The 69,376-nt window shown below is 43.8% G+C and overlaps 1 protein-coding gene across 2 annotated transcripts; it reads right to left on the bottom strand.

The window, feature by feature from the left end:
• Positions 1-11,724: 11,724 nt before the first annotated feature.
• On the bottom strand, positions 11,725-54,336 carry UPB1 (beta-ureidopropionase 1). 2 transcript variants are annotated; one of them, XM_073674174.1, is made up of 10 exons: positions 54,201-54,336; positions 53,121-53,292; positions 44,916-45,003; positions 28,039-28,133; positions 24,267-24,428; positions 20,088-20,257; positions 16,542-16,623; positions 16,375-16,417; positions 12,876-13,030; positions 11,725-11,944 (listed from the first exon to the last, which is right to left on the bottom strand). In XM_073674174.1, the coding sequence occupies exons 1-10, from the start codon at positions 54,254-54,256 to the stop codon at positions 11,861-11,863; spliced, it is 1,107 nt and encodes a 368-aa protein (XP_073530275.1). In that variant the 5' UTR covers positions 54,257-54,336; the 3' UTR covers positions 11,725-11,860. The 2 variants fall into 2 exon arrangements, with proteins under 2 accessions (XP_073530275.1, XP_073530284.1); XM_073674183.1 differs by lacking the exon at positions 54,201-54,336 and adding an exon at positions 53,974-54,131.
• Between the last annotated feature and the right edge of the window lie 15,040 nt (positions 54,337-69,376).

The raw sequence follows: 69,376 nt of genomic DNA, 5'->3' as shown, positions 1-69,376 counted from the left end.
TACAGACCAAAAGTTTGGACACCTTCTCATTTAAAGATTTTTCTGTATTTTCATGACTATGAAAATTGTACATTCACACTGAAGGCATCAAAACTATGAATTAACACATGTGGAATTATATACTTAACAAAAAAGTGTGAAACAACTGAAAATATGTCTTATATTCTAGGTTCTTCAAAGTAGCCACCTTTTGCTTTGATGACTGCTTTGCACACTCTTGGCATTCTTTTGATGAGCTTCAAGAGGTAGTCACCGGAAATGGTATTCACTTCACAGGTGTGCCCTGTCAGGTTTAATAAGTGGGATTTCTTGCCTTATAAATGGGGTTAGGGCCATCAGTTGTGTTGTGCAGAAGTCTGGTGGATACACAGCTGATAGTCCTACTGAATAGACTGTTAGCTGCTTTTTTCTTGCCATAATACAAATTCTAAGTAAAGAAAAACGAGTGGACATCATTACTTTAAGAAATGAAGGTCAGTCAGTCCGAAAAATTGGGCAAACTTTGAAAGTGTCCCCAAGTGCAGTTGCAAAAACCATCAAGCGCTACAAAGAAACTGGCTGACATAAGGACCGCCCCAGGAAAGGAAGACCAAGAGTCACCTCTGCTTCTGAGGATAAATTTATCCAAGTCACCAGCCTCAGAAATCGCAGGTTAACAGCAGCTCAGATTAGAGACCAGGTCAATGCCACACAGAGTTCTAGCAGCAGACACATCTCTACAACAACTGCTAAGAGGAGACTTTGTGCAGCAGGCCTTCATGGTAAAATAGCTGCTAGGAAACCACTGCTAAGGACAGGCAACAAGCAGAAGAGACTTGTTTGGGCTAAAGAACACAAGGAATGGACATTAGACCAGTGGAAATCTGTGCTTTGGTCTGATGAGTCCAAATTTGAGATCTTTGGTTCCAACCACCGTGTCTTTGTGCGACGCAGAAAAGGTGAACGGATGGACTCTACATGCCTGGCTCCCACCGTGAAACATGAAGCAGGAGGTGTGATGGTGTGGGGGTGCTTTGCTGGTGACACTGTTGGGGATTCATTCAAAATTGAAGGCATACTGAACCAGCATGGCTACCACAGCATCCTGCAGTGGCATGCTATTCCATCCGGTTTGCGTTTAGTTGGACCATCATTTATTTTTCAACAGGACAATGACCCCAAACACACCTCCAGGCTGTGTAAGGGCTATTTGACCAAGAAGGCGAGTGATGGGGTGCTACGCCAGATGACCTGGCCTCCACAGTCCCCAGACCTGAACCCAATCGAGATGGTTTGGGGTGAGCTGGACTGCAGAGTGAAGGCAAAAGGGCCAACAAGTGCTAAGCATCTCTCTGAACTCCTTCAAGATTGTTGGAAGACCATTTCCGGTGACTACCTCTTGAAGCTCATCAAGAGAATGCCAAGAGTGTGCAAAGCAGTCATCAAAGCAAAAGGTGGCTACTTTGAAGAACCTAGAATATAAGACATTTTCAGTTGTTTCACACTTTTTTGTTAAGTATATAATTCCACATGTGTTAATTCATAGTTTTGATGCCTTCAGTGTGAATGTACAATTTTCACAGTCATGAAAATACAGAAAAATCTTTAAATGAGAAGGTGTGTCCAAACTTTTGGTCTGTACTGTATATACACAGGGTGGTCCAAAAGTAGGTGGACAGAAAGTGTAATAAGGTTATGAAGGGGGAGATTTATCAAACAAAATCCAGTAATTTTAGATAACATTATGTGGCGTGATGAAGCTTCTTTCAAATTATCCGGCCATATTAACAGACATAATTGTATTTAATGGTATAATGAGAACATGCATTTAACATTAGAGCAACAACTAAATGAGCCTGGTGTCAATGTTTGGGGTGGTATTTCAAGTTTTGGTGTTTTAGGACCAATATTTTTTGACGGAACAGTCACAGGAGATAAGTATCTCGAAATTCTAATGAATCAAGTTGTCCCCCAGTTACAGCAACAGCCTAATTCAAATGACCTTTATTTCCAACAAGATGGGGACCCTCCACATTATTCAAGAGTAGTCCGCGAGTATCTTGATGAAACATTTCCTAATAAATGGATTGGCCGAAGAGGCCCACTTGATTGGCCGGCACGTTCACCAGACTTGAGCCCAATGGATTTTTTCTTTTGGGGAGTACTGAAGGACAAAGTTTATAGTCGAAAACCAAAAAGTGTCAGTGATTTGAAAAATTACATAAGAGATGCATTTCAAGAAATTAATACCCAAAGAGACTTGTGCAAAAAAGTTTGTGGAAGCGTAAGAGGCAGACTTCAAAGCTGTGCAAATTGTAATGGAAACAGTTTGAGCACCTGCGTTGATAAAATTTAAGGGCTTTTGTATTATTGTTCAGAATAAAATTTAATTGTCACTGTTATGCTTGTGTTAGTAAATATAATTTTATATATAAATCAAAATAAATATTATTTTCTGGCCACCTACTGTTGGACCACCCTTTATATACAGTTATATGAAAAAGTTTGGGCACCCCTATTAATCTTAAGCTTAATGTTTTATAAAAATTGGTGTTTTTGCAACAGCTATTTCAGTTTGATATATGTAATAACTGTTGGACACCGTAATGTTTCTGCCTTGAAATGAGGTTTATTGTACTAACAGAATATGTGCAATCTGCATTCAAACAAAATTTGACAGGTGCATAAGTATGGGCACCCTTATCATTTTCTTGTTTTAAATACTCCTACCTACTTTTTACTGACTTACTAAAGCAATTTTTTTGGTTTTGCAACCTCATTGAGCTTTGAACTTCATAGCCAGGTGTATGCAATCATGAGAAAAGCTACTTAAAGTGGCCACTTGCAAGTTGTTCTCCTGTTTGAATCTCCTCTGAAGAGTGGCATCATGGGCTCCTCAAAACAACTGTCAAATGATCTGAAAACAAAGATTATTCAACATAGTTGTTCAGGGGAAGGATACAAAAAGCTGTCTCAGAGATTTAACCTGTCAGTTTCCACTGTGAGGAACATAGTAAGGAAATGGAAGAACACACGGACAGTTCTTGTTAAGGCCAGAAGTGGCAGGCCAAGAAAAACATCAGAAAGGCAGAGAAGAAGAATGGTGAGATCAGTCAAGGACAATCCTCAGACCACCTCCAGAGAGCTGCAGCATCAACTTGCTGCAGATGGGGTCACTGTGCATCGGTCAACTATACAACGCACTTTGCACAAGGAGAAGCTGTATGGGAGAGTGATGCGAAAGAAGCCGTTTCTGCAAGCACGCCACAAACCGAGTCGGCTGAGGTATGCAAAAGCACATTTGGAGAAGCTAATTTCTTTTTGGAAGAAGGTCCTGTGGACTGATGAAACCAAGATTGAGTTGTTTGGTCATACAAAAAGGAGTTATGCATGGCGGCAAAAAAACACAGCATTCCAAGAAAAACACTTGCTACCCACAGTAAAATTTGGTGGAGGTTCCATCATGCTTTGGGGCTGTGTGGCCTATGCCGGCACCGGGAATCTTGTTAAAGTTGAGGGACGCATGGATTCCACTCAGTATCAGCAGATTCTTGACAATAATGTTCAAGAATCAGTGACAAAGTTGAAGTTACGCAGGGGATGGATCTTTCAGCCAGACAATGATCCAAAACACCGCTCCAAATCTACTCAGGCATTCATGCAGAGGAACAATTACAATGTTCTGGAATGGCCATCCCAGTCCCCAGACCTGAATATCATTGAACATCTGTGGGATCATTTGAAGAGGGCTGTCCATGCTCGGCGACCATCAAACTTAACTGAACTGGAATTGTTTTGTAAAGAGGAATGGTCAAAAATACCTTCATCCGGGATCCAGGAACTGATTAAAAGCTACAGGAAGCGACTAGAGGCTGTTATTTTTGCAAAAGGAGAATCTACTAAATATTAATGTCACTTTTCTGGTGAGGTGCACCTGTCAAATTTTGTTTGAATGCAGATTGCACATTTTCTGTTAGTACAATAAACCTCATTTCAAGGCAGAAACATTACTGTGTCCAACAGTTATTACATATATCAAACTGAAATAGCTGTTGCAAAAACACAAATTTTTATAAAACATTAAGCTTAAGATTAATAGGGGTGCCCAAACTTTTTCATATAACTGTATACACACTGCTCAAAAAAATAAAGGGAACACTTAAACAACAGAATATAACTCCAAGTAAATCAAACTTCTGTGAAATCAAACTGTCCACTTAGGAAGCTACACTGATTGACAATCAATTTCACATGCTATTGTGCAAATGGAATAGACAATAGATGGAAATTATTGGCAATTATCAAGACACCCTCAATAAAGGAGTGGTTCTGCAGGTGGGGACCACAGGCCACATCTCAGTACCATTGCTTTCTGGCTGATGTTTTGGTCACTTTTGAATGTTGGTTGTGCTTTCACACTCGTGGTAGCATGAGACGGACTCTACAACCCACAGAAGTTGCTCAGGTAGTGCAGCTCATCCAGGATGGCACATCAATGCGAGCTGTGGCAAGAAGGTTTGCTGTGTCTCGTCAGCGTAGTGTCCAGAGGCTGGAGGCGCTACCAGGAGACGTGGAGGGGGCCGTAGGAGGGCAACAACCCAGCAGCAGTACAGCTACCTCCGCCTTTGTGCAAGGAGGAACAGGAGGAGCACTGCCAGAGCCCTGCAAAATGACCTCCAGCAGGCCACAAATGTGCATGTGTCTGCACAAACTGTTAGAAACCGACTCCATGAGGGTGGTATGAGGGCGCGACGTCCACAGATGGGGGTTGTGCTCACAGCCCAACACCGTGCAGGATGCTTGGATTGGCAAAGTTGCCTCTAGCGCCCTGTGCTCTTCACAGATGAAAGCAGGTTCACACTGAGCACGTGACAGAGTTTGGAGACGCTGTGGAGAGCGATCTGCTGCCTGCAACATCCTTCAGCATGACCGGTTTGGCAGTGGGTCAGTAATGGTGTGGGGTGGCATTTCTTTGGAGGGCTGCACAGCCCTCAATGTGTTCGCCAGAGGTAGCCTGACTGCCATTAGGTACCGAGATGAGATTCTCAGACCCCTTGTGAGACCATATGCTGGTGCGGTTGGCCCTGGGTTACTCCTAATGCAGGACAATGCAAGACCTCTATATATATATATATATATATATATATATATATTATAATATAATATATTTTTTTACCTTGTTAGCCAGTAGATAGAAAGATATTTAGATTTGGAGGCTAGTATAACCCAAAATCTGAAGAGTCCCATATTAATACACAATAGGGCACAGAAATAATGCAATAGATGAGACAGGTGATGAAAAGCAGAGCTATTACTATGGGAGAGAGAAACATTTCTGGCTGTAAATATTTTAGCAGTTCATAGATGAGGACTGTGAAAGTTTTATTGTTTGGTGCAGTGTTGTGATGACCCCAAAAGTCTGATGGGCACATTCCTTAGTTGATGTAGAATGACACAAATCCATGCGACACATTCATTCCTGCTCTGAAGGTGTCAAAGGTCACCATTAGTTTATATTCTGAGACTCTCCTTTCTCGTTGAGATTTGAAGTTACCTTTTAATACCAGTAATTTCATGTCTTTGATGCTGTGATCAGGGGAACAAAAATGCTTGGCTACAGGTAGATCTATTTTTTTCTTCTTTTATTGTGTGGCAATGAGAATTCATCCTTGTCCTAAGTTGTTGTCCCGTCTCCCCTACATACAGACACCAAGCTGGACGTTTGGTGCATATAATTAAGTACACTACATTAGATGTGATATAGCTGAAAGTACCTGGGATCTTGTAGTCCTGAAGTGAGTTGGGTATCTATCTTGTCTGTGGTCATTATAAACGGACAGGTTTTACATTTTTTCTGTTGCAAGGAAAGGTTCCTGTAGCTGGTGGAGATGACAGGGAGCTTCTGACAATAATGCTTCTTAGATTTTGGGGCTGCCTGAAACACAAGTGGGGGTTCTGGAAATATGGATTGTAATCTGGCATCTTTCTGTAGTAAAGGTTGTAGTTTCCGTGCAGCTCTCCTTAGCACCTACAGATTGGGATTGTAGGTAACTACTAGAGTCACCCGGTTGCTTTCAAGTTTGGTTTTGTAATGTAGGAGATGATTCCTTGATATTCTGGTGGCTCTTGTAATCTGGTTCTCAATTGTTCTGGGATGGTAGCCGATTCAAAAAGGTCTTTCTGAGTCCGATTGTATCTGATGGCTTGGCTATAGACAATAGAGTTTGTGTTTCGGAGAGAAACTATCCCATTTAAGACATGTTGGACCGTCGATTGGCTTCCAACTACTACTACTACTTTTCTCATTTTTACAACAAAATTTACAAAACCATTTTTTTAGGGACCACATCACATTTGAAGTGACTTTGAGGGGCTTTTAAAAAAAAATACCCAATAGTGACACCAATCATAAAAACTGCACCCCTTAAGGTGCTCAAAACCGTATTCAAGAAGTTTATTTATCCCTTCAGGTGCTTCACAGGAATTTTTAGAATGTGTAAGAAAAAAAATGAACATTTAACTACTTTAGACCCCAATTTTTTTTATTTTCACAATGGTAACAGGAAAAAATGGACCCAAAAATTTGATGTTAAATTTCTCCTGAGCATGCCAATACTCCATATGTGGAGGCAAACCACTGTTTGGGCGCACGGCAGGGTTCGGAAGGGAAGGAGCACCATTTGACTTTTTGACTGAAAAATTTGCTTGAATAATTAGCAGATGCCATGTCGCGTTTGGAGAGTCCCTGAGGTGCCTAAACAATGGAAACCCCCCCCCCCCCCCAAGTGAAACCATTTTTTAAACTAGACCCCTCAAGGAACTTATCTAGATGTTTGGTGAGTACCCTGAACCCCCAGGTGCTTCACAGAAGTTTTATAACGTAGAGCCGTGAAAATAAAAAAATTAACTTTTTCCACAAAAATTATCTTTTAGCCCCAATTTTTTTATTTTCACAAGGGTAAGAGGAGAAAATGGACCCCAAAACTGTTGTTCAATTTCTCCTGAGTACGCAGATGCCCCATATGTGGGGAAAAAACACTGTTTGGGCACACGGCAGGGTTCAGAAGGGAAGGAGCACTGTGTGACTTCTTAAACGCAAAATTGTCTGGAATCAAGATCGGACGCCATGTCGTGTTTAGAGAGCCCCTGAGGTGCCTAAACAGTGGAAACCCCTCACAAGTGACCCAATTTTGGAAACTGGACCCCTCAATGATTTTATCAAGGGGTATAGTGGACATTTTTAACCCAGAGGAACAACATAGAATTTGATAACATTAGGTCATCATATTGAATAAGTTGTCATTAGTCTTGAGCGCAAGTGCTCGCTACGTGAGTTTGCATCGAGTACTCGGGTATGCACCAAGTATCGCGGGTGCTCGAGTCCCCGCCCCGCATGTTTCACGGTTATTAGACACCCAAAAAAAAACATGCGGGATTGCCCGTGCATGGCAGGCAATTCCCGCGTGTTTTTTTTTGCTGTATAACAGCCGCAAAACATATGGGGCGGAGACTCGAGCATGTCACTCGAGCATCCGCGATACTCTGTGCATACCCGAGCACCCAATGCAAACTCAAGTAGCGAGCACTTACACTCAACACTAGTCGCCATATCGTCATCATTTTTTTTCTTTACTTTTGAAAAAATCCCTACCCTAATACAACCCTTACACAACCATAACCATAGAGTTTATTTTTTACGCCGTTCCTTGTGCTATGTAAGTGATAAGACGACTTTATTCTTCGGGTTGGTGCGATTACAGCGATACCAGATTCCTATTGGGTTTTTATGTTTGGCAGCTGTCACACTAAAAGACGCTTTTTTTCCCCAAAAGACTAGTTTTTGCAATAGTTTTTCCATATTTCAGCTGACAGTCATGCGACGGCGTGTTTTTTGCGGGACAAGTCGACGTTTTTATTGGTACCATTTTCGGGCACGTGACATTTTTTGATCACTTTCTATTCTGATTTTTGGGAGGCAGAATAAACAAAAACCAACAATTCAGTTTGTTTTTTTTGTTTTTTTTTAAATGCCGTTCCGCATGTGGTAAAATTGATTAGGCACCGTTATTCTTCGGGTCAGTACATTTACAGCGATATTACATTTATCGTTTTTTTATGTTTTGGCCCTTTTACACAAAAACTATTTTAGAGAAAAAATATTTTTTTGTGCATCGTTTCATTCTGAGAGCTATAACTTTTATTTTTCGGCTGATGGAGCTGTATGGCGGCTTGTTTTTTGCAGGACAAGATGACGTTTTCAGCTGTACCATTTTTATTTACATTCGTCTTTTTGATCGCGTTTTACTCCATTTTTTGTGTCGTTTTTTGCTTTGTTTCTTATTTATTTTTTTTACTATGTTCACTAATGGGTTAACTAGAGGGACAGTTTTATAGGTCAGGTCGTTCCAGACACAGCGATAAGTGTACTTTTATTGTTGTGTTTTGTTTTTTTCATATTTATTTATGGGTACAGTATATTTATTTTTTTTGGATTATTTTTTATATTTTTACTTTTACACTTTGTCCCACTATGGGACTTAAATTTTTTGCAGGCTGATCGCTTGCATAGCATAGAGATGCAGCAGCATCTCTGCTATGAAGGCTGTCAGCTCTGCACTGGCACAAGTTAGCTAGATCGTCGTGCACTGAGCAGGATCTAACTTCCTGATGCCTGGTGACCCGGATGTCGTCATGATGACATAGGGTCTCCGATCCAAGGTAAGAGGGGCGCTCTTACCTCTTCTTGCCCTGGAAATGCTGTGATCGACTTAGATTGCAGCATTTCCGGGGTTAATGTGCTGGGGACCACTCCTGGCACATAGTACTGGGTATCAGCTGTTAGAATCAGCTGACACGAGGCGGCGATCGCACCCGCACAGCCTCAGTGCGGGTGCAATTGCCAGGGCGTAATAATCCCTACCTGGTAACTAAGGCCCAGGGCGTAGGTACGTATAATTACGCCCCACGTCAGAATGGGGTTAAACACGAATGACCCATCTTTGAATTCACTTTGGACTGAGCCGGTTTACTAAAGTAAAGAGGCCACCGCACTCCAGCAAGTGCTGGTGCAAATACAAATGACTATGTCTAAAAATCAAAGTTTACATACAAACAATTGAATGGTTGTTCATCATCCCTAATACCACAGATGTATTCTAGAAATACTGCTTATACGGGGTGTCCACTACTGAACAGTCACGTATTAACTTATATGGTTGTTTTCCTTTCGTCAGACCTTCATTTCAACGGTTTCTAGCTTCTCCCAGCTGGGAGTTGACGGACAGGTTTCTCCCTATGGATGTACATGGTGACAAATATGTCAGTCAAAGGGATCGAGGCAGGGAGAAGATGGCAGGTGGACCACATCACACTAGTCAGCGGAGACCTATAATCCTCGGCCGGTTATTCAATGTACAGTCATGGCCAAAAGTATTGAGAATGAGACAAATAGTAATTTTTCCAAAGTTTACTGCTTCATTTTTTGTAATGGCAATTTGCATATACTCCTGAATGTCAAAGAGTGATCAGCTTAACAGCAATTACTGTACTTGAAAAGTCAATATTTGCCCAGAAAATGAACTTTAACCCCCAAAACACATTTCAACATCATTGCAGTCCTGCCTTAAAAGGAGCAGCTAACATCGTTTTAGTGATTGATCCATTAACACAGGTGTGGGTGTTGATGAGGACAGGGCTGGCGATCAATCAGTCATGATTAAGGAAGAATGACATCACTGGACACTTTAAAAGGAGGCTGGTTCTTGGTATCATTGTTTCTCTTCAGTTAACCATGGTTATCTCTAAAGAAACACGTGCAGCCATCATTGCACTGCACAAAAATGGCCTAACAGGGAAGAGTATCGCAGCTACAAAGATTGCACCTCAGTCAACAATCTATCGCATCATCAAGAACTTCAAGGAGAGAGCTTCCATTGTTGTCAAAAAGGCTCCAGGGCGCCCAAGAAAGACCAGCAAGCGCCAGGACCGTATCTTAAAACTGTTTCAGCTGCGGGATCGGACTACCAGCAGTGCCGAGCTTGCTCAGGAATGGCAGCAGGCTGGTGTGAGTGCTTCTGCACGCACTGTGAGGCGGAGACTCTTTGAGCAAGGGCTGGTTTCAAGGAGGGCAGCAAAGAAGCCACTTCTCTCCAGTAAAACATCAGGGACCGACTGATATTCTGCAAAAGGTACAGGGAGTGGACTGCTGAGGACTGGGGCAAAGTCATTTTCTCTGAGCGCTACCACCAGTCTTGTCTCATGCCAACTATAAAGCATCCTGAAACCATTCATGTGTGGGGTTGCTTCTCAGTCAAGGGAATCGGCTCACTCACAGTCTTGCCTAAAAACACAGCCATGAATAAAGAATGGTACCAGAATGTCCTCCAAGAGCAACTTCTCCCAACCGTCCAAGAGCAGTTTGGCGCCCAACAATGCCTTTTCCAGCATGATGGAGCACCTTGCCATAAAGCAAAGGTGATAACTAAATGGCTCATGGAACAAAACATAGATATTTTGGGTCCATGGCCTGGAAACTCCCCAGATCTTAATCCCATTGAGAACTTGTGGTCAATCATCAAGAGACGGGTGGACAAACAAAAACCAACAAATTCTGGCAAAATGCAAGCATTGATTATGCAAGAATGGACTGCTATCAGTCAGGATTTGGTCCAAAAGTTGATTGAGAGCATGCCAGGGAGAATTACAGAGGTCTTGAAGAAGAAGGGGCAACACTGCAAATATTGACTTGCTGCATTAACTCATTCTGTCAATATAACCTATTGGTACTCATAATATGATTGCAATTATATTTCTGTATGTGATATAAACATCAGACAAACACTAATAAAAACCAGAGGCCAGCAGATCATGTGAAAATATAATTTTGGTGTCATTCTCAAAACTTTTGGCCATGACTGTATGTGTTCTCTGAAATGCGACAGTGTTTGAGGGCAAAACATACCTGCTCTGATTTATGACGTCAGATAGCATGAATCTAATGAAAGGTTCCTTTTTAAAAGGAAAAAAAGGTAGTGTTTTCTCCTGGTTAACTTGCAGTGCAGTTAATATCTAACTTTTATATGAAGGATTCTGTCAGGTGGTTTATTTATTGCATGTAACTCAGTTATACAGCTATGTCCTTGTCACACTAGAAAAGAGAAACGGTAGCCTATGTAATGTGACAAAAACTAGCTGTTTCTAAGAAGTATAATGTCTAGCCTCTGGCAGGACTTGGAAATTCTCTTTTTTCATAGCTTTTTTATTTCTTCTTCTTTGGTGGTCTTCAAGAACAAGTGTTATTTTTCCCATAATCCTCTTGATACTATAGAAAACTGGCAACGGCTTTTGTACTATTAAACGGTTTTAACAGGCCAGGGCAAATTTTCTTACTGCACTGTAATATCCCAAATCCTAACAGCGTGTACTATACACATTAAGACTCGTCTCTGCTTGCCGGTTTGGGCAGTTGTCCTGAGTTTGCTCATATACAATTTGCATAGTTGCAATCACATGCTGACTATTTGCTTTTCCTGCTTCTCTTCACCAACTATGCAACTCGCATATGAGTGGTCACGTGATGACCGTTCTATCCGGCAAGCAGAGCCGAATACTAACAGTTTGTGTATTACATACTGTTAGGATTCAGCATGAAAGAAAAAAAATTGTCCTGACCTGGAAAATCCCATTGAATCTAGAGTATGCACTAGAAAAGTCATTTTCTGCAATGTTACAGATGAATGGAATTAATTTTGTGATTAAACTGTTACTTTTTTAATAATTAGTGAATCTGAAAATCTTAAAATGTGACGCTCTTTACACACTAGCAATATGCAATCATAACGTTATTGTAACTTCCTTTGTGTTTGAGTACAGATCAGTCTATTTACTCCCGTACTATATTGGGCTGGAAATCTGGTCTCACAGCTTGGGATAATTCTGCAGCATACATTTCATGGCGTCCAGTCATCTGCATGAGGAAAGAAATAGTTCATTAGTTTCCAGTTTTAATAATTTTCTTTTAATGTGTAGTGGAGTTTTGTTTCTTCAGCACCTGGACTAATCCAAAACTCTAACTTGCAAGAAATATAGTTCCACCATGCTTAATGAGCAATCAACCAGGAAACAGCAACTTTTGGTAAAAAAAAAAATTCACATTCCTGGTGTTATGAAGCAAAAATTGTACAGTTTGTGTATGCACACACTAACTACTGTGCAAATGTTTAGGCAGATGTGGGAAAAAATTCTGCAGAGTGAGCAAGCATTCAAAAATAGAAGTGTAAATAGCATTTTGTTAACTGATAAAGAAACTAAGTGAATGAACAAAAGAGAAATTTAAATCATATCAGTATTTGGTGTGACCGCCCTTTGCCTTTAAAACCGCATCAAAACATCAATTCTTCTAGGTATACGTGCATATAGATTTGAAGTTACGTGGCAGAGAGCTTGTTCTAAACATCTAGTCTTCAGCGTAAAGAACAAGGCGTCCTAGAAGTGAAGATATCACTTCATCAAATCTGGTTTTACATGAAGAGATGATTTGCACAAGCCTACATCCACAGAATCTGTACTAGTTCTCCCAAGATGTTTGGAACAATTTCTGCGGAGTTCCTTCAAAACCTGTGTGCAAGTGTACCTAGAAGAATAGATGTTTTGAAGGCAAAGGGTGGTTACACCAAATATTGGGTTGAGTTTTGTTAATTGCTAAAAACAAACCTATTCTCACTTCTATTTTTGGAAGCATTCTTACTTTGCAACATTTTTCTACACCTGCCTAAAGTTTTGCTCAGTTGTGTGTACATATAATATGGCTTGGGAACATTATCATTGTAATAAATTTGCATGTTCACAAATGCTGATATTCATGTTTATTCTATGTTTTGATTGCTGCTTGTACTAACCTTGAAGTTCCACTTATCGCTAGTCTGTCGGCAAAGATTGAGATCCAGCTCTGCAATCAAAAGACCATCAGATAACCTACTTAGTCCAGGGGTACGACTGCCATCAGGAGCTGCTACGTAACTAGATCCATAAAAGTGGCCAAAGTCATGATGGGCTGAAGAAAGAAAAGATGACCGTTAATATGGTTGTCATACTGTAGTACATGCGTTCTGATTTAAAAAAAAATAAAGTGTAATCCCAGAGGGAAATTTTACTTTTCTCAATATACAGTACATCTACACACGTGGTCAAAATTGTTGGTACCCCGCGTTTAATGAAAGAAAAACCCACAATGGTCACAGAAATAACTTGAATCTGACAAAAGTAATAAATTAAAAATCTATGGAAATGAAAGTCAGACATTGCTTTTCAACCATGCTTCCACAGAATTGAAAAAAAATTAAACTCATGAATTAGGCCTGGACAGAAATGATGGTACTCAACTTAATATTTTGTTGAACAACCTTTTGAGGCAATCACTGCAATGAAACGATTCCTGTAACTGTCAATGAGACTTCTGCACCTCTCGACAGGTATTTTGGCCCACTCCTCATGAGCAAACTGCTGCAGTTGTCTCGTGTTTGAAGGTTGCCTTTTCCAGACGGCATGTTTCAGCTCTTTCCAAAGATGCTCAATAGGATTTAGGTCAGGGCTCATAGAAGGCCACTTCAGAATAGTCCAATGTTTTCCTCTTAGCCATTCTTGGGCAAGACACATGACCTGCGACTGAGAACAAGCTTTCTGACACTGGGCAGCACATTTTTCTCTTGAATCCCTTTATAGTTTTGAGATTTCATTATACCCTGCACAGATTGAAGACACCCCCTGTACCAGATGCAGCAAAGCAGCCCCAGAGCATAACAGTGCCTCCTCCATGTTTCACAGTAGGGACAGTGTTCTTTTAATATGCTTCATTTTTCCGTCTGTGAACATGCAGCTGATGTGCCTTGCCAAAAACTTCCATTTGTGTCTCATCTAGTCCTAGGACATTCTCCCAGAAGCTTTGTGGCTTGTCAACATGTAGTTTGGCAAATTCCAGTCTGGCTTTTTTATGATTTTTTTTCAACAATGGTGTTCTCCTTGGTCATCTCCCATGAAGTCCACTTTGGATCAAACAACGACAGATGGTGCGATCTGACACTGATGTTCCTTGAGCTTGAAGTTCACCTTTAAGTTATCCTGGGCTCTTTTGTTACCCTTCGTATTATCCGTCTCTTTGATTTGTCATCAATTTTCCTCCTGCGGCCACGTCCAGGGAGGTTGACTACAGTCCCATGGATCTTAAATTTCTGAATAATATGTGCAACTGTAGTCACAGGAACATCAAGCTGCTTGGAGATTGTCTTATAACCTTTACCTTTAACATGCTTGTCTATAATTTTCTTTCTAATCTCCTGAGACAACTCTTTCATTTGCTTCCTCTGGTCCATGTTGAGTGTGGTACACACCATGTCACCAAACAGCACAGTGAGTATCTGTAGCCCTATATACAGGCCCACTGACTGATTACAAGATTGTAGGTCTTTTTTATTTTATAGAAGAATACACTACATGACACAACAATAATACATTACAGGATACAAAACATAAGAACAAAACTCCAGAACAGAACAAGACGACAAAACCCGACACAAATCACAGAAAATAAAAGCAAAATAAATCAACCAAAACAAAAAAAAGGGAGAAGATTCGACCTACTGAGAAAAAAAACAAAAATTAGAAAATTAAAGAAACAAAATAACCATCACCACAGGAATATATACATATTTTTTTTCTTTTATAAACAATAAATAAATATTATAAAATCATATAAAGCCACCGACCCATCTTCATTCATACTACTACATACAAACCCACACAACGTTTACACGGTCCTATATACACATTTAAAACACGCCGACCTACATACAATATTATATACAATAAAACCACTATAAACACTAAACCTAAATATAATGTAACACACAACGTATATACAACCGGACACTAATACTAACCTACTGGTCCCACTGGCTTACCTTACAGTCACACCCTTACTGCACCTCATTCACATCACAGCAAACCAAAAACAACAATATATACAATAGTGACATGGAATTTTTTTTTTTTATATAAAAAACACATACCTACACTAACTATCCCACCACCCTGATCCAACTCTGGCAAAAAAGTTCAGGATACTCCGAGCTAGGATCAGGCCTTAAAGATTTTCCCCAGGTGGGGCCTGGGCCAGGCCAGATCAGTCTTCTTACCACCGTTGATGAAAATCTCCCAAGTCCCCCACCCAACCTAACTAAAAACCCCTATTATACATTATATACAATATATACAGAAACCAACATCACAGAACTCAACCTACATACTGACCATCCAAGGCTCAAGTTCGATGCCTGCAAACCTTCTATTCAGGAGACATAAATACAAAATAAAAATCTAGGCTGGAAAGACATCAGCCCACCACCAGGATATAGCAGTACTACCGGACTAAGGCACCCTGAAGGAAAAGCTTCTCAAGAGACGGGCCACCCTCCGGGCACCCAGTCTTTCATACTCCAGAGAACGTAGCTTCACCAAGTCACCTAGGATGTTCCTACAAACTTCATGCACATGGAGGATTTTACTCTGCGTCGAAACTAAAACTCGTGTGTTCCACGTGAAATACCCGACCACTGCGCTTACTATGAATAAAGTGGTTCGATCCCTTCTCCCAAGGTCTACGAACGATCCATAGGTCCACCCGGCCTAGGACAGAGTAGCCAGCCGCGGGCCAACCAATGGAAGCTCCCACCTCTGTATTAAAGGGACAATGAAGCAGGAAGTGCTCCATGCTTTCCAGCACGTTAGTGATTACAAGACTGTAGACACCTGTGATGCTAATTAGTGGACACAACTTGATTTACTATGTCCCCTTTGTCACATTATTTTCAGGGGTACCATCATTTCTGTCCAGGCCTATTTCATGAGTTTCATTTTTAAAAAAAAATTGTGGAAGCAGGGTTGAAAAGCAATGTCTGACTTTCATTTGTTCATTTCCATAGATTTTTAAGTTATTATTACTTTTGTCAGATTCAAGCTATTTCTGTGATCATTGTAGGTTTTTCTTTCATTAAACGAGGGGTACCAACAATTTTGACCACGTGTGTATATCCCAGTTAATTAACCCGTGCACTAATGGTAAATAGGTAGCAGTTGTTTAGGCATACCCACCTCATACCTAATCAACGACAAGGTACTTAAATAAACTACAGTCAAAATGTTTGCATTTAAAGTATAGAAGACTTAATGTTTTTTGGTAGGTGTCACAAATTTAATCATCAAATCTGATACAACCCTCCGCCTTAAAATCCTTAACGTGGGATTTTATATTATATTGTATGCAGCATGTTTTATTTAAAACATGGAGATTATGCATTATTCTGAGTCCACATTTATTAATAAATAGTCTTATTTTTTTGTCACCTTTCTTGCCATCTCCAGAAGTGAACTCATGTTCAAAGTGTTCCTTAAAAGAAATGTTCAGAAAAAAAAATCATCAGGAATTGTAGGTTATAGTCACTTTAAAATAAAAATGAATGTATGATGGAAGAAGGTGAGGTTCAGAAGGACGAGCTCATGTTTATACTCACCGTTCCCACACGGTTAACCGGACAGGTAAAGCAATGATTGGCAATGGCAGCATTTCTTGCCTCTATGGGCCACAGAGACTCGCTGCAAATAAATTCGGACCATATTATATCAAAGGGGTTTCCAAGCCGTACAAAATTGATTGCCTATCTTTAGAATAGGCTATCGATAACAGATGAGTTGGGAATCCCAACTCCTGGCACCAATGCTGGTCAGCTTACTAGAAAAGGCTCATTTTACCCGCCGTAGCTCTGTGCCTTTCGTAGTGGTGTGCTTGCTGTCGAAGTTCACTACAGCTCGGTCACATTAAACATATAGTTCTTAAAAAAAACACCTTAATTTGACAATGTAAAGCAGGAGGAAATTACTGTCTGTCTATAAACATTTAATTTACTACCACAAAGCTGCTTTTATTAAAAAAAAGTTATAAAAGCTATAATATACAGTACAGACCAAAAGTTTGGACACACCTCATTTAAAGATTTTTCTGTATTTTCATGACTATGAAAATTGTACATTCACACTGAAGGCATCAAAACTATGAATTAACACATGTGGAATTATATACTTAACAAAAAAGTGTGAAACAACTGAAAATATGTCTTATATTCTAGGTTCTTCAAAGTAGCCACCTTTTGCTTTGATGACTGCTTTGCACACTCTTGGCATTCTCTTGATGAGCTTCAAGAGGTAGTCACCGGAAATGGTCTTCCAGCAATCTTGAAGGAGTTCCCAGAGATGCTTAGCACTTGTTGGCCCTTTTGCCTTCACTCTGCGGTCCAGCTCACCCCAAACCATCTCGATTGGGTTCAGGTCTGGTGACTGTGGAGGCCAGGTCATCTGGCGTACCACCCCATCACTCCACTTCTTGGTCAAATAGCCCTTACACAGCCTGGAGGTGTGTTTGGGGTCATTGTCCTGTTGAAAAATAAATGATGGTCCAACTAAATGCAAACCGGATGGAATAGCATGCCGCTGCAAGATGCTGTGGTAGCCATGCTGGTTCAGTATGCCTTCAATTTTGAATAAATCCCCAACAGTGTCACCAGCAAAGCACCCCCACACCATCACACCTCCTCCTCCATGCTTCATGGTGGGAAACAGGCATGTAGAGTCCATCCGTTCACCTTTTCTGCGTCGCACAAAGACATGGTGGTTGGAACCAAAGATCTCAAATTTGGACTCATCAGACCAAAGCACAGATTTCCACTGGTCTAATGTCCATTCCTTGTGTTCTTTAGCCCAAACAAGTCTCTTCTGCTTGTTGCCTGTCCTTAGCAGTGGTTTCCTAGCAGCTATTTTACCCTTAAGGCCTGCTGCACAAAGTCTCCTCTTAGCAGTTGTTGTAGAGATGTCTCTGCAGCTAGAACTCTGTGTGGCATTGACCTGGTCTCTAATCTGAGCTGCTGTTAACCTGCGATTTCTGAGGCTGGTGACTCGGATAAACTTATCCTCAGAAGTAGAGGTGACTCTTGGTCTTCCTTTCCTGGGGCGGTCCTCATGTGAACCAGTTTCTTTGTAGCGCTTGATGGTTTTTGCAACTGTACTTGGGGACACTTTCAAAGTTTTCCCAATTTTTCGCACTGACTGACCTTCATTTCTTAAAGTAATGATGGCCACTCGTTTTTATTTACTTAGAATTTGTATTATGGCAAGAAAAAAGCAGCTAACAGTCTATTCAGTAGGACTATCAGCTGTGTATCCACCAGACTTCTGCACAACACAACTGATGGTCCCAACCCCATTTATAAGGCAAGAAATCCCACTTATTAAACCTGACAGGGCACACCTGTGAAGTGAAAACCATTTCCGGTGACTACCTCTTGAAGCTCATCAAGAGAATGCCAAGAGTATGCAAAGCAGTCATCAAAGCAAAAGGTGGCTACTTTGAAGAACCTAGAATATAAGACATATTTTCAGTTGTTTCACACTTTTATGTTAAGTATATAATTCCACATGTGCTAATTCATAGTTTTGATGCCTTCAGTGTGAATGTACAATTTTTATAGTCATGAAAATACAGAAAAATCTTTAAATGAGAAGGTGAGTCCAAAATTTTGGTCTGTATTGTATGTCTGTAAGATACTAAAACGAATATAAGGAACACCATATGGAGCTTTAACTCATGGTAAGGCTACATTCACACATCTGTTATACACGTCCTTGTAGTGTCCATTTTTTTTCTCGGACAGCACACTGACTCAGTTTCATTGATCCATACACACAATTACAAAAAGTCCAAACTCTGCTATTAAAGTCTATACTATTTACTTCCATTCTATTTCCATTATTAAGATGTCTCAGTTTTTTTCCTCTTAATTATGTATGTGATGTAGTGCAATTAAGTTAAAATACTCAGCAATCGCCATCCTCCCCAGATTCCAGCGCCGGTCGTCTTCTGGTCCATATGACCACACTTCGACATTGCCGGCTCACAGCTTGCCAAGTAGTGATGAGCGAGTATGCCTCATTAACCCTTTCCGTCGAGCATGCTCGCCCAGTATTTTGGCGAGCGTGGCATTTCATTCCTTGTCGCCGCGCCTGCAAGTGTCCCGGCTGTTAGACAGCTGTGACACATGCAGAGATTGCCTGTTCGCCAGGCTCTCTCTGCATGTGTCACAGCTGTCTAACAGCCGTGACACTTGCAGGAGTGGCGACAATGAATCAAATGCCAAGCACGCCAAAATACTCGGCGAGCACCCGAGCGTGCTCGCTCATCACTAGTGCTGAGATGGTTTTTTTTCTAATGTAAATCTATAAGACTCAAAACAGGGCTCCACAGACATATGATGAGAAAGTGACTTCCGCTCTACATGTAAACCCATGTAAGCCGGCTAGTCTCATTTCAGGTCACATGGGCTAGATTGCAGCGGCGATCTGAACGTATTTTAGTAAAAAAAAAAAACTAATATCGATTTACACACTCAACCCAGGTGCTGAGTCTCTGCTGCTGCACCCAGAGACTGTCTGCAGCGCTGACATCACACTGACAGACCTGCAGTCAATAACTGAGCTCAGCTTGAGTTGATGATACGAGGCGGTCAGAGACGTTCAGCTCACTGATTGGCTGCAGCGCTGTCGACATGATGTCAGCACTGCAGACAATAACAGACACCAGGAGCAGCAACGGAGACTCAGAACTGGATTCGGGGAGGGTGAATAAAGCTCAGTTTATTTTTTTTTAAATAAAATGCAGCTCGGGGTGGAGGGGTATTCTGAAACCAGAAACCCTTTTATAATGTGAAGTTTTAATAAGTATGACCCCAATGTTATCTGTGTCCTGGGCGGTTCTAAGGATATATTGTCTTTTTCTATAAGTGATATGCAATTATTTATTATACAATTTATCTATTTGTATCAAAGTAGAGTATTTAAACATCGAGACGGACTTGTTTCCATAAAATAAAAATAATTCATAAGATGTAACTGCATCCAGCTGTATTAGTGCACCATACTACCTAATTCTGCTGACGCTCTAAAAACATTTGCATATCTCATGGTTTTATTTTGGTATACTAATATTATTTTTAACTATATTCATTGATTACCTAAGCTCTCCAACAGTGGCTGAAGGGTTAAAAATGATTTCTGCTCCATTCATGCTGTACATTAACCAGTTAAGTGGATGGTGTCGTCCATAACAGATGTTCACAGCAATCCTGCCATATGCAGTCTGAAATACTCTGTGTCCCGTGTCGCCCTCCATGTAATAAGTGGACTAAAATACAAAGATTAAGCAACATGTAATACAATTAAGGCTACATTGTCGCACTGTGATGCACAGATCGGCCACGGGTCTCCTGACCCATAATTAACAGCTTCATAGGTATATATGAGGCTATAGAGTTTGGGTCAGGAGAACTGAAGCCGATCTCAAACCGCAACACATGATTGTGTGAATGTTGCCCTAGGCCGGGTTCAGATGAACGTATAAAAAAATCGTCTGATTTTCAGCCCCAAAAATTGGATGATCTTTCATCCATCATTTATATGACATCTGTGTGTCGTCCACATGTCTGGTTTCTACATCCATATGGCATCTGTTTTTATACATCAACATATAAAGGGAATCTGTCAGCAGGTATTTGCCATGTTATAATGTAGGGGCTGGGACCCTGATTCCTGTGTTGTATTACTTATTGGGCTGTTTGGTGTAGTTGCAATAAAATCAGTGTTTTATCAACAGCAGATTATCACTGGGAGGACTAGTTGTTTCATGCCATGTAGTCCTCCTGCTCTGTGTAAAACTGCCCCCACCACTGATTGGCAGCTGCACATAAACAGAAAGCTGCCAATCAATGCTGTGGGCAGGGTATACAGAGCTCAACATTCAGAGAACTGGTGCATCTGCAGCAGATAAAACACTGATTTTATCAAGACTCCACATAGCAGCCCAGCAAGTGATATATTAATTGAATCTAGGTCTCTGTCCCTATATCTCGCTGCTCTGAGATAACAAAAACCCGCTGACAGATTCCATTTAAAAAATTTACAAGACAAAATGCAGTTTACTATGTTAATAATGGCAATGTATCCCTAAAAAAATGGATGCAATATGGATGATATGTATGGGATTGTTTTTTCTTTTCCGCACCCTTAGATTTGAGTGGGTGAGTCTCATCCAAAAGAGAATAGTGCATGATGTGATTTATTTATCCTTGTAAAAAAAATTGAAATCTAAAACAGCCCTATTCAATAACATTGGTCCATGTCCTGCCTGTGTAGTATCCGATTCTAACATAGACAACACTCATATGTATAATACACTTGACTGAACAATCCTGTAAAGGGAATCTATCTGCTGTGTTTTACTATTTAATCTCAGAGCAGCATAATATAGAGCAAGAGAGCCTGATTACAGCGATGTGTCACTTATTAGACTGTGTGCTGTTTCAATACAATGTGTTATCAGTAGGAGATTATCACTGCCGGACTAGGTCTCATGTGCGCAGGAGTCCAGCTAATCTGCGTAACCCCGCCCCCACCACTGATTAGCCGTTTACTGATAATGTACAGTGTACACAGGAAGCTGCCAATCAGTGGTGTGGACAGGGTTATACACAGCTCAGCATTCATAGCACTGCTGCATCTACAACAGAGAAGACAGGGATTCTATCAAAACACCACCAAGCAATTCATTAAGTGACACATTGCTGGAATAAGGCTCTCTTGTCCTATATTACACGGCTCTCAGATTACATAGCAAAACCTGCTGACATATTCCCTTTAAGGAGTATTCAACATTTTCTTTATCGGTGTTATTCATTGTAAAATTAACAGTTATAGCTGAATACATCCCAGTTTCCAAGACCTCTGTTTACTGTCATTAAAGAGACAAAGTAATTGTTTTCTTTGAATGAATGAAGATCTGTTGGGTACACGGTGTGAAGGATCAGCTCTGGGGTAGACGCAGGTTCACACAGGAATGCAGTCCGCAGGTTCAAAACAAACTGGTGGTTTATTAAGTGTCCATAAACCAGTCAGGAAAACAAAACATAACAGCCTCTTTCTGGCACAAAAAGATATAACAGAACAAACCTCAAAATAACCAGTCCATTCAGAACGGCCCCAGCCGTATCAATAAAATGCCTTTCTCTGCCTCCAGCAGACTCTGAGAAGCACATGCAAGGTCTGCTCACCTTGCACAACACACACAGACAGACTGAGACAGGCGCAGCTGTCTTAAATCAGCCTTCCAAGACCTGGACTGGAGGTAAGTGAGCAGCCGATCCCACCCAGCTCTTTCAGCTGCTCGTAAAACCCGTCCCTTTAATCCAGGCCCATTACCTACCTCTCAGCACTATGTGTGCTGGAGCCTGCTTCTCCGGGTCCTACATCACCGAAGCTTGGCACCTCGGGGACACATACCTCCCATCCACAACCTGTCCAGCTGCAACTTTACAACTAGTAAATTACCGGCAATTACAATTATAATATGAGAGCTGCGTCTTTTCACAAGTAATGTACTGGTGTGTCCACCACGTGACCAGGACAGGTTCTTCTACACTGGAAAAAAATTATATATTTTCCTATTCAATGATAACTGGAAGAGATCTTGAAAAGCAGGAATTGATTACTAAATGTAATTTTACAAAACATTTACTTGCTGAAATAAAAATTTCCCTTTCAGCATATGTGATCCATTTTATTTCACAATTAATATAAAATATATATATATATATATATATATATATATATATATATATATATATATATATATCAGGATTGGCCAAGCTTATACATGTATAGCGTAGTCACTCTTCATTCATTTGTAAGGGAATATGTTGAGCTATGAGCGGACTTTCCTATGTGAAAAATGAATTATTAATAATTCCATCTAAAACTGCTTGTACACATTTGATTAATATTGGCAAATCTTCTCAGTCATCTAATGAGTATGACTGACTATTCCATTGGCAGAAGATGTCAGGGAAATGTTAATTAACTAGGTTGGACTATTTCTTCTGCCAGGAGATAAGTCACTGTCAGATGTTTCCTGCTGTGATGGGTAAATGAGTGGTGGATACAGACAGCAATGCCCGGACTGACCTCTGGTCTCCTGACCTGAACATGGCGCCTGATTCATCATTGGATTTTTGGCATTTTTTTCTAGAAGTATTTCTACATTAGTGACTTTTCGATTTGAAACAAACTCATCAAACAATTTGCCTTTTTTAAAATTATCTTCTTGTTTAGTTAGGATTCTGACTTTTACGTCAATGTGGCTTTTCCAGATGTTTTAGATGTTTTTCACCAATTGTAACTTTTTGACCACGTTCACACTATTAGTATTTGGTCAGTATTTTACATCAGTATTTATAAGCCAAAACCAGGAGTGGAACAATCAGAGGAAAAGTCTAATAGAAACGCGTCACCACTTCTGTATTTTTCACCCTCTCCGAGTTTTAGCTTACAGATACTGATGTAAAATACTGATCAAATATTGAATGTGTGAACATGGCCTTGAAGAAAATATTGCAAAATTTGGTGCAAGGAGTGATTTTATGTATGACAATTTTTGCGCTATTTTGCAAAACTTATCATGCTTTTGCAAAATGGGTCAAAGACAAAAAAGAGCATTTTTTATTTTGTCCAAAATTTATGAAGAATATGGAGCAAAAAAATGGCATAAAAAAACACAAGACAAAATAGAAAAGTGGTTTTAAAAAATAAACTAGAAAAACCCAGGAAAAGATGAATGGGGCCATAGGCGCTAAGTTTGGGTCCGGGAAACCCGCAGTCAGTCCGGGCATTTATACAGACCATTCCATCTGAACCTGGTCTTAGGGAAAGTAGGGGTTGGCTACTGCTTTTTTACTGTTGGCCTATCCTCAACATAGGCAATCAGTATCTGATCAGTGAGGGTGCGACACCCGGCACCCCAGACAATCAGCTCCATCATTTCTATAGTGGTCACGGCCGGGTAATGTAGGACCACCTCTTATTCAACGGAATAGGAGGTGGATCTGTAGTACCAGACCGCGGCCACTATAATATTGACGGAGCTGCTGTATTCTGACAGCATCAGAGGTAACAGCTGATAGGTGGGGTGCTGGGTGTTGTACCCCCACCGATCAGATATTGATGGTCTATCCTAAGGTTAAAAATGCAGTTTTATGATATCATGCAAGCATGTAAATTCAGATGACTGTATATGGCCCATTCCTCTATATCATAATATTACAGGCTGAATATGTAGCTGTTATTAAACATTGCTGTAATGTTACCTCGTTGAAGTCCCCTATCCTTGGGATGTGATTTTTGCGGCTCTTGCCCAGGACGGCTCCAGTGTTTGATATGACCACGGCAGTGTTCCATAGTATTTCTCCATGTGACTCGTCCCTCTCCAAGATTGGAGACACAATTACCATGTTGTACTTCTTTGCGAGCTGAAAGTGTCAAAAAGAAAAAGCACATGCATAAAAAATAATACGAAAGATTCCAGCTACAATGCCTCCATTTGTGATCACTTTTATGGTTCAAAACGATCACTTATTTTAAGATTTTAGTAAAGGTATGACTTCTCTCTATATTCCAAGTGGAAGCAATCTATTGACTATACTTAAAAAAAAAAAAAAGAAGAAAGTATTGCAATGTAAATATGAGCTCAAGAAAAGGAGGGGAGGGGGTTCATGTTGAGCGCTAAAAATAAAGTCTCTCGAGATCTCTTTGGGTTATGACAATGTCTGAAATGTGCCAGAATGAGTACAGACACATAGCAGCATAATGGCTCCGTTTTGTATGCAATTCGATAGAAAAAAATTGTCATGATCTAAGGGTGAATATCACCACCTACATGGGTAGTATTCACCATTTGGGATTTATTGAAGTCACTTCTCTTTTTTTTCGTCTTGAGTAATTTGTTCATATTTTTGCACCAAATTATTCAAAATGGAGCATGTCATCAATTTGGCGCAAAATCAAAATGCTCTTTATTTGACTTTTTCAAAAGTCTCAAATCCTTAAAAAAGAATTAAAGATGCACAAAATTGGAAACTCCACCAGAAACCTTACACCAGGCAGGGACTGGAGTGAGATGCACCCCCAAAAAATGCAATATTTGGTATAAGTCGCATTTATGAACTGTCTAACACAGCTGTATAAGCAAAGTTGTTGAGTAAGGCTATGTTCACACTAGGCGTTTTTCAGTGTTTTTTTTCTACAGCAAAACCTGATCTCTTGGCAGGAAAGAAGCTGCGTAAAAAAAACAGGTTTTTGTGCATTTATGGTGCATTTTTAAAGTATCCCAGAGTTCAGCTTTGCTTCCAGCACAGAAGCATGAACACAGGTCACCAATGCAAGACATATGTGAAACAATATTAAGCAGAATTACAAATGTAACAGTGGGGGGAGGTGAATTGTTCAGGAATAGTTTACCTAAGACACTGGCAGTGCATTGAGTTTGTAGGACACTATTTATTTTAACACTATGGTCTGCCACTGAGTTTCTCATAGATTGTTCAATTTCACACCTCCGTAGGCCACAGGTATTGCTCAATCTCACATCTAGGTGAGCCAATGTTTACACTTTACACAAAACTAATTTAATTAAACTGTCCTAATCCAAACTGCCATCTCAGATGACAAAGACAAGATGGTAAAATCACAAAAATAAATGAGTTTCACATACTGCTATACTTGCTTTTTTTCACTAAAAACGCAGCAAAACCAGGCCATGTTCACATTATGCGTTTTTTCATCGGTTTTTCACCACTCATTAATTTAAATGGGTGAGAAACGCGAAAAAATGCTGAAAGAAGTGACATGCTCTATTGTGAAAAAAAAACATGCAAAGCACAAAATAGACTTTGCTGGTACTGTAAAACGCAGCTGAAAATTTGCATAACAAAAAAATGCTGAAAAAACGCATAGTGTGAACATAGCCTAAGAATCCAAAAAGAAAGACAACTTAAGTGGGGCAAAACATGAAATATAAGTTGCAAATACTAAAGCCACTAAAAAGGAGCAAATTACTCCAGAAAAGTGGAGAAACAAAAATGATGAATTGGGGCCATGGAGTCTGGCGTAGCGTGTACAGCAGTGCAGATTTTGGCACTGCCCCTGTGTGTGAGAGCTACCTGTTACATTTGCTCCTCCCAAGCATAAAAGGGGTTTGTTCAAGGTATTAAAAGGGGTCTCTTTTTTTTTTCTCATATGCACCACTAATGTCCATTGGTGTGACTTGAATGGGGATGAAATATAACATTTATTGTTGATGTATTAAAAACAATGAAAAATGCATAAATATAATAAGGGAAGGAAAGCAACACAAACAAAGGTCGCCGGGATTTGACAGCTATAGTACATGTAAAAATGTTCATTAATATTAAATATAGTCACGTGCTGCAAATATATAAAAAAGATCCGCACTGCAATAGATCATGTGAAGTTTACACAAGGTACAAAGAGTAAGTAGATAGACTCACAGTGCAAAAATAGTCAATGAGGCAGCAAAACGCGCGTTTCGCCTGGGCTTTAACGATGATATCCTCGTTAAAGCCCAGGCGAAACGCGCGTTGGATCTAGGTCTTACGGGTCAGTACAGCTCTGTTATTCATATCTACCTTATACTCTGTCTCACTATACAATTTGCTGCCTCATTGACTATTTTTGCACTGTGAGTCTATCTACTTATTCTTTGTACCTTATGTAAACTTCACATGATCTATTGCAGTGCGGATCTTTTTTATATATTTGCAGCACGTGACTATATTTAATATTAATGAACATTTTTACATGTACTATAGCTGTCAAATCCCGGCGACCTTTGTTTGTGTTGCTTTCCTTCCCTTATTATATTTATGCATTTTTCATTGTTTTTAATACATCAACAATAAATGTTATATTTTATATATTATTGTCCAGGTGTCATATTATAGGTTTTTGCTGTATATGCAGACACATGGGCAATTTGATGGTTCTGTATGACTTAGCTCTCTGATTGTTAAATGGGGATCAGCTGAAATACTGCTGCCACGGTTTCCAGCTTTTCAGCCTGTTGCTGGCTATTTGATCCAACCTGTCATGTCTGATGTCACCACATAGGAAAGCTGGTCCTTCAAAGGGCAGTAAATTGCCCACACACTGACTTTCATTTGGGAATTATCATTAATTATTATGGTTGCTGCACACTTACCAGATGCACCATGCTCCTAGTATCAATATGTTTATTTTTATATTGTAAGACGTATGCAAGTATTGGTATACAAGTGTAATCACTGAATCCGTTTGGATGGTATTTTATTATTTTTGAAGGGGGGGGGGGCGGTTTAAGAAAATCATATGGCCGCTGTGTGACAAAACACAGTGTGAACTTAGCCACAATGAAACTTCTAGCATTGTCAATCATTGAACAAAGTTTTGGGACATTTTAAAAAATAATTTAGGAAGTTTGTACAAAACAAATAAAATATCCATCTCGAAAGTCACCATTTATTAAAGGGAATGTGTCAAACTATTTTCTTTTCAATAATTGAAGAAATGTAAAGTATTAATGTTTTAATGAAAAAAAAAATACTGTTTTACTGTAAGACAGCAAAGCACAATCCTAGGAAATGATGTGGCAATATTCATATATTGGAAGATTGATACTCAGTAAAGCTGTAGGTAACTTATTTACAGGCCCTTTATGGACAGAGGTGATCTGATAACACAGCAGTCAGAGGAGTGCCGGGCTCCATAGCGCTGACCAGCTCTATTGTTGGACAGCTACAGCTCATACATGAAGTGATTACAAGTATACTAGGAAATTACTGTATATACAATTGCTAAATATGATTGACCCTAATTTCCACAGAAGTCAGACAAAACAGTTCCCAGAGGCACGTCAGCCAGAGCTCACTTGTATCTGACACTGAGAAGTGCTGTGATGTATTGTACACTACTAGATGCTAGACCTCACTGAAATATAATGTACATGATTATAAATATTAAATATTATCTTTTGTATAAAAAAAAAAAAACTAAATCTGTGAAAAAAAAAGTTAGAATTAGTTTTACCTCCTGGCAGAACTTAGTAGTGACTCCATTTTCAGCCGACTCTGCAAACTCTGTCCATGGCAGTCGCTCCCTTGTGCAGAAAGCAAAAGGCATAGCTGGAAAGATATCATGGGGAGAGTTCAAGACAAGCCAAGTGAGCAAAAGTGAAAAACCTTACTAAAAAAGGGGCATATACTGCAGAATTAGGATTTAGCAAAGTATTTATTAAATGAGCTCCATGTTCTTTCCTATTGTACATTGCTTTGTAGATTTTCTCTACCAATCAAGTGGCTCATGATCAGCTATAATATTAGCATAGAAAATCATCCCTAATTCTATGGAACTAAACAGTGCTGCCACTGTCCAATCAGAAGACTGCAAAACAGACTTTGGGAAAAAAAGACTCCAAAACGCTTTACAACTCCTTCAGAAAACAAAAAATTCCCCCAAAACTCCCTGCTGTTTCCTGAAGTGCTTTCCAATAGAAAACTCATTGTTTTTGAATACCTAAAAAATCTCTGCGTGCGCACTTTGCCTAAGGCTATGTGCCCACGATGCAGAAATGCTGCATATTTTTTCCGCTTCTCCCTGGCGGATTTTACATGCATTTTTCCCGCCAGGTAGAAGTGTTTGTCAAGCGTTTTTGCATGCATTTCTCCATGCGGGTTATCAAGCGCTTTTCCAAGCGATTTTAGCATCACTTGGAAAAGTGCTTGACAACGTGTTCACACTATATAAATCCATGCAACAGGCATGGATTTATATAGTGTGACCAAGTTGGTTAAAAAAAAAAAAATGAATAAGAATGGTAAAAAATAAAGATTATACTTACCTTCCGATGTCCTCCCGGTGTTTTCTCCGCTGCGTCCGGTGTCTTGGGCGGCTCGCGGTGGTGTGAAGGACCTGCGGTGACGTCATTGGGTCATGTGACAGGTCACATGACTCAATGACGTCATGGCAGGTCCTTCACAACACCGCGACCCATACAGCAGACCAGACGGAGGGGAGAAAACACCGGGAGGACATCGGAAGGCAAGTATAATCTTTATTTTTTATTTTAAATTCTTTTTTTAACAGGTTCTATGGTACCCAGGTCTGGAGGAGAGTCTCCTTCTCCAGACCTGGGTACCATCCGCACATTGAACCGTGTGATATCCGCATGTACAGATGCAGTGATGCGGATGTCACGCGGTCCAATGCAAGTCAATGGCGGCGATTATGCTGCGTGTCCGCAAAATTAATGGACATGCTGCGTATTTTTCTGCAATGATAATCCGCAGCGGAAATTTCCGCAGCATGAGCACAGCACATGCGGATTATCATTGGGGACCATGGGGCACGTATTACCAAGCGTTTTTTAAGCGTTTTCGCTGTGGAAATTCCGCGGCAAAAACGCTTGAAAAACGCATAGTGGGCACACAACCTTAGGGCTCCACAGTGATTTAAATTTGATTCAGTAGCTAAGGGTGATGGCATGGGGTTCTGCAGCCCTAGTACAGACACTAAAATGTGTCTGCAATACATCTATTCGCCTGTTATTTCCAGCAGCCATTCTTATGGACCATGGAAATTAAAGAGGCCTTAGGGTACAAGTCTGTAGTTATTCTTTTTGACTGCAGACTCGTGAATCCTTGCATCACACTCACTGTGCGTTGTGAGGATGCGCTGGGTGCGTTGGGCACATGACCGTAAGTATGTGATTTGCTTGCATAATAATGATAATTTTTATTTTTATAGCGCCAACATATTCCGCAGCACTTTACAATTTTAGAGGGGACTTATACAGATGTTACCGAATAAACATAACTCAGATATTAAAAGGAGTGAGGGCCTTGTAGGGGAGACACAAAAGCTAAAATGTACATATATTGTATAATACAGCCATAATATGCTAAATAGGGTAAGTACATAACGCTACATGAACTGGTCGTCAGCCAGTATGTGTATAGTACAGCCACAGGCTATTAAGTGCATGGATGGTATGAGCATGGCTGTTATGCACACGCCCGGACTGACTGGCGTGTGCGGGAGAAGTGGTTCCACTGGACCATGAACCGGAGAGTGCCTGGAGGGGCGTGACTAAGTATCTGGCCGATCCGACCAAGATGGCACAACGGCATACGACGCCAGTGCACCAGGGAGAAACCGGGCAGAGGGACCAGGTGCTACTCCAGGTCAAACTCCGGACACGGGGGTTGACCCACACAGGGATTACTGGAACAGGCAGGTTAGGCTGGCACAGACTGGTGGATATAAGCGAACACGGCAGGTATGCAGACGGGTGGATACAGGCGAATATGCAGGCAGGGAGGTACTGGCCGAAAGGACGGGCTGGAGCACAGAGAGGACAAGACCCAGTACAGACTGGGTCACAGAAACAGAACCGCAGATGCGGTAGCCAAACACAGCAGAGAGGGAACGCCCGAAGCGGTGGGCAAGAGCAGAGCAGGACGGGACTGCCGGAGCAGCGAGCACAAGCAGAGCAGGACAGGACTGCCGGAGCAGCGAGCAGATGCAGAGCAGGACGGGGCTGCCGGAGCAGCGAGCAGATGCAGAGCAGGACGGGGCTGCCGGAGCAGCGAGCAGATGCAGAGCAGGACAGGACTGCCGGAGCAGCGAGCAGATGCAGAGCAGAAACCGCAGGAGCGGCAAGCAAGGCAAGAGCAGAGTGGAAACCGCAAGAGCGGTAAACAAGGCAGGAGCAGAGCGGAAACCGCAGAGCGGCTAAGAAGGCCGCAGCAGAGCGGAAACCGCAGAGCGGCAAACAAGGCAGGAGCAGAGCGGAAACCGCAGAGCGGTAAACAAGGCAGGAGCAGAGCGGAAACCGCAGAGCGGCTAAGAAGGCCGCAGCAGAGCGGAAACCGCAGAGCGGCAAACAAGGCAGGAGCAGAGCGGAAACCGCAGAGCGGTAAACAAGGCCGCAGCAGAGCGGAAACCGCAGAGCGGTAAACAAGGCCGCAGCAGAGCGGAAACCGCAGAGCGGTAAACAAGGCAGGAGCAGAGCGGAAACCGCAGAGCGGTAAACAAGGCAGGAGCAGAGCGGAAACCGCAGAGCGGCTAAGAAGGCAGGAGCAGAGCGGAAACCGCAGAGCGGCAAACAAGGCAGGAGCAAAGCAGAAACCGCAAGAGCGGCAAACAAGGCAGGAGCAGAGCAGAAACCGCAAGAGCGGCAAGCTAAGCAGGAGCAGAGCGGAGACCGCAGAGCGGTAAACAAGGCAGGAGCAAAGCAGAAACCGCAAGAGCGGCAAGCTAAGCAGGAGCAGAGCAGAGACCGCAGAGTGGTAAACAAGGCAGGAGCAGAGCGGAAACCGCAGAGCGGTAGGCGAGGCAGAAGCAGAGCGGAAACCGCAGAGCGGCTAGAACCACCGGAGCGGCGAACAAGACAAGGCAAGGGGATAGGACTCTGTTCACAAAGAACAGACGGAGAAGGAAAGGCAGAACCAGAAGCACACAAAGTACTTACAAAGAAGTAGCGAGCGTACACTAAATTCACAACAGAGGTACAGAGACGACGAGAAGGAATTTAGGAGCAAGTTCAGTCTCTGCAGAAAGACGCAGAAAACAGACATAGAGGGAAAAGGGAGAAAAGGCTAAAGTAGAAACGAGGCACAGACAACTGGGAACAGAGGAACGGGAACAAATACAGCAAGGCTGGAACACAAACAGGACACTGTTCAGACAGGAACAGATATCGCAAGGCACAGACAGGCAGATCTAGGAATACGGCCCCTAGAAGGCGAAAGAACAGGCTGGAAGCGTGTTCACAAGAATAGACCACAGTTCAGACACAGAACTGGAAAACAGGCAGGAAAACAGGATAGGACCTGGCACGTCAGAGACAAAAAGCCAACTGACAGGACACAATGCTCAGGCGCCATCTTGAGGAAGATGGACAGCAATAGGCTGAAGATGCAACAGGGGCGTGTCCGCAGCAGCTACAAGAAACAGGAAGTTCAGCGGGCGTCGCCCTATGCAGCCAAAGTAGAGCAGAGCAGAGCACAAGGAAAGAAGCCAGACCAGGAAGCTGGGCGGGAGATGAAGTTTGCGATCTTGCATGATGAGAGATAGAACACCATGCAAGAACGCCGCCAGGTATGCTACAGTACCCCCCCCCCCTTACGCCCCCTCTTCTTCAGGCCTGCAAGGATCTTCCGCAGGGAATTTGGGGGCCAATCCCTCTCTTCAAGGAGATTACTTCTATTGTCCACAGGAGGAGACAAAACTGGTCTCATAATCTGGATGGCTAGGATGTGACTTCCCATCCAGCCATCTTCAGCAACAGATGAAACGGGTGAAGTACCAGAAACAGCACACAAAAAAAGTCTCTCTACATTTATTTTTAGGCAGCACCCCAAAAAGTTCAGGAGACAACTGGAGGTCCTCCGCCGGGTTGGAGGGGTGCAGAGACTCAGGGGTAGCCTCTGCTTCGGGGTACATCTTGTCAAGCTCACAGGATGAAATGGGCAAAGTATCAGGTACAAGGTGTAGAGAAGTCACTGCCTCTTTGTTATGTGGTGGTACCCCGGAGGATTCAGGATACAACTGGGGGTCCTCCGCCAGGTTGGAGGGGTACCGAGACTCGAGGGTAACCTCTGCTTCGGAGTACACTAGGTCAGACTCACTGGAAGAAGCGGGCGAGGTATCAGGTACCGAGTAAAGGAGAGTCTCTGTCCATTCGTTATCAGGCAGCACCCCGAAGGGTTCAGGAGACGACTGGAGGTCCTCCGCCTGGTCGGAGGGGTGTAGAGACTCGGGGGTAACCTCTGCTTCGGAGTACACTAGGTCGGACTCACTGGAAGAAGCGGGCGAGGTATCAGGTACCGAGAAAAGGAGAGTCTCTGTCCATTCGCTATCAGGTAGCACCCCGAAGGGTTCTGGAGACGACTGGAGGTCCTCCGCCTGGTCGGAGGGGTGTAGAGACTCGGGGGTAACATCTGCTTCGGAGTACACCAAGTTGGACTCACTGGACGAAGCGAGCGAGGTATCAGGTACAGAGAATAGGAGAGTCTGTCCTTTCGCTACCAGGAAGCACCCCGAAGGGTTCTGGAGACAACTGGAGGTCCTCCGCCTGGTCAGAGGGGTGTAGAGACTCGGGAGTAACTACCACTTTGAGGCACCCATTGTCAGGCCCACAGGACTGACCAGACGAAGTATCGGGTACCGGGTGTAGGGAAGTCTCTCTCCAATTGTCATCGAGTGGTATCCCGGAGGATTCAGGAGGCAACAGGGGGTCCTCCGCCAGGTAGTAGAGGTGTACAGACTCGGAGGTAATCACAGCTTCGGAGCATCCTTGGACATGCACACTGGTTAAAGTGGGTGTAGTATCTGATGCCAGGTGCAGGAAGCTCTCCTGTGTGGACTCTGGATGGGTAGCAGTCTCTTCTGGCAGGAGAACTGGTGCACCACCCACGCACATCACCCGCTGGGGCTTCTCCGGGATACAGGGAGATGAAGCTTCAGTAGGGACTTCAAGGTAGGGGTCAGGAGGTCTCTGGGAGGACAGACTCTGGCGTGACGGCTTGCCTCTACGTCTAGCACGTCTGGACTGCCTCTTGAGGTTGGGAGAAGTATTCCGGAGAGTGTTGTCATCCTGAGTGGATTCTGGGCAAGCAACAGTCTTTTCGGGCAGGAGAACTTGTGCGCTACCTATGCACATTACCCGTCGGGGCTGCTCCGGGATACAGGGAAGTGAAGCTTCAGCAGGGGCTTCAGGGTTAGGATCATCGAAAGCCAAAAGGAAGGCCACCAGGAAGGCCTGTAGGTCAAGAACGATAGGATCCTGTGCTTCCCATAGGGGGTTGATCCATTCCAAGGCATCACCCGCTAGGTTGGACATTATAAATCCCACCTTAACCCGATCGGAAGAATAAGCATTGGCATAGAACCGGAACTGCAGCAAGCATTGCCACACAAACGCACGGCATTGTTTTGGATCCCCGTAGTACCGTGGTGGATCCGCGGGAGCAGGTGCAGCTTCAGCAGGGACTCCAGGATTGGGGTCATCGAAGACCATTAGGAAAGCCACCAGGAAGGCCTGCAGGTCAAGGACGATAGGATCCCAAGCTTCCCATAGGGGGGTGACCCACTTCAAGGCATCACCCGCTAGGTAGTCAATTATAAATGCCACTTTAGACCAATCAGAAGGAAAAGAAAGAGGGTAGAACTTGAAGTGTAGCATGCATTGCTCCACAAATGTACGACTTAGTTTTGGATCCCCATAGTACTGGGGCGGATCCGCAGGAACGGGTGCAGAAAGCTCCATCTGGACGGGTGCGTAATTCGCCTGGAACTCAGCTAGAGAAAAAAAAAAAATTATTTATTTATTTAATGCACGTATTTAGCTGGAAAACGCCTCAGAGAGCGAAGGCCGTGGGGCTCAACGGGAACCATGGCCTGAGCATGCTGTTATGCACACGCCCGGACTGACTGGCGTGTGCGGGAGAAGTGGTTCCACTGGACCATGAACCGGAGAGTGCCTGGAGGGGCGTGACTAAGTATCTGGCCGATCCGACCAAGATGGCACGACGGCATACGATGCCAGTGCACCAGGGAGAAACCGGGCAGAGGGACCAGGTGCTACTCCAGGTCAAACTCCGGACACGGGGGTTGACCCACACAGGGATTACTGGAACAGGCAGGTTAGGCTGGCACAGACTGGTGGATATAAGCGAACACGGCAGGTATGCAGACGGGTGGATACAGGCGAATATGCAGGCAGGGAGGTACTGGCCGAAAGGACGGGCTGGAGCACAGAGAGGACAAGACCCAGTACAGACTGGGTCACAGAAACAGAACCGCAGATGCGGTAGCCAAACACAGCAGAGAGGGAATGCCCGAAGCGGTGGGCAAGAGCAGAGCAGGACGGGACTGCCGGAGCAGCGAGCACAAGCAGAGCAGGACAGGACTGCCGGAGCAGCGAGCAGATGCAGAGCAGAAACCGCAGGAGCGGCAAGCAAGGCAAGAGCAGAGTGGAAACCGCAAGAGCGGTAAACAAGGCAGGAGCAGAGCGGAAACCGCAGAGCGGCTAAGAAGGCCGCAGCAGAGCGGAAACCGCAGAGCGGCAAACAAGGCAGGAGCAGAGCGGAAACCGCAGAGCGGCTAAGAAGGCCGCAGCAGAGCGGAAACCGCAGAGCGGCAAACAAGGCAGGAGCAGAGCGGAAACCGCAGAGCGGTAAACAAGGCAGGAGCAGAGCGGAAACCGCAGAGCGGCAAACAAGGCAGGAGCAGAGCGGAAACCGCAGAGCGGCAAACAAGGCAGGAGCAGAGCGGAAACCGCAGAGCGGCAAACAAGGCAGGAGCAAAGCAGAAACCGCAAGAGCGGCAAACAAGGCAGGAGCAGAGCAGAAACTGCAACAGCGGCAAGCTAAGCAGGAGCAGAGCGGAGACCGCAGAGCGGTAAACAAGGCAGGAGCAAAGCAGAAACCGCAAGAGCGGCAAACAAGGCAAGAGCAAAGCAGAAACCGCAAGAGCGGCAAGCTAAGCAGGAGCAGAGTGGAGACCGCAGAGCGGTAAACAAGGCAGGAGCAGAGCGGAAACCGCAGAGCGGTAGGCGAGGCAGAAGCAGAGCGGAAACCGCAGAGCGGCTAGAACCGCCGGAGCGGCGAACAAGACAAGGCAAGGGGATAGGACTCTGTTCACAAAGAACAGACGGAGAAGGAAAGGCAGAACCAGAAGCACACAAAGTACTTACAAAGAAGTAGCGAGCGTACACTAAATTCACAACAGAGGTACAGAGACGACGAGAAGGAATTTAGGAGCAAGTTCAGACTCTGCAGAAAGACGCAGAAAACAGACATAGAGGGAAAAGGGAGAAAAGGCTAAAGTAGAAACGAGGCACAGACAACTGGGAACAGAGGAACGGGAACAAATACAGCAAGGCTGGAACACAAACAGGACACTGTTCAGACAGGAACAGATACCGCAAGGCACAGACAGGCAGATCTAGGAATACGGCCCCTAGAAGGCGAAAGAACAGGCTGGAAGCGTGTTCACAAGAACAGACCACAGTTCAGACACAGAACTGGAAAACAGGCAGGAAAACAGGATAGGACCTGGCACGTCAGAGCCAAAAAGCCAACTGACAGGACACAATGCTCAGGCGCCATCTTGAGGAAGAAGGTGGAATAAATACCCAAAGATGGACAGCAATAGGCTGAAGATGCAACAGGGGCGTGTCCGCAGCAGCTACAAGAAACAGGAAGTTCAGCGGGCATCGCCCTATGCAGCCAAAGTAGAGCAGAGCAGAGCACAAGGAAAGAAGCCAGACCAGGAAGCTGGGCGGGAGATGAAGTTTGCGATCTTGCATGATGAGAGATGGAACACCATGCAAGAACGCCGCCAGGTATGCTACAATGATTTTGAAGAAAATTTTAATATGGGCCAAACTGGGACAGTTAGATAGTGTGTTGAGGTGATAGGTTTTTAAGGCACGATTAAAACTGTGAATTGTCCTGGGTAGTGCATTCCAAAGAACAGCACGCGAGAAATGTTGGAGACAGGAATGGGAGGTTTGGATTATGGAGGATTTTAGTTTTAAGTCATTAGTAGAACGGAGGGCACGGGTAGGGTGGTAGACAGACGAGGGAGGAGATGTAGGGCGGTGCTGAATCGTGGAGAGCTTTGTGGGTAAGAGTGATAAGTTTATATTGAACTCTGTATTGGATGGGCAACCAGTGCATTAACTGGCACATGGAAGCGGCATCAGTGTAGCAGTTGGTGAGGAATATGATCCTGGCTGCTGCGTTCAGGATGGATTGGAGAGGGGAAAGTTTAGAAAGAGGGAGACCGATTAGTAAAGAGTTGCAATAGTCCAGACGTAAGAAAAGTCCTGATTCTTGAGATGTTTTTGAGATGTAGATGACACGAGCGAGAGATTTGATGTGAGGAGTGAAGGAAACATCTGAATCAAGTATGACCCCAAGACAGCGGGCATGTTGCTGGGGAGTAATGGTAGAGTCACAAACGGAAATGGCATTTTGTAATAATGCAGGGGTGATGTCCGGAGAAGAAGTGTATGATTGGGGCTCATCAGCATAAAGATGATACTGAAAACCGAATCTGCTGATTGTTTGTCCAATAGGAGCGGTGTATAAGGACAAAAGAAGTGGGCCTACGACTGATCCTTGAGGAACCCTGACAATAAGGGGAAGGAGAGAGGAAGAGGAGCCAGCAAAAGACACAGTGAAGGAGCGGTCAGAGAGATAGGAGGAGAACCAAGAGAGAACAGTGTCCTTGAGGCCAGTAGTGCGGAGCATTGTGAGGAGGAACTGATGATCCACAGTGTCGAAAGCTGCAGAGAGATAAAGGATTATCAGCAGAGAGTAGTGACCATTAGATTTAGCGGTTAGTAGATCATTAGAGACTTTAGTGAGTGTAGTTTCAGTAGAATGTAAAGAGCGGAAACCAGATTGTAAAGGGTCAAGAAGTGAGTTCTCTGAGAGATAGTGGATTAGATGGGAGTGGACCAGGCGTTCCAGGAGTTTAGAGATAAAGAGAAGATTGGAAACAGGTCTGTAGTTAGCAGAACAGTTCTGGTCGAGGGATGGTTTTTTAAGTAATGGATGTATGCTGGAGTGTTTAAAAGAGGAGGGAAAGATACCAGATGAGAGGGAAAGATTGAATATTTTAGTTAGATGAGTGATGACAGCTAGAGAAAGGGACTGAAGGAGATGTGAGGGAATATGGTCACTGGTGCAGGTAATAGGACGAGAGGAAGCAAGAAGCCCGGTCACTTCTTCTTCCGTGACTGGTTCGAAGTCAGGAAATGAGCAAAATGCAATGTGGGAGGGAGGAGCATGCATAACATTTGGGGACTGGGAGAAAATTTCCTGCCAGATATGGTAAAATTTTTCTTTGAAATAATTGGCTCGGAGATCGGTGGTTGGGGCCTGTGCTGTCTGATTAAGGAGAGAGTGAAAAGTGTCAAAGAGGCGTTTAGTATTATTGGACAGTGAGATGATGAGGTTGTTAAAGTAGTTTTGTTTGGAGAGGTGAAGGGCAGAGTTATATGTTTTAAAGAAGTTATCCGGTACTTTTTTAAAATTGCACAATGCATTCAGCATGTGAGCATAAGTATATTTGTAAATACCTTGTGTTGCTGATAGCGCCGTTCACAGGCATTATCGGTGGCCCCAAGCTGATGTCACGACAAGTGAGGTGTGACTCAGCGCTGGGGTCCCCGCGGTGGCTGCTGGGTTATTCCCTACAGAGATACTTATGCCCACATGCTGAATACATTGGGCAACTTAAAAAAAAGTACCGGACAACCCCTTTAAGCATAAATTTATAATGAAGGAAATCTTCGGCCAGATTAGATTTTCTCCACAGCCGTTTGGCACACCTAGAGCACCGCTGGAGGAAACGTGTTTGCGGCGTGTGCCAGGGTTGTCGCCATCTGTGCAGAGTTGTTCTCTGTGTAGGACGAGCAGCTTCATCCAGGGCGCATTGCAATGTTTCGTTATAATGCTTCAGTGCAGACTCAGGACATGAGAGGGAGGAGATTGGAGCCAATGTTGATTGCAACGTTTTCATAAATTTCTGGGTGTTAATGGCACGTATATTTCTAGAAGTGTGGAAAGTGGGGTGTCTTGAGCAGGGAGGCAGTTCTTGACAGAGAAAGAAAGAAGGTTGTGGTCAGAGAGCGGAAGAGGAGAGTTAGTAAAGTCATGTATTGAACAGTGGCGGGCGAAGATCAGGTCCAATGTGTTCCCGTCTCCATATGTAGGAGAATTAGTAAGCTGTGAAAGGCCGAAGGAGGAAGTTAGCGATAAAAGGTGAGCAGCAGATGGGGAGAGGGGATCACCAATTGGGATGTCTCCCATGATGAGGGTGGGGATGTCACAGGATAGAAGGTTTGGAAGCCAACTGGCAAAGTGATCCAGAAACTGACGGGAGGGGCCCGGAGGGCGATACACAACCGCCACTCGCAGGGAGAAGGGCCGGAAGAGTCTGACTGTCTGGACCTCAAAAGAAGGGAAGATATGAGATACATGTGGTCACATGCTGACTAGACATACGTGCATTGAGTGAGGTCAGACAAGTCTAGTCAGAAAGTGGCCAGAAGTATGCATATTGCTTACTTGCAGTCACTTAACCGCTCAGTGCCCAGTGTGCCCGATTCATGATGATTCATGAGTCTGCAGTCTCAGAGTGACTGCAGACTTGTACCCTAAGGAAGGATAACCCCTTTAAATGGAATATGTCAGCAGGCTTTTGCTATGTAATCTGAGGGCAGAACGAGGTAAGGGCTGAGACACTGATTTCAGCGATGCATCACTTATTAGGCTGTGTGCTGTTGTTTCAATATAATGAGTGTTTTATCAGCAGGAGATTAACCTTACAGGACTAAAGCTCATGTACATCCTGGTGCAACTCCTAGCGGCTTTCTGTCAATATACAATGTGCACAAAAAGCTGCTAATTAGTTAGTGGGCTGAGTTAGCTTTCTGAGCTCTGCTACATCTAAAAACTAAGTGATACATCGCTGGAATCAGGGTCTCTGTACCTACATCATGCTGCTCTCAGATTAGGTAGAAAAAAACCTGCTGACAGACTCTTTAATACCCTCGATGTTTCTGTATAATGTTACTGTAACAGGATTACAAAATAAAAACAAAGAATCATATTAAGTCACAAAATAAGTGACTAGATTTACATCTGGGTGTGTACCCCTATTGCAGATTACATTTTTTTTTGGGGGGGGGGGGTCATTTATTTATTTTTATGCAGCTTTTAAAAGGCGCTGAAGTTGGTTTCTTATTCACAATTTTTATTTTTTTACAAGATTTGTAACAAGAAAAAATGATCACAATAATAAAATACAATGCACTGAGGAGCCATGACATGAATGTACCAAAAGTGGCACACAAACTGCCATCAAAGTTGGCACCGAAGAGTGTTATGAAAGGGGATTAATGACTTTGTGTCTGTTGTGTGAGATCAGTGGCCCAGAGATAGTGATGCCCCACATCAAATTTAAGACACTCCAGCCGGCCCACACAGGTTCTGGGCATCAGAGCAGGCAGGGAGCAGAAAATTTTCACAGATTCGGATAAGTAACTAGTATTTTTAAAGGGTTAACTGACTTTAGGCCACTGATCTCACACCACTGTTAGGCATCCTATACACGTCCGTTTTGTATGTTCGTATGCGGCATGTTATTAAAGAACCGCAAATACAGACATACACACACCCATTGTATTCAATGGGTGTGCGCACTTGTCAGGTTTCTCACACCTTGTGTCCCTGTGTAAAACCTGCAGTCAGGTTTTTTTTGTGCAGCACGCACAAAATGCGTGCTACACACGTGCACACTGATGACACACAGGTGACATCAGTGTGTCATCAGCGTGACACGTACCGACGCCTGGGAATCAGCAGTACAGTTTGCGCTGATCCCCAGCACCGACTGCTGGAGACAACTCTCATCATTGTAGCCTGTTTGTACTGAGATCAGCGCGAGCAGGGGACAATGTTGAGAGTTGAATTAGTCCCCTGCTGTCTACATCAAGTGTAAAATCCCCTGAAGCCATTGTCCCCTGTAAAAAAAACAAACAAACAAACAGAAAAAAAACAACATCCCTCACCTGTCCAAAGCGGAAAGAATCCATAGTGTCCCACGCCGTAATCCATGTGTGCGACATTCGCTCATCAGCATTAGCGATGGCTTGAGGCGACCGCTCACATTGAAGAACAAAGGAGAATGGCTTGCTGCAGCAAGCGGGCCCCTGAACTGCGGTGATCTCAGTGAGATTATCGCAGTTTACCGTGAGAAATTTCTCATGGTGTTGCACTCAGCTCACTGAGTTCAGCGCAGTTCACCGTGATGATCTCACTGAGGTCACCGCAGTTCAGAGGTCCGCTCTCGCTGCAGCGAGTCATTCTCCTCTACTCTTCAACGTGAGCGGTCGCCTCAAGCCACCGCTCATGCTGATGAGCAAATGTCACACAGATGGAATACGGCGTGGGACACTATGGATTCTTTGCACTTCGGATAGATGAGGGATATTGGTTTTTTTTTATTATTTGTTTTGTTTTTTTGTTTTTTTTACAGAGGACAATGGCTTTGTGGATTAGGTATTAGGTGAGCATAACTGTATTTTTTATTTTAAATTAAATGTGTTAAACAAGGTATGGACTTTTATTTGAAATAAAAGATTTTTCTCAGTCTGTGTGTTTATTTACAAATTTTTACTATGGGGTTAGTAACCCCTGGACTTCATGTCAGCTGCCAATATAAAGCTGACATGAACATCAACCTTATTAACCCAATTGCCACCGCACCAGGGCAAATGGGAAGAGCCGAGGCTAAGCGTCTGATTTTATGCGCCACTTCGGGCTGATATTATTAGCCTCGGAGGGGGCCAGTATCCATAACCCATTTCCTGGCTATTAATATCAGCCCACAGCTATCTGTTTAGCCTTTGCTGGTTAGATTTTATAGGGGGACCCTACGTCAATTTTTTTCTGGGGTTCCCCTGTAAGTAATCTAGCCAGTAAACGCTAATCAAACACCTGTGGGCTGTTATAGCCAGGTAACATTTTTGACTAATGGCCCCTTCCCTGGCTAGCAATATCAGCCCCCATTGGGCAGCTTTCCCTCTGCTGGTTATGAAAATGGCACGGGAGCCCATGGCATTTTTTTTTTAATTCTTCATTTTATTCTGAATGTACACAGCGGGGGCTGAAGTTGCCTTCAGCAGCCGGCGCCTGGGATCAGCGCAAACTGTACTGCTTTTCCCAGGCACCGGTACATGTCACACGGATGTCACATGTATGCCACACGTATGTCACACGTATGTCACATGCGGACATATGGATGGCATACGGACACTGACCTCACCAGTACTGTTTTTCCTGTACAGGAGTCACCAGGATGTGTAATGGGGGCCTTAGTCAGATAGTGATGCACTGCATTAAATTCAGGTCACTCCAGCCTGGCCTAATCGGGTACTGGGCATCCAAGCTGGCACTAGAGTAGGCAATTAGTCAATTTTCACAGATTCAAATAAGTAACTGGAGTTTATAAAGGGTTAAATGGACTTTGGGCCATTGATCTCACACTACTTTTAAACACATAAAGATGCCACATCAAACGTGGGTCACTACAGCCTGGCCCAAGTGCATTCTGGGCATCAGAGCTGGAATCAATTTTGGCAATTAGCAATTTTCACATATTCGAAATAGCAACTAGTGTTTTTAAAGGGTTAAAATGTCATTTTAAAGTGACAGGTTCCCTTTAAGTGTATTCACATCAGGGCACCTCACAGCATTGTGTTTTATTATTGTGATTATTTTGGTTTGTTATTAAACTGGTAAAAAAAAAATCAGAAACTGCTGAATAAGAAACCAACATCGGCATAGTAACTTTTAAAGACAACCTGTCAGCTCGATGTAGTAATGTAAAGACTTGACCGTAATGGTGCTGTAATACTGATTAGATTGACACCTTTGGTGAAGAAATTCACTTTGTTGTTCTTTAATCACCATTTTAAGTTTTCTGCTAATTAGATTTCGGTGCACATGGGTCGGACTGTACACGTGGTCTTTTCCTCCCAGTCTGTGATTCCCCAGCCCCTCCGCCTGCCTCCAGTCTGTGATTCCCCGGCCCCTCCGCCTGCCTCCAGTCTGTGATTCCCGGCCCCTCTGCCTGTCTCTAGTCTGTGATTCCCCGGCCCCTCCGCCTGCCTCCAGTCTGTGATTCCCCAGCCCCTCCGCCTGCCTCCAGTCTGTGATTCCCCAGCCCCTCCGCCTGCCTCCAGTCTGTGATTCCCGGCCCCTCCGCCTGCCTCTAGTCTGTGATTCCCCGGCCCCTCTGCCTGCCTCTAGTCTGTGATTCCCCAGCCCCTTTGCCTGCCTCCAGTCTGTGATTCCCCAGCCCCTCTGCCTGCCTCCGGTCTGCGATTCCCCGGCCCCTCAGTCTGCCTCCGGTCTGTGATTCCCCGGCCCCTCCGCCTGCCTCCAGTCTGTGATTCCCCGGCCCCTCCACCTGCCTCCAGTCTGTGATTCCCGGCCCCTCCGCCTGCCTCTAGTCTGTGATTCCCCGGCCCCTCTGCCTGCCTCTAGTCTGTGATTCCCCAGCCCCTTTGCCTGCCTCCAGTCTGTGATTCCCCAGCCCCTCTGCCTGCCTCCGGTCTGTGATTCCCCGGCCCCTCAGTCTGCCTCCGGTCTGTGATTCCCCGGCCCCTCCGCCTGCCTGCGGTCTGTGACTCCCCGCTCCTTCCGCCTGTCTCTAGTCTGTGATTCCCCGGCCCTTCCGCCTGTCTCTAGTCTGTGATTCCCCGGCCCCTCAGCCTGCCTCTAGTCTGTGATTCCCCGGCCCCTCTGCCTGTCTCTAGTCTGTGATTCCCCGGCCCCTCTGCCTGTCTCTAGTCTGTGATTCCCCGGCCCCTTTGCCTGCCCTCCAGTCTGTGATTCCCCGGCCCCTCAGTCTGCCTCTAGTCTGTGACTCCCCGGCCCCTCTGCCTGTCTCTAGTCTGTGACTCCCCGGCCCCTCTGCCTGTCTCTAGTCTGTGACTCCCCGGCCCCTCTGCCTGTCTCTAGTCTGTGACTCCCCGGCCCCTCTGCCTGTCTCTAGTCTGTGACTCCCCGGCCCCTCCGCCTGTCTCTAGTCTGTGATTCCCCGGCCCCTCCGCCTGCCTCTAGTCTGTGATTCCCCGGCCCCTCTGCCTGTCTCTAGTCTGTGACTCCCCGGCCCCTCTGCCTGTCTCTAGTCTGTGATTCCCCGGCCCCTCTGCCTGTCTCTAGTCTGTGATTCCCCGGCCCCTCTGCCTGTCTCTAGTCTGTGATTCCCCGGCCCCTCTGCCTGTCTCTAGTCTGTGACTCCCCGGCCCCTCTGCCTGTCTCTAGTCTGTGATTCCCCGGCCCCTCTGCCTGTCTCTAGTCTGTGACTCCCCGGCCCCTCTGCCTGTCTCTAGTCTGTGATTCCCCGCCCCATTCCCTGCCTCCAGTCTGTGATTCCCCGGCCCCTCAGTCTGCCTCCGGTCTGTGATTCCCCGGCCCCTCCGCCTGCCTCCGGTCTGTGATTCCCGGCCCCTCCGCCTGCCTGCGGTCTGTGATTCCCGGCCCCTCCGCCTGCCTCCGGTCTATGACTTCCTGGCCCCTCCGCCTGTCTCCTGTCTGATTCCCTGGCCCCTCCACCTGCCTCCAGTCTGTGATTCCCCGGCCCCTCTGCCTGCCTCCGGTCTGTGATTCCCCGGCCCCTCCGCCTGCCTCTGGTCTGTGATTCCCCGGCCCCTCTGCCTGCCTCCGGTCTGTGATTCCCCGGCCCCTCCGCCTGCCTCCGGTCTGTGATTCCCGGCCCTTCCACCTGCCTCCTGTCTGTGAATGAGCTGCCTCCTCTGTCTGAAATCTCAGTGGTGAGCTGTCATTCTTAGACCGACAGTGTACAGTCCGGCCCCTGTGCACCCAAATCTGATTAGCAGAAAACTTCAGATGGTGATTAAAGAAGAACCACAAAGTGGATTTCTTCACCAAAGGTATCCATGTAGTCAGTATTCCAGTGCCATTACAGTCATGTTTTTACCTTACATTACAAAATCGTGCTGACAGGTTCACTTTATATCCAGTAGCTTCCAATCTGTTTCATGCACACATCTAAGTTATGCCTGTCCTTGACCCCTTGCACAGCTCACAGTAAGTTTACCTTGTTACATAATAGTGTCACGTTACACATTCACTTGACATACAAATACCTGTAAACGGCAGAGCACAGATCGCTCACTAGAAGTTATCTTTCACTGCTTTTTTCTCAGAATGCAAAAACTAAGCTTTACGGTGGTTAATTAATACATTCTGAATTAGTTCACTGGTTCACATCCCTCATGAATAGCAGGACACAGGTACACAGGATATATCATTCCACTGGTTTTATTATGCAAGCTGCCAATGTTCGATACTTACTCCATGCCTCCTGAAAACACACAATATTCACATCGCATATAGCCGCCACTTCCACAATCTCCGCAATGCGCCTGTGCAGGGCATTTACCTGTAGAAACAAGTATAAGACACCAGTACACTTATATGTAGCAGTCAAGTAATGGCAACAGTATGAGGGGTGGCTCACACAAGCAATGATTCTCTTCTGAGAGAATTGGGCCGATTATGCTACTGTGACTCGGTACAATGAATGAGGAATGCAGTGGTTCAGAGTCCGCGCTGCCCGAGGTTCAAAAGTACAATCACACACAGAGGTGAAGCATGAATGCGGTTTATTATGTCAACGCGTTTCAAGGTTTTCAAACCTCTTCATCAAGATCATACAACAATGATTTGTGATATCCTCTGTGTGCGATTGTACTTTTGAACCTTGGGCAGAGCGGTTCTGAACCACTGCATTCTTCATTCATTGTATAGTATTCCATTTGTGGTCCTGCAGCAGCCCTTGCATGCTTCTATAGGAGTTGTGACTTTCACAACCCTATCAGGTGAGCGTACCCCATACGCGCAAAACGGCCGTCGTCCTCCCTTCTCACCCCCGCACCAATGTACCTGCGCCTATGTTTACACGCCAGATCTGAAATAAAGGATCATTCACAAGGCATCCCGTGGTGAGTGCGATCTTTTCTATTCTCTGATGTGTGCCTCATTATTATCTATTTCAGTTGATGCAGCACCACCCGCAGTGGATTAGCCAAGGACTCAGGACTGTGCTGGAAAAGGCTGAAGGCAGAGCTGGTGCCGGTCAGCTGCTCTTCTGTTTAGTACCTGTAATAATTTTCACCACTTTGTTACCTGTTGAGACCCTATTTTGTGCTTTTGTCTCTCCAGTTTTACCTTTGCTTCACTGTCACTCGGATCACACTCTGTCAGAGTTTGATCCGAGTGTCATCTTCGTGTGATCCGATTCTCTCGCATGAGAGAATCATATCAAGGGTGTGGAGAAGAAGGGGAATTTAATTTCTCCATCGTCGCCATTGTTTTGTCCACGGAAATCAGACTGCACTCGGATGAAATCTGAATGCAGTCCGATGCTTCACACACACCCATGGACTTGAATGGGTGCGCATGCTCCGATCTACTAAGCCACTCGCTGCATGCTGCGATTTTTTTCTCATGCCGATTTGGCAGATCTGCACTGCCCCATAGTGTAACATTGGGCAGAGGGTTATCCAATAAAACATCTAACAGCACTCGTCCGAGTTATACGCTAATGTGAGTGAGCCCTTACACCATTTACAAGATACAGTAATTTAGTCTAACGTCTATAGGAAGTTGCCTAATATGTGAAGTCTATGGCAAAAGGGAAACCGGTTGCATTCTTGCCTGATTCAGTCACTAGTGGTCTACCTTCTCTTCTTTCACTGATGCATCATATTGAGGCACACGTCCATCATTTATGTCTACATAGAAGTTAAATTCAGCTTATCTTTATAACCAGTTTTATAGCCCAGCGCTGCTTTTATAATTCTTGTGGTTATTGCTGGATGATGCCAACAACTTGTCAACAGACCCACGCCTGACAAATCAGCTATTAGGGTATATTCATAAGTATCAGATTTTCCATCCAAACTTTCTGTAACAAATCAGCTGTGTGTGAATACACCCTTACTTGTAACTAAATCAGACAACTGCACTAGTGCAAGACCTGAGCAGAACAAGCAGGACATGCTGGAAGATGTGAGCTCAGAAACCTGCAGAATTGTGAAAGCAACTACGTATGAGAATTGGCTATAGCACATTATGTATTAGGATTAGTACAGGATAAATAATGTAATGTACAGTACAGACCAAAAGTTTGGACACACCTTCTCATTTAAAGATTTTTCTGTATTTCCATGACTTTGAAAATTGTACATTCACACTGAAGGCATCAAAACTATGAATTAACACATGTGGAATTATATACTTAACAAAAAAGTGTGAAACAACTGAAAATATGTCTTATATTCTAGGTTCTTCAAAGTAGCCTCCTTTTGCTTTGATGACTGCTTTGCACACTCTTGGCATTCTCTTGATGAGCTTCAAAAGGTAGTCACCGGAAATGGTTTTCACTTGACAGGTATGCCCTGTCAGGTTTAATAAGTGGGATTTCTTGCCTTTTAAATGGGGTTGGGACCATCAGTTGTGTTGTGCAGAAGTCTGGTGGATACACAGCTGATAGTCCTACTGAATAGACTGTTAGAATTTGTATTATGGCAAGAAAAAAGCAGCTAAGTAAAGAAAAACGAGTGCCTGCCCATCATTACGAAAGTCAGTCCGAAAAATTGGGCAAACTTTGAAAGTATCCCCAAGTGCAGTTGCAAAAACAATCCAGCGCTACAAAGAAACTGACTCACATGAGGACCGCCCCAGGAAAGGAAGGACAAGAGTCACCTCTGCTTCTGAGGATAAGTTTATCCGAGTCACCAGCCTCAGAAATCGCAGGTTAACAGTAGCTCAGATTAGAGACCAGGTCAATGCCACACAGAGTTCTAGCAGCAGACACATCTCTACAACAACTGTTAAGAGGAGACTTTGTGCAGCAGGCCTTCATGGTAAAATAGCTGCTAGGAAACCACTGCTAAGGACAGGCAACAAGCAGAAGAGACTTGTTTGGGCTAAAGAACACAAGGAATGGACATTAGACCAGTGGAAATCTGTGCTTTTGTCTGATGATTCCAAATTTGAGATCTTCGGTTCCAACCACTGTGTCTTTGTGCGACGCAGAAAAGGTGAACGGATGGACTCTACATGCCTGGTTCCCACCGTGAAGCATGGAGGAGGAGGTGTGATGGTGTGGGGGTGCTTTGCTGGTGACACTGTTGGGGATTTATTCAAAATTGAAGTAATACTGAACCAGCATGGCTACCACAGCATCTTGCAGCGGCATGCTATTCCATCCGGTTTGCGTTTAGTTGGACCATCATTTATTTTTCAACAGGACAATGACCCCAAACACACCTCCAGGCTGTGTAAGGGCTATTTGACCAAGAGTGAGAGTGATGGGGTGCTACGCCAGATGACCTGGCCTCCACAGTCACCAGACCTGAACCCAATCGAGATGGTTTGGGGTCAGCTGGACCGCAGAGTGAAGGAAAAAGGGCCAACAAGTGCTAAGCATCTCTAGGAACTCCTTCAAGATTGTTGGAAGACCATTTCCAGTGACTACCTCTTGAAGCTCATAAAGAGAATGCCAAGAGTGTGCAAAGCAGTCATCAAAGCAAAAGGTGGCTACTTTGAAGAACCTAGAATATAAGACATATTTTCAGTTGTTTCACACTTTTTTGTTAAGTATATAATTCCACATGTGTTAATTCATAGTTTTGATGCCTTCAGTTTGAATGTACAATTTTTATAGTCATGAAAATACAGAAAAATCTTTAAATGAGAAGGTGTGTCCAAACTTTTGGTCTGTACTGTATCTAAAAAGCTACTTAAAGGGGTGATCCTCAATTCAGACAAACCCTTCTTAAATACTATAATCCCCAGGTTAAAATAAAAATTCTGTACCAGCATAGCTCCTGCTCTCTCAGGGTTTGAAAGACATTGTTATGCTGCGCCTATCAGTGGCCGCTAATAGGCTGCAGTTCTCACCCTTCCTTTGGACGTCCTAGGTAGCCACCTATTACAGAGAGGTGATTGGCTGCAGTGGTTACATGGCATTTAAGTATTTAATTAGAGGTTGTCCTAGTAGTGGACAGCCCCTTTAATTTTCATTCCAAAGTGTTTTCTTCTGGAAAGAAGGAAGTCTATGGGAGCTTCAGAAGTGTTTCAGCTGTGGCACTCAGCAGGACCTTGACCAAAACAAATATAGGCATTGGTGGTTATGAGTGTAACGAGATCTATGGTGTCACCCGCTGCTCTATTAATATCCTGCAGGACAGAGGCTCCTGCACAACACTGCAAAGTCAATTGGGAAACCTGCTGCAAAGCCAGGATGGCATAACCACCACCATCTGTACAAAAAACTGCAGCATGCCCTGTGTGAATGGGAGGGTAACAATGTTTAGTTCAGGAAGTTACTGTGCCAAAAACAGTACAAATCCAAAGACTGTACAGCATCCTTAGGCCATGTGCCCACGCAGCATTTTTGTAGTGTTTTTGCGGCGTTTTTCCGGCCGCGAAAACACTTGTAAAACCGTCTGCCATGCAAAGCAATGTGAATTCAGATGTGCTGTGCACATGATGCGCTAATTTGCGCGCCAAATTCGCAGTGCGTTGCAAGACGCAGCATGACCATTTCTACCGTGATTACGCTGCAAATTTGCGGCCATTGAGGAACATTGAAACGCAGAAAACCCGCAGGTATATGTGGATTTGCTGCGTTTCAATTAAATTCAATGGCCGCGAATTTGAAGCGTAATCGCGGTGCATGTGGTACCCAGGATGAAGAGGAGACTGCGACTCCTTTTCATCCCGGCTACCACGCGGTGAAAAAAAGAATTAAAAAGTTAAAAAAAACTCGGGACGCCGAGGAGAGAGGGCGCTGCTGGGAGGAGACCAGGGGCTGCCGGAGAGGTGAATATACAGTTTTTTTTTTTTTTTTTGTTTTTTTTTTTTTTTTTACTATAGATGCAGCATTTAAAGCATCTAAGTTGGTCACACAATATAAATCCATGCCGGTTGCATGGATTTATATTGTGTGACCAACTTTTCAAGCACTTTTCCAAGTGATGCTCAAAATCGCTTGGAAAAGTGCTTGAAAAAACGCATGTGAAAACGCTGAAAAAACGCTTCTCTCTGGCAGAAAAAACACATGTAAATCTGCATGCGTTTTTTTCTGCCAGAGAGAGGCAAAAACGCTCTGCATCAAATCTGCTATGTGGGCACATAGACAATGTGTGAACGAGCCTTAGGCTATCTGCTGCGTTTTCCACAAATTTTTGCCATGGAAAAAATCAGCATTGTACAGCACCAGCAGAGAATGAGATTTCTAAAATCTCACACAGCTCAGTTCTTTCAGTGTTTTTGCAACGTTTTTCACCCATTCAAGTGAATTGGAAAAAACGCATAAAAAAAACGAGTGTATTTTTCCTGCCAACACTCTGTTTTTTGCAGCAGAAAAATCCACAGCAAATTCTATTCGGTTGCACATACTAGTAGGCTATGTTCCCACTAAGAGTCTTTGGTGATTTTTTTATGTTGCAGATTTTTTGTACCTACTAGGTAAGTTAGGATACTTGTGTTTTGGTTTTATTGCATTTTTGAATGCGGCTTTTGTTTTTACGTTTTTGATGCTGCATTTTTTTTGTCTCTTTTTGGATTTGTCATGTTTGAAATAAAGCTGCTTTGTTTTTGATACTTCCTGGAATTTGGCTTTGACAAAACTTTATTGATACAGTCGTGTGTGGATCACAGGCGTTTTTAGTGTGCGGTTTTCACCTGCAGATCTTCCACATTTCCACATCCACATGCAATTCTACGGAGAAAATCCACAAATAAAACTCAATGGACTCGCAAGAGAAATTGACATGTTGCGGATTTCACGCACCGCAGGTCAGTTAACGCTGAGCAAAAAAAAGTACAGAGGACATGAGATTTCACTAAGGCGTTCAGTATTTGGTCAGTATTTCACATCAGTATTTATAAGCCAAAACCAGGAGTGGAACAATCAGAGGAAAAGTATAATAGAAACACGTCACCACTTCTGCATTTATCACCCACTCCTGGTTTTGGTTTACAAATACTGAGGTAAAATTCTGACCAAATACTGAACGTGTGAACATGGCCTAGAACGCAGCTTTTTTTTGTGCAGAGAAAACACGCAGCATCGAAAACTCATGGTGGGAACTTAGCCTTAGGCTGTGTGCCCACGTAGCATTTTTCAAGCGTATATGCTGCGGATTTTCCGCAGCGTAAACGCTTGAAAAACGCATGTATATCCGCACCCCATGTTCCCCAATGGGATTCCGCAAGTTCTATGCACATGCTGCGGATTTTTCCGCAGCGTTTATGCCGCGTTCAAAAATCCGCAGCATGTCATTTAATTTTGCGTTTCCGCAAGCGGAATTGCCTTTGTCCAATGCATAAAAAACGCAAGGCAATTCCGCATGTGGAAAACGCGTGATAAACGCGCGAAAAATGCGCGATAAACGCGTGCGGAATTCCGCATGCGTTTTTCCGGGAGAGGACTTGCATTTATGCAGCAGAAATTTTCTGCTTCATAAATGCAACGTGGGCACATAGCCTTAGGCTATGTGCCCACGATGCAGAAATGAAGCAGAAAATTTCTGCAGCATTTCTGCATCTCCCTGGCAGAAAAAACGCATGCAGATTGGCATTGCGTTTTTCCTGCAGAATACATGCGGATCCACATGCGGGTTCACATGCGTTTCCGCATGCAGATTGACAAGCACTTTCCAGGCGATAGCATCACTTGGAAAGTGCTTGACAACTAGGTCACACTGTATAAATCCATGTAAACAGCATGGATTTATACAGTGTGAACCGTAAAAATTAAAACAAATAAAGCTATACTCACCCCCGAGGCCCCGGCGTGGCTGCAGCGCTGCTTCCTGGCTGGTTCCCGGCTGCCGGCATATCGCGAGACAGAGCGGTGAAGGGCCTGCGGTCACATGACTGTGACGTCACCGCAGGTCCTTCAGCGCTGCTGGCATTCAGAGAGAAGACGCCGGACAGGTGAATATAAACTTTATTTGTTATTTTATTCTTTTTTTACAGGTACAATGGTACCCAGGTCTGGATGAGAGTCTCCTCTCCTCCAGAACTGGGTACCATCCGCACATAGAGACGCATAGAAGCCGCTTGTAAAAATGTACAGTCGCGGTTTCTGTGCGTCTCAATGCAAGTCAATGGCGGGAGTTCCGCTGCGCTTCCGCAAAATTAAATGACATGCTGCGGATTTTTGTACGCAGCATAAACGCTGCGGAAAAATCCGCAGCATGTGCATAGAACATGCGGAATCCCCTTGGGGACCATGGGGTGCGGATTACCTAGCGTTTCACAAGCGTTTCCGCTGCGGAAATTCCGCAGCATAAACGCTTGAAAAACGCTACGTGGGCACACAGCCTTAAGATACATAAAATGTTCTGTAAATTTAAAGCAAACAAACATGTGCAATATTTTATCAGACTGACCTGTAAATCAACCCAGGATTGGCAGCAGAGTGAAGTCAGGGGGAAAGCACAAGAAGCACATGACATTACTAGAAATGAGGAAGAATACCATCTTTGTGAAGGTTTCATTGGATCAGAATCAGAGAATTGTTACAAAATCAGGATCTTTCTGTGGTTTCACCATTTCTTTTACAAATCTGCAGCAAATGATGAGGGCTGTAATAGAGGCTGCAGAGTGCAACTTGTCAGCTGTGGAGGCAGAACCTAGAAAGGTGTGGGGGCTAAAGGGGTTTCCATTCATTCAGTGGCAGCAGTAACGGGGACTTACACGTTACTACTGCGGCCACTTACTGTAAGCAGATGTCATACTCCCATCACGCCAGAAGGGGAGCAACGGTACATGGTGCGGCGGGAAATCAGGAGGTAGCTATGGTTCGTTTTAATTATTTTTGGAGCATAGAGGGGCAATTTGTAAAATGAAAAGGTGTGGCCAAATCCCGCTCTGACTTAAAAGGATCTATCAGCAGGATTTCATCCCTTTAAACTCATTATATGCACATGTAGCTCTTTGAAAGACAAGTCCAGCAATACCTTTACATGGCCAGTCCGTTCCTCCATTAGTGAAAAATCAGCATTTGAACTGATATGCAAATAAGGCTGTAGTTCTGAAGCCTCTGTCACTCCAGCTCTATTCCCCGGTAAGCGCCGCCTGCTCCTGCTTGGCTGACAGTTCTATGCTGTGTGACTTCAGGCAAACAATCTGTCTGTTATGCACGAGGAGGTGGTGCTGAGCAGAAAATAGAGCTGGAGTGACAGAGGCTTCAGATCTTCAGCCTCATTTGCATATAAAGTAAAACGCTGATTTCTCAGTAACAGAGGAATGGACTGGCCATGTAAAGGTATCGCTGGACTTGTCTTTGAAAAACTTACATGTACATATAAAAAGTTTGGGGGCTGAAATCCCCCCAGTAGTTCCCTTTAATGTCCAGAAAGGTGGATCATGATTGTCAACTTACAGAAATAGCCAAACTTGTTTGCTTGCTGGTCCAATAAATGGTGAATGTAACACATGCTAGTAATATCACATACTTGTACAGGACTACCATACCTGCTCTGCCACTGGACTTGAAGTTGGCAACTGGATTTTATTCTGAATTAATCCCACTCGGGTTACTCGAGGCCTTCGGAGTTGTTCACCTGCAGCATCAAACACATATCCCTTTAACTCAAATCCTTGTTGTGATGCAGACTCCAGAGCGCGGCCGGGGAGCTCCAAACATCTGCAAAATAACAGATCAGCTACCGAGGACTCACATCACTGATCCTTTATATGAGTACTACCCTCAAGTCTCAGAGGATCCTGCACATCACCGATACAGATAGGTCAATATGTGATATATAGAAGAATTAATGGGAGGTAGATGGTCAGATAGATCAATATGTGATCAATGGGTCAATGTTAGATAGAGAGATGATAGACAGATGATAGATGATAAATAAATACTGCAGATAGATAGTAGATGGATGATAGAGAGATAGATAACATAGATAATAGATAATATAGAAAATATAAAGATAGATGATAGATAGATATAGATAATAGAGAGATGATAGACAGATGATAGATAACAGATAGATAATATATATAATAGATAGATGATAGATAATAGAGAGATGATTGATAGATAGATGATAGATAGATAATAGAGAGATGATTGATAGATAGATAATAGATAGATAATAGAGATGATTGATAGATAGATAATAGATAGATAATAGAGAGATGATTGATAGATATAGATAGATAATAGAGAGATGACTGATAGATAGATAATAGAGAGATGACTGATAGATAGATAGATAATGGAGAGATGATTGATAGATTTTCGACAGATGACTATGAGACAGACAGACGGCTACATAGTTAGACAGTTTGCTAGTTAATGCAGCCCTTCTCTGACCTCAGCTCCCTCCCGTACAGCAGCCTCCATACTTCCCGCAGCTCCTCGGCAGGAATGTGCTTCTCCAGCACTTGCTCCACACACACCAGCTCTCCGGACATGGTGACTGTCTGCCGCGACCCTGCCCGAGGCCGGAGAAGTAGGGGCCGGGGCGGCGCTACAGGGGCGGCCTCTCCTGTGCCCACCCCGAGATCCCGGGGTCATTGCCCGGGAGTGTGGGGACGTACCGGGCAGGAAGGTGAACGCGTTCCCATAGCCTGTCTGGTGATCGCTGAGCTGCCATACCGGTCAAATAGTAATGGAGCCTGCCGCCCGGCACCGGTAGGAACCATCGAGCTGTGCTATGAAGTTTGACTTTTTTTTCCAAATTATCAATAAAGAAGTTGCTTTCTCACTCACTTTTGAGAACATTATAGAAAACGCTGAAAAAAACAGGTTATATGTGCACACAGCGGCGGAATCCGCCTGAAAAGCGGCACAGCAGTGTGACGGCATTAATGTGCGCATGCTCCGTCCTATGTCACTTTTAAATGCTTCGGGGTTAAGAAATCCTTAAGTGGTTAAAAAAAGTGACCTGCTCATTCTCAGGGGGCATCGGAAGCCGCCCACCCTGTACATAAGGATAGAGTGAAAGCTGCTGGGGAAAACGACCGCTTCCATTTTCTAACATGGTTTTGCCAGAGAAAACGCATCAGGGTCTAAAGTTTTGCTCTCACGGCTATGTGCCCACGATGCCGAAATGAAGCAGAAAACTTCTGCTTCATTTCTGCATCTCCTTGCCCAGAAAAACGCGTGCGGAATTTGACACGCGTTTTTCGCGCGTTTTGCACATGCAGAATTGCCATGTGTTTTCTAATGCATTGGAGATGGCAATTCCGCATGCGTAAACACAAAATTAATGGACATGCTGCGGAAAAATCCGCAGCATGGGCATTGAAAGTGCGGAATTCCATTGGGGACCATAGGGGGCGGATTACCAAGCGTTTACGCAGCATAAACGCTTGAAAGACGCATCGTGGGCACGGACCCTAAGGCTATGTGCCCACGATGCAGAAATGCCTCATATTTTTTCCGCTTCTCCCTGGAAGGAAAAACGCATGCCGATTTTACATGCGTTTTTCCTGCCAGGTAGAAGCGTTTGTCAAGCTTTTTTGCATGCATTCCTGCATGCGGGTTATCAAGCGCTTTTCCAAGCGATTTTAGCATCACTTGGAAAAGTGCTTGACAACTTGGTCACCCTATATAAATCCATGCAACCGGCATGGATTTATATAGGGTGACCAAGTTAATAGTTAAAAAAAAAGAATAAGAATGGTGAAAAATAAAGATTATACTTACCTTCCGATGGCCCCCGGTATTTTCTCCGCTCCATCTGGTCTGTTGCATCGGTTGCAGTGGTGTGAAGGACCTGCGATGACGTCATTGAGTCATGTGACAGGTCACGCGACCGCCGACGTCAGCGGTCGCGTGTCCTGTCACATGACTAAATGACGTCACCGCAGGTCCTCACACCACCGCAAGCCGTACAAGAGACCAGACACATCGCTGAGAAGGCCGGGGGACATCAGAAGGTGAGTATAATCTTTATTTTTATCTTATTATCTTTTTTACAGATACTATGGTACCCGGGTCTGGAGGAGAGTCTCTTCTTCTCCAGACCCGGGTACCATCCGCACATTGAAACGCTTAATATCCGCATGTGCAAATGTGCTGACACAGATATTAAGCGATTCAATGCAAGTCAATGGCGGCGATTACGCTGCGTGTCTGCAAAATTAATGGACATGCTGCGTATTTTTCCACAATGATAATCCGCAGCGGATATTTCTGCACCATGTGCACAGCACATGCAGATTATCATTGGGGACCATGGGGCACGTATTACCAAGCGTTTTTTAAGCGTTTTCGCTGCGGAAATTCCACGGGAAAAACTCTTGAAAAACGCACAGTGGGCACGCCTGAGTTGCATTTTGCGTTTGCTTTTCTATGTTCACACAAAGGGCCTAATTCATTATTTGCATTTTTTTAAAGGGGTTGTTCACTACTAGGACAGCCCCTTCTTGATCTAAATGTTTGGCCCTGATAAAATAAAAAACCTATCCTCCCCTCCCATGCTGGCGCTGTTCCAGGGACGGTGACGCCAGCAGTGATTGGGCGCCGGGCGCCACATGTTATAACAACCGCACGAGAGCCCCGGGACCGCGAGTGCCAACACCGCTGGAACGGCGCCAGACTTGTGGTTTTCACTGACTTTTTTTGCAACAACTTCATCAAAATGGCACAAGCGATTCATGAATTTTGCAAAAAGACCAAAATTGTCATTTTTTCTGTCTTTATAGGGAATGTGTCATTAAATTTTCAGCAATTGAAGAAATATAAAATATTGTTTTAATTAAATAACATTAACTTTTGTATTGGTATAAAATATGAAAAATAATTTAAAAGTTTTGATATCTTCCACTTTTAACCCCTTTACCCCCAAGGGTGGTTTGCACGTTAATGACCAGGCCAATTTTTACAATTCTGACCACTGTCACTTTATGTGGTAATAACTCTGGAACGCTTCTACGGATTCTGAGACTGTTTTTTGTGACATATTGTACTTCATGATAGTGGTAAAATTTCTTCAATATGACTGGCATTTTTTTGTGAAAAAATCAGAAAATTTTGAAAATTTCGCAATTTTCAAAATTAGAATTTTCATGCCCTTAAATCAGAGAGATATGTCACACAAAATAGTTAATAAATAACATTTCCCACATGTCTACTCTACATCAGCACAATTTTGGAACCAAAATTTTTTTATTTTCGCAACGGTAACCAGAAATAATAAAACCCCAAATTTCTTCTGCAATTTCTCCTGAGCACGCTGAAACCCCATATGTGGGGGAAAACCACTGTTTGGGTGCACGGCAGGGCTTGGAAGGAAAGGAGCGCCATTTGACTTTTTTTAATGTAAAACTTGCTTGAATAATTAGCGGAAGCTATGTCGCGTTTGGGGAGCCCCTGATGTGTCTAAATAGTGGAACCCCGACCCCCCCACACACAAGTGACACCATTTTGTAAACTAGACCCCTCAGGGAACTTATCTAGATGTGCGGTGAGCACCCTGAACCCCCAGGTGCTTCAAAGAAGTTTATAACATTAAGTCGTAAAAATACAATTTTCACATTTTTCCCACAAAAATGTTTTTCAGCCCCCAATATTTCATTTTCATAAGGGTAACAGGAGAAATTGCACCATGCAATTTGTTGTGCAATTTCTCTTGAGTAAGCAGACACCCCATATGTGGAGGAAAACCACTGTTTGGGCGCACGGCAGGGTTCAGAAGGGAAGGAGCACTGTGTGACTTTTTGAACGCAAAATTGGCTGGAATCAAGAGCGGACGCCATGTCGCGTTTGGAGAGCCCCTGATGTGCCTAAAAAGTGGAAACTCCCACAAGTGACCCCAGTTTGGAAACTAGACCCCTCAAGGATGTTATCAAGGGGTATAGTGAACATTTTGAACCCAGAGGTACGACACAGAATTTGATAGCATTAGGTCATCATATTGAATAAGTTGTCACTAGTCTTGAGCGCAAGTGCTCGTTACTTGAGCTTGCATCGGGTACTCGGCTATGCAACAAGTATCGCGGGTGCTCGAGTGACATGCTCGAGTCCACGCCCCGCATGTTTCACGGTTATTAGACACCCAAATAAAACATGCGGGGATCGCTCGTGCATGGCAGGCAATCCCCACGTGTTTTTTTGGCTTTATAACTCAAGCACCCGCGATACTCGGTGCATACCCGAGCACCCGATGCAAACTCAAGTAGCGAGCACTTGCGCTCAACACTAGTCGCCATATTGTCGTCATTTTTCTTTCTTTACTTTTGAAAAAATCACAACCCCCAACACAATCCTAATACAACCCTAATCCTAATACAACCCTAATCCTAATACAACTCTAGCACAACCCTAAGGGCTCATACTCCTCTGCGTGAAAAACGGACGAGTGCAATCTGATAAAAATTGGATTGCACTCTGACCAATGTTAATTTATGAGTCCCTGCTCATCTACGATTTTTTTCTCAGCTGGAATCTGGATGAGAAAAAAAATCGCTGCATGCTGGGTATTGCCGTGTATATCGGACGAGACTCACCAATGCAATTTAGTGGGTGTGAGAGAAAAAACGGACGGCATACGGACCATCCGTATGGCATACGATTTTTACGGATACATTACCATTCTGTAGCATAGAATACTGTAAATGGTCCTGTAAATGATTGTAGAATAAAAGAGAAAAAAAAGCATTGCATACGGTTGTCATACGGATGCTAGGTGTGAAAAATCGCATTGTCCTCTCATGAAAATCGCATGACACTCGTCTGTTTCTTTGGTCCAGAAATCGGACCGTTTTTTTTCTCACATATGGGTATGAGCCCTTACCCTAACCCTAGCACAACCCTAACCCTAGCACATCCCTAACTCTAGCACATCCCAAATCCTAGCGTTTATTTTTTACGCCGTTCCTCATGCGATATAATTGATTAGACGACTTTATTCTTCGGGTCAGTGCGATTACAGCGATACCAGATTTATATCGGGTTTTTATGTTTGTCAGCTGTCACACACTAAAAACCCCTTTTTTTGCAGACTAGTTTTTGCATCGTCATATTTTGAGTGCTATAATTTTTCCATATTTCGACTGACAGTCATGTAAGGGCTTGTTTTTTGCGGGACAAGTTGACGTTTTTATTGGTACCATTTTCGGGCATGTGACATTTTTTGATCGCTTTCTATTCCGATTTTTGGGAGGCAGAATAAACAAAAAACAACAATTCAGGAATTGTTTTTTTTGTTTTATTTTTTATGCCATTCCACGTGTGGTGAAATTGATAAGGCAGCTTTATTCTTCAGGTCAGTACGTTTACAATGGTACCACATTTATATTTTTTTTATGTTTTGGCGCTTTTACACAATGAAAACTATTTTATAGAAAAAAATATATTTTTTTGCATCGCTTTATTCTGAGAGCTATAACTTTTTTATTTTTCAGCTGATGGATCTGTATGGTGGCTTGTTTTTTGTGGGACAAGATGACGTTTTCAGCAGTACCATTTTTATTTATATTCATCTTTTTGATCGTGTTTTCTTCAATTTTTTCTCTGGGGTATGATGATAAAGCATCAGTTTTTTTTTGTTTTGTTTTTTTCTTTTACTGTGTTCACTAAAGGGATTAACTAGTGGGACAGTTTTATAGGTCAGGTCATTACGGACGTGACGATACCAAATATGTGTACTTTTATTGTTTTTTTGTTTTTTCATTATAATATTTATTTATGGGTACAGTATATATATATTTTTTTTGATTATTTTTTCATTTTTTTTTAATATTTTTACAATTTTTTTTTTTACTTTCTGAGACTTTTTTTTAAAACTTTTACACTTTGTCCCACTATGGGACTTTCATTTTTTTGCAGGCTGATCGCTTGCACAGCATAAAGGATGAAGCTTCATCCCCTAAGCTGTGCAGGCTGCAGCCCCTGCACACACAAGTTAGGCAGATTGTGCACTAAGCACAATCTATCTAACATGCTGATGCCTGGTGGACATCGGGTCACCATAGCTACTATCCGGACCCGGCATGCACAGCGCTGGACGCCAGATAGAAGGTAAGAGGAGCGCTTTTACCGGTGCCGGCACCGGAAATGCTGCGATTGACTTAGATTGCAGCATTTCGGGGGTTAATGTGCCGCTCCTGGCACATAGTACCGGGTGTCAGCTGTGACAATCAGCTAACACCCGGCGGCGATCACGCCCGCACAGCCTCTGTGTGGGCGCGATCGCCAGGGCGTATTAATACATATTTGGTCCAATAGGCCCATGGCGCAGATACTCATGCGTATTAATATGCCCCACGTCAGAAAGGGGTTAAACACTAGGGGGAGCAGCCGCTGGAATTTGCCATGAAAACCTAGTCCTAGTGTAGTGCTAGCTCACCTTACGGCTGCAGTAAATGTGGGCAGGATCTGCTCACATGTGTCTGATGTCTCTTCCCCTTCTGGGCATTTGCAAAAGGATGAGGGAGAATAAAGTTTAGGATCACAGTGAGGAGCCATTTTGTTGGTGACTGCAAAGTGATACTGAGACATGAACAGTGTCATTGAGGATGGCTGGCAACACCAATTCTGTTAGACGGTGCTGCTCGCTGTATCACGCACTGGGATTAGATATGCATCTCTGCTTCACACGCTGGGATTAGACACGCAAAGTGTATCACATGCTGCTATTAGATCATGTGCTGGGATTAGATACACGGAGTGTAACACACTGGGATTCGATATGCCGCACTTTGGGCTGTATGGCTGTATCACATGATGGCATTAGATACGCGGCTCTGCTGGCAGTATCAGACATGATGGGCATTAGATACACAGCTCTGCAGGCTTTATCATACATGATGGGATTAGATACTCGGCTCTGCGGGCTGTATCACATGATGGCATTAGAAACGCGGCTCTGCAGGCTGTATCACACATGGTGTCTGCTTATATGTAAAGTCACGTCTAAAGCCCAGACTAAGGGAAGATATAGGAGAGGGAGAAGAGGGGGTCGAGTCCATGTGGGTAGAGATAGAGGGGGCAAAAAATAATAATAAAATATTACTGGGGGTCTGCTATAAGCCACCCAATATAACAGAGGAGAATGAGAAACTGCTATTAGGACAAATAGACAAAGTAGCAAAACATAATGAGGTGATTGTAATGGGGGACTTCAACTACCCGGATATTGACTGGGAAACAGAAACCTGTAGATCGCAGAAAGGAAAAAGGTTCTTGACAAATATCAAGGATAATTATCTCTCCCAACTAGTGCAGGAACCAACGAGAGGGAAGGCAGTGTTGGACTTAATATTGACTAATAGGCCTGATAGAATAACTGAGGTACAGATAGGGGGGCACCTAGGTAATAGCGATCATAATATTATCAATTTCAAAATGCCCTTCAGTAGGGTTATCAATAAGGGAACAACAAAAACATTAAACTTTAGGAGGGCGAAGTTTGATCAGCTGAAAGAAAACCTTCAACTTATAGACTGGGACAAAGTTCTTAATCAAGGAAATACAAATAGTAAATGGGAAACCTTCAAACGAATTCTGAATACTCAGTGCGAGAGGTATATACCGTATGGGAATAAAAGGGCCAGAAATAAGAGGAAACCAATATGGTTGAATAAGAACGTAAAAGGGGCGTTAAATAGCAAAAAAGAGGCATTCAAGAGATTAAAACAGGAAAACAGCAAGGAGGCACTAATGTGTTACAAGGAAAAAACGAGAACCTGCAAAAAACAAATAAAAATAGCAAAGGAGGAAACAGAGAGACGTATTGCTAGGGAAAGTAGATCAAATCCAAATCCCAAACTGTTCTTTACGTATATAAATAGTAAAAGGATTAAATCGAATAATATTGGACCGATAAAAAGTGATGAAGGCAAAATCATAGAGAAAGATGAGGATAAAGCTAATCTATTAAATAAATTTTTTTCGTCAACTTTCACAAAGGAAAAAGAACTAACAGGCGAAATGAGAAGTGACAAGCTTAATCCTCCACTAAGTATGACAAATCTAACCCAAGCTGGGGTACAGAAATGCCTCAGTAACATTAAAATAAACAAATCACCAGGACCTGATGGCATACACCCACGGGTACTAAGGGAACTAAGTAATGTGATAGACAGACCGTTATATCTTATATTTAAGGACTCTGTTGAGACTGGGTCTGTACCACTTGATTGGCGACAGGCGAATGTAGTGCCAATATTCAAAAAGGGAGCAAAAAGTGACGCCGGAAACTATCGGCCGGTGAGTCTGACGTCCGTTGTGGGCAAAATTTTTGAAGGCTTTATTAATGAGGCAATCATGGAGCATCTTGACGCTAATAATCTATTAACCCCGAACCAACATGGATTCATGAGGAATCGCTCCTGCCAAACAAACCTGATTGACTTCTACGAGGAGGTTAGCTCTCGAGTAGATCAGGGGGAACCAGTGGATGTCGTGTATCTCGACTTCTCAAAAGCGTTCGATAGCGTGCCACATAATAGGTTGGTATACAAAATGAGAATGATGGGGCTGGGGGAAAATGTCTGCAAGTGGGTAGCTAACTGGCTAAAGGATAGAAGGCAGAGGGTGGTTATAAATGGAATATACTCAGATTGGGTAAGCGTCACTAGTGGGGTACCACAGGGGTCTGTACTAGGCCCAATGTTATTTAATATCTTTATTAACGACATAGTCAACGGGATAAATAGTAAAATATCAATATTTGCAGATGACACAAAGTTATGTAAAACAATTAATACAAAAGAGGATAGTGAAGACCTTCAGAGGGATTTGGATAAGCTGGGTAGGTGGAGCATTAAATGGCAAATGAGGTTTAACGAGGAGAAATGTAAGGTCATACATATGGGAAGGAAAAATGGAAGTCACCAGTACTCACTGAATGGGAAATCATTGGGGAATTCAGAGATGGAGAAGGACTTGGGCATCTTGATTGATAGCAAACTAAATTGGAGTGCCCAAAGTCAGGCCGCTGCTGTAAGGGCAAACAGGGTAATGGGATGTATCAGAAGAGGTATAGCTGCAAAGGATGAGAACATTGTTCTTCCACTGTACAAAGCACTGGTCAGACCACACTTGGAATACTGTGCTCAGTTATGGGCCCCAATATATAGAAAGGATATAAATGAGCTTGAAAAGGTACAAAGGAGGGCAACAAAATTAATAAAGGGAATGGAGGGACTGCAATACCCAGAGAGGTTGGCAAAACTAGGACTATTCAGCCTGGAAAAGAGAAGGTTGAGGGGGGACATAATAAATGTGTACAAATATGTTAGGGGACAGTATAGAGACCTTGCCCGGGATTTGTTCAAAAGGAGGGATATTACGGTAACAAGAGGGCACTCACTAAGACTGGAAGAGAAAAGGTTTCAGCACCAGCATAGGAAGGGGTTCTTTACGGTAAGAGCAGTGAGAATATGGAATTCACTGAGTGAGGAGACGGTAATGTCGGATTCACTACACCAGTTCAAGCGGGGACTGGATGCTTTTCTAGATACCAGGCAGATTTCTGCATATACTTAAAAATAGAATAAAATAGTAGGTTGATACAGGGATTTATTCTGACTGCTGGTTTCAGAGTCGGGAGGGAATTTTTCCTCAGGTGAAGATTGGCTAAATCATTTGGGGTTTTTGCCCTCCTCTGGATCAACTTTAGCAACTACAGAACTTACAGGTCGAACTTGATGGACGCAAGTCTTTATTCGGCTTTACAAACTATGTATGGTAGAATTAGTTATGCGGCTCTGCTATGTCAGTGTAAAGCCACATTCAGATGTCTGTATTATAGGGACATCTGAATGAGGCTTACACTGACTGAGCGGCTTACACTGACATAGCAGAGCTCAGTCAGTGTTCAGCACACAGCTGCGTGATGGTTACACTGCTGTGCTCTAACACTGCAGCGCTAACAGCGACGGTAACCAGAGGTCCGCAACCTGGTATTGTACTACTAATGCCAGGCTAACGACCGTTCTGACCGCTGGAAAAAGTCAACGCTGCAGGACTGCTCTGAGTGGTAAGAACAGTGCGTACGGTAGTGAGGACAGCTCAGACTGCCGACCACCTTCACGTTCTGATCACCGCTCGCAGCATCTCCTGTCATCGCTGAACACTGTCAGTGGTGACAGGTAAATTGTAGCTCACAGCACAGCTGTGGGCTACAACAAAATGATCCCTGGCTTCCTTACAGCTGTGCATTTGGCAACTCAAGGGGTGTGCCCAGTTTACAACTCAGGCAGCCACAGTGTAGGAGATGCGGTCAGGCACCAACCGCAGTCTCCTATGCCCAGGAGCTGCCATATTTGCTGTATATAAGTGTCGTGCTCAGACACTTACACACCAGCAAATAAAAATGGCAGCCCCCAGCGGCTGCAGAAAAAAATTAATAATAAAGTGCTAAAATAGGACATTTCATTGTGCATTAAAAATAATTCATTATATAATCAAGAATTAGTAATAGAAAAATAAACATCATGACACATTACCTTTAACTGATTTTTCAACTTTTTAGCAGGAAAAGTTGCAAGTTTCGCAAAATGTCACAAAAATATGTGCCAAAACACCTGGTGTACATTCTATTTCAGGGACGACTGGGGAAGAGTTGCATAAAATTTTGAAACTTTTTAAAAAAGTCACATTTGATGAATCAGTTTAAAATATCTGGTTTCCTGCTCACTCCCCAGTCAGATGAGGTCCTGTTTTGCACATGGAGAGGTAGGACATTAGTGATAGGGACCATCCATATTCGGGTACATGTGACATGCCGAAGTAGTGCTGTTGCATAGTGTGACATGCAGAAGTAGTGCTGTTGCTTTAAAAGCATTCAGCAACTATTAGAAGTAACACAAGCACATGAGACAGGAAGTGTTGTGCTCCAGAAGCATCCAGCAACTAGAGGGGTTAACACAGTCACAAGAAAGGGGAATGTTTTAGCAGAGCCCCAGGGGGTTTGTGGGGAAGTTGTTTACTGTGTGGCCAGAGCCAAAGAGAAAGGTGGCTTATGATCTGTATCTCACAGAAGGCAAGGGAACAGAATTCAGGTCAGGAGGGAAGCTAAACAAAGGTCAGTTAGACTCCCTGAGCTAACAGTGTGGAGTATTATCGGCCAGGAAGATAAGGACTGGAAGGAAGCCTGTCATAGAGATCATCTCCCTTGTAACATCCCTGGCGGCGTGCTTGCATGGTGCACCACCTCCCACCATGCAAGACCGCAATCTTATCTGTCAGTCCATGCTGCACTCTTTGCTCCAGTACCTGCTCTGTCCATGTCTCTTGTCTGATTGCTTAGGGCGTCGGCGCGGCTTTCTGCTTGTTTCTTATAGCTACTGTGTGCACAGTCCTAATGCGTCCCCAGCCTATTGCTATCAGTCACTGGATACTTAAACCCTCTCCACCCAGTAGGAGGTGCCTGAGCAACACTTTCACTCTGTTTGTCTTTTTCAACTGAGTTGCCAGGTCCTGTCCTGTATCTAGTCTGTTCTGCCACCCTGGGGGCTGAGTACCCAGGGCCGCTACCTGTATCTCTGACTTCTAGTCTGTTTCCGCCACCCTTGGTTGCTGAGTTCCCAGGCTCATTCCTGTATCTTGTTCCCGGTTCAGTTCCTGTCTGAACAGTGTCCTAGCCCGTTACTTGTTTTTCTCTATGTCCGTGCCTTCCCTTTTCCTGCAGTGTCTGAACCTGCACCTAACTCCAACTCGTTGTCTCTGTACTTCTGTTTGAGTTTTGTGTCCACTCGCTACTTCATTGTAAGTACCTTGTGTGTATCTGGTTCTGCTTGTCCCCTTTCCCGGCCTCCGTATCTACCTCCTGTATTCTAACCATCTTCCTGTATTTTCCAGTCTATTCCATGTGAACAGAGCCTTGTCCTGTCTGCCTTCACTTTCTACTCTGCTCTGCTCTGCTTGTTCACCGCTCCGGCGGTTCCGCTCTGCTCCGCTTGTTTACCGTACCTGCGTTTCTGTTCTGCTCTGCTCGTTCACCGCTCCAGCAGTTCTGCTCTGCTCCGCTTGTTTACCGCACCTGCGGTTCTGTTCTGCTCTGCTTGTTCACCACTCCGGCGGTTCCGCTTTGTTCCGCTTGTTTACTGCACCTGCGGTTCTGTTCTGCTCTGCTTGCTCACCGCACCTGCGGTTTTGCTCCGCTCTGCTTGTTCACCGCACCTGCGGTTTTGCTCCGCTCTGCTTGTTCACCGCACCTGCGGTTTTGCTCCACTCTGCTTGTTCACCGCACCTGCGGTTTTGCTCCGCTCTGCTTGTTCACCGCTCCTGCGGTTTTGCTCCGCTCTGCTTGTTTACCGCTCCTGCGGTTTTGCTCTGCTAGTCCACCGCACCTGCGGCTCTGTTCCTGTATCCCAGTCTGTACTGGTCCCTATCCAGCCTGCGTTCATACCTGCCAGTATCTGCCTGTCTGCATTCCAGCCGTGTCTGCCAGCACCCGCCTGTCTGCATACCATCCGTGCCTGCCAGTACCCACCTGCCTTCATACCAGCTGTGCCTGCTAAGTACCCACCTTCTGTCATACCAGCCGTGCCTGCCAGTACCCACCTGTCTGTATACCAGCTAACCTGCCTGTTCCTGCATTCCACGGTGTGGGTCAACAGCTGTGACCGGGGTCTGACCTGGAGTAGCACCTGATCCCTCTGCTCGGTTCCTCCCTGGTTCACGGAGTCGACTGAGCCGCTGTGCGACCTTGGTCGGATCGGGTTGATACTTAGTTACTCCCCTCCAGGCACTCCTCGATTCATGGTACAGTGGGATCACTAATCACGCTCACGCCAGTCAGTCCGGGCGCGAGCGTAACATCCCTCATCACACCCTCCCCCCCCCCCCCCTCCATCTCCATGCAGGATAAAAAATGCTGTGTACTATTGAGTCCTTGCGAAGGAAAAGCCTGTGGTTGTGTATGCATTAAAACTGTGCTGTACTGTGCTACCGGGTAATAGACTGTGTACTGCTGTGCTACAAAGGAGACTGTACTGTTATTACTGGAGCCTGTTGCTCAAAGAGACATTTGCATTGCACTAGCCGTGCCTCGTTAAATGTTACTGTTCTATCGTTTATGAAGTCTCTTGTCAGATGTGTCTGGTCAGCAACTGAATCTTTCGTGTGCCTGAGAGAAGCTGCAGCTTATGGTCGCCCTGAGTAACGGTTCCCCCAGGATTCCAACGAATTCATGTAACCGGTCTCGCCCCTATCTGAACTTAGGCATGTGTGTACATACACCTTGACGTGGTTGGATGCCTTTTGCGCTCTCTGATAAAAAAAAAACAAAACGAAAAGCGGTAACTAAGAACTTTATATGTTTAATGTTTACACCAATAGTGGAATTCACATATTCATTAATCGCAGTGTGCCGATGCATCGTGTATACATATGTTTGTATATTGGCCACGTAGCATATTTGTGCACCAGTACATTCATTTAATACTAAAGATGTGCGGACCTTATTTTTTTGTAATATACTTTGGAGGCTGTGACCCATCCAGTGCTCAGCACCCTTATCTACACATCCTTCCTAGACCACAAGGTTTTAATTGCGAGCTATGCCAGGTTTCCTTTCACTCCCCATTCAGATAAGGCCTGTCTTGGCACATGGAGAGGTAGGACATAAGTGACAGGGACCATCATATTGAGGTACACCTTGACAAGGTTGGATGCTTTTGCGCCCTTTAATCAAAAAACGCTAAGTACATTACTTTTTTAATGTTTACAGAAATATTGGAGTTCATGTAGTCATTAATCGCAATGTGCTGACGCATCATGTATGCATATGTTCGATGAATTTGTTTCAAATCAAAAAGTGACAGAGAAAGTCATGCCAAAATACTGACGGAAATGCAGTGATGATCTTGGTTCAAACTTATTTCCAGGAGAAACCGACAAAGTTTTTTTTCTTGAAGCGTCTTTTTGCTCCTTTTTTCAGTCGTCTCTTAAATCAGTTTGTAAATGTTTTTTATTTTAGATTTCTTACATTTTTTTTGTCTGATGTCTTTTCAGTGTTTTTTTGCAGCATATTTGGAACAATTTGCGAGTGTTTTTTTTTAAAGTCCACTAAGCAATGAGTAAAACGCAAGCATTTAGTAATTTGGAAATGGTCACAAAACGCTCCAAACATCTTTTGTGTGTTTTTTTTTTTTCCCTTCTTACTTATAGCTACTTCGCATTTTTGGAAACCTGAAGTGATTTAACCCCATAATGACGGAGCTAATTTTCACCTGTATGACCAGGCCAGATTTTCCAATTCTGACCAATGTCACTTTATGCGGTAATAACTCTGGAAGGCTTCAACTTATCCCAGTGATTCTGAGATTGTTTTTTTGTGATATATTGTATTTCATGTTAGTGGTAAAATTTGGCCGATATTATTTGCGTATATTTATGAAAAAATCAAAAATTTGACAAAAAATTTGAAAATTTTCCAATTTTAAAACTTTAAATTTTTATGCCCTTAAATCAGCTAGCTATACCAAACAAAATAATTAATAAATAAAATTCCCCATATGTCTACTTTACGTCAGCATCATTTTTGAAACATTTTTTTTTGGGGGGGGGGGGAGTTATAAGGGTTCAAAGTTGAGCAGCGATTTCTATTTTTTTTCAACAAAATTTACAAAATCATTTTTTTAGGGACCACATCACATTTGAAGTGACTTTGAGGGGCCTATATGATAGAAAATACCCAAAAGTGACACCATTCTAAAAACTGCACCCCTCAAGGTGCTTAAAACCACATTCAAAAAGTTTATTAACTCTTCAGGTACTTCACCGGAATTATTGGAATGTGGAAGGATAAAAAAATTACTTTAGCCCCAAATTTTTTTAACTTTCACAAGGGTAACAGGAAAAAATAAATCCCAAAATTTGTTGTGCAATTTCTCCTTAGTACGCTGATACCCCATATGTGGAGGAAAACTACTACAATATTTGAGCACACGGCAGGGCTCGGAAGGGAAGCACGCAAAAATAGTTGGAATCGAGAGCAGACGCCATGTCGCGTTTGAAGAGCCCCTGATGTGCCTAAACAGTGGAAACCCCCCACAAGTGACCCCATTTTGGAAACTAGACCCCTTAAGGATTTTATTCAGGGGTATAGTGTGCAATTTGAACCCAGAGGTACGACTCAGAATTTGATAACATTAGGTCATCATATTGAATATGTCGTCATTAGTTTTGTATGGCAGGTAATACCAGCATGTTTGTTTAGCTGTCTAACAGCCACAAAACATGCGGGGCGGAGACTCGAGCATGTCACTTGAGCACCCGTGATATTCGGTGTATACCCGAGCACCCGATGCAAACTCGAGTAGAGAGCACTTGTGCTCATCACTAACTCATTTCTAACTTTTGAAAAAACCCTAAGCCCAACCCTAAACTTAAGCCCAACTCTAACCCTAAACCTAAGCCCAACCCTAACCTGTAGCCTGGCTTTGATTCATGCTACCTGTGGTTTGGACAACATGAATCGAGTGACAGATTCCCTTTAAAGTGAAAAAATATATAGAATAAAACATATGCCCCGCGATTTATCAAGATGGGCAATTTTCTCGCCTGCCTTGATGAGGTGGAGTCAGACTCTCCTGATTCATGAAGAGCGCAATGACAGAAATCTTACTTCAGTCTCTGACTGAAGTAATGATTTTGGCATAGGGAATTAATGTCATTAATTAGACAAGCTGTGGCGTCATTCCACCACTATGCCCCAGCTGCGCCCATTTTAACACAGTTGGGAGAAACGCACGAAAACACTAAAAGTTGTGCCAAAATCCTACAAATTTTCAAAGCAATTTATGCCAGAGTTCAG

Source organism: Phyllobates terribilis, unplaced genomic scaffold, assembly GCF_046119375.1.
Source record: "Phyllobates terribilis strain yellow unplaced genomic scaffold, ASM4611937v1 Scaffold_1__5_contigs__length_1240528914, whole genome shotgun sequence".
NCBI lineage: Eukaryota > Metazoa > Chordata > Amphibia > Anura > Dendrobatidae > Phyllobates > Phyllobates terribilis.
This window is presented reverse-complemented; position numbering and strand designations above follow the sequence as displayed.

Excerpts from the sequence above, each read along its gene's own strand:
- UPB1 (XM_073674183.1), bottom strand. The coding sequence starts at position 54,074 with ATGTCCGGAGAGCTGGTGTGTGTGGAGCAAGTGCTGGAGAAGCACATT. Across the intron at positions 45,004-53,120 it reads CAAGTCCAGTGGCAGAGCAG|GTAAATGCCCTGCACAGGCG; the intron begins GTATGGTAGTCC and ends TTGTTTCTACAG. Across the intron at positions 16,418-16,541 it reads CGGTTAACCGTGTGGGAACG|GAACACTTTGAACATGAGTT; the intron begins GTGAGTATAAAC and ends ATTTCTTTTAAG.